The 64,034-nt window shown below is 51.1% G+C and overlaps 1 protein-coding gene, 1 long non-coding RNA gene and 1 pseudogene across 2 annotated transcripts; 1 reads left to right on the top strand and 2 right to left on the bottom strand.

The window, feature by feature from the left end:
- The first annotated feature begins 3,359 nt into the window (after positions 1–3,359).
- On the top strand, positions 3,360–39,099 carry Slc7a5 (solute carrier family 7 member 5). The gene is made up of 10 exons (XM_050165274.1): positions 3,360–3,988; positions 21,903–22,028; positions 30,196–30,301; positions 31,126–31,170; positions 31,630–31,753; positions 32,878–32,981; positions 33,350–33,446; positions 34,697–34,846; positions 36,056–36,233; positions 36,916–39,099. Exons 1-10 carry the CDS (start codon positions 3,451–3,453, stop codon positions 36,969–36,971), a joined length of 1,524 nt encoding a protein of 507 aa, XP_050021231.1. The 5' UTR covers positions 3,360–3,450; the 3' UTR covers positions 36,972–39,099.
- On the bottom strand, positions 12,299–17,304 carry LOC126515546 (uncharacterized). The gene is made up of 2 exons (XR_007595869.1): positions 16,057–17,304; positions 12,299–15,543 (listed from the first exon to the last, which is right to left on the bottom strand). It is a non-coding gene; the product is annotated as an uncharacterized lncRNA (long non-coding RNA).
- Positions 39,100–52,077: 12,978 nt separating the features above from the next.
- LOC126515543 (transcription initiation factor IIA subunit 2-like) lies at positions 52,078–53,725 on the bottom strand (annotated as a pseudogene).
- Between the last annotated feature and the right edge of the window lie 10,309 nt (positions 53,726–64,034).

Here is a 64,034-nt window from a genome sequence, read left to right as displayed (position 1 = left end):
TTTTGGTTTTTCGAGACAGGGTTTCTCTGTGGTTTTGGAGCCTGTCCTGGAACTAGCTCTTGTAGACCAGGCTGGTCTCGAACTCACAGAGATCCGCCTGCCTCTGCCTCCCGAGTGCTGGGATTAAAGGCGTGCGCCACCACCGCCTGGCTCGGAAAAAGCCCTTCTTGCCAGCTTTTTTGCCATCAAGAATCTGGAGAGGAAAAAAAAGAAAGGAAGAAAAGGTGGCTGGGGTGATGATAGCTCAGCTGGTAAAGTGTCTGCCTTGCAGGCAGGAAGAGCTGAGTTTAATCTCTCAGAGCCCATGTTAAAAAAGAAAGGGAAGGAAGGAAGGAAGGAAGGAAGGAAGGAAGGAAGGAAGGAAGGAAGGAAGGAAGGAAGGAAAAAGAAAGAAAAGCCAAGTGTGGTGACACAGGCTTCTAATCCCAGTGCTGGGGAGGCAAAGCCAGGCAACCCAGAGGGCTCACTGGCAAGGCAGCCTAGCCCACTCAGCAAGCTCCAGGCTTATGAGAGATCCTCTTTCAAAACATAAAGATTTAGGGGGAGGCACAGAGGTTAAGAGCACTTTTTGCTCTTGCAGAGAATTTAGGTTCAGTTCCCAGTACCCATATGGTAGCTCATAACCATCTGTACCTCTAGTTCAGGGAACCCAATGCCTGCTTCTGTCCTCTGAGGGTGCCAGTCACACACAGGGCGCACACATGCAGGCAAAACACTCATCCACATAAAAAAAATCTTAAAAAAATGAAACAAGGAGAGGGTTACAAAATGGCTCAGCAGGTAAAGGTGCTTGCAGCCAAGCCTCATGACCCAAAAAATGCCACGTACGACTAGGGTAGGAGAGGGCAGCCAGGCAGCACAGGCAGGAGGGAGTAGCTGGAACCTGACTCTTCCCACCCCTTCTTCTATGAAGGACATTGAGGGGTCTTGAGAGAGTCTGACCAATGCAGAACAACATCCTATCAGCTCTGTAAGACTACTCAACACCCTTTCAAATCCATTACCGACCAGTTGAAGAGCTAGCCACTAAGATATGTGCTGTTCCTGAATCCACCAGTAGATGGCACTCCTGGAAAAGATTTCAGAGTCCTAGCCGGTGGAAAAGGAGTTACAGGGCAGAGAGATAATTGATGAACACCAAAGCTGCCCTGCAGGAAGAAGGCCCTACACAACACCGTGAAAAGCAGCAGGGAAGGAGACAAGCCATGGGTCTTGGGAACATTCACTGGACCTGGTTACCCTTCCTAGAAAGGACCACAGCAGCTTCCCAGGACCTCCATTCCCAGGCACCAACCCTCCCAACTGTATCAGGGCACAAGTTTCCCCTCTGCCTTCCCTGTTGGTGCTAATTCTTTCTTGGAACTCCAGACCCAGAAAAGCCATTTGAACCTGCCTGCTTGCCCCCGTGACCACCCTTTTTGGCCTCTTGTAATGTCCTTGGCTTAATTATGGCTGTGATTTTACACGTCCAGGGACTACTGCTACCTCTGGCTCACACCAAAGTTCCCCCATGGCTGTTGTGCAGAACCTAGCTACTGTGACCAGGAACGGGCTCCAAAAGATGCAAGGGTTAGCCACACACAGGTGAAAAGTGGGCAGCTTGCTGGCCTTGAGGTCGGAGGCCACAAGGGTGCGCTTCTGGGGCAGGCAAGCTAACACACCTGCAAAGCCAGTTTCCTCATTTACAAAGAGGCTCTGAGAGTTGCCACATGTCCTGTTAAATTAGAAGCTGCACCTTAGCAATGCCTCAGTGAGCTGGTGGTATGCTTCTGACTTTCTGAAAGGACCATGTAAGGAACGAGGGAGCCAGGGAGCTGGGAGTCAGGGTGCACGCCTTTAATCCCAGCACTCAGGGCCAGAGGCTATGAGTTGAGGCTAGCCTGGTCTACAGAGAGAGTTCCAAGACAGTCAGAGCTGTTACACAGAGAAAGCCTGCCTTGAGGAAAAAACAAAAACAGAAGGGGAAAAAAAAAGAAAACAAAGAAAGAAAAGAATGGGAGGAGCAAGTTTCTCAACCATCCCAAAGCCACCAACTTGGGCGGTCTGTAGTATGGCATGTTAATGTTAGTGAGACCTTTTAGCACCTTGGCTGCTCAGGCTACAGAGATTCCAGTTTGTCATTGATGTGTATGCCGGACATACTGGAATGGGGTGTGGTGGGCACTCCAGAGACCTGCCTTGGAGTCCTTTACTAAACACCCCCTGGACATGGGCTTCGGAGGAGAGCTTCCTGGTTGCGGCTATAGATGCAGAGATGGCTAGAAGTTTGATGTCTTCATTGGTCAGGTCTCCGGAGTGGGGAAGCCAGAGCATCTGCTTGGCAGATTAGACTGGAAAGTGCGCCTGGCTCTCATCCTCACAGGTCTGAAGACTCTCCTTGAAGTAAGGCCCCTCCCTCACCCTGGCTTCTGCTTGTTTGTGAGTTTTCCTGAGGACCCCCTTGGAACAGAGAAGAGAAACCTAGGTGAAAAGGTAGTCATGGGGCTTCCCGGACTGACCTTGACCAGTGACTGGAATTTTCCCAGGACACCAGTCAGCTCAAATCACCATGCCCTGCAACTGGGCCGGCGGTGGTGACATTCTTCTCTGACCACTTTGCCCCCAAAGCCCTCTTAGCTAAGATTTCCTAAGAATGACAAGCTAAAAGCCCTCTCACCCTACAGCCTGCCTTTAAAATCCCTACAAAGATTTGGGGGTTTCTCTTACTAGGGGGTACTGTCTTCCAAAGCTTGCTTCTCCAGGTTGGGTGTACCACTAGGCACGCTTCTGACAAGACTCTCCTTGGGATCAGAAGGATATCTAAGCCCGGGAATGGGCTGTTCCCATCCTGGCCTGTTCTTCCCTGCTTCCAGAGCTGAAGGGTCACTCCACCCTGCCTCGTTTCCCCAGGCTGGACCATATCTGTACCCACCCCCCACCTCCCAGAGGCACTGGCTGCGCAGACTCGAGGGAGGGGGAGACAAGTTCCCCCTTGATCCCAGCCAGGCAACGCCTGGATTCCCTGCAGGTGGTGGGCGTGCGTCCTGTACCACCCTTCCGGTACTTTGACCCCTGACGAGTCCTCTGCACCCACTGGCTTCACCTGGGGCAGAAAGAGGCAGGAGAACCACGTCCTTACAGTCCGGGCCCCCAGTACCCCGCACAGAGATACTTGTGAGGACCTGTACTCCCCACGCGCGTCTCCAGTCAGAAGCTTCCGCGCCACGCGCTCTAACAAGCCTGAGGGCGGGGCCGCGGAGGAGGCGGGGTCACGAGGAAGGAGGTGGGTGGAGCTTTCGCGGACCGACCAACGGCGGCGGTGATGGGCGGGGCCCGGCGAGTGAGTAACGGCGAGGATAAAAGGCAAGGCAGAGAAGCTGGTTAAGGGCGTAGGCACGATTCTCCGTACGCCGAGAGCGGCTCGGCCGCGCGCACGCCGGGCATCCAGGCCGAGCCGGGAACGCCGAGAGCATGGCCGGCGCGGGCGCGAAGCGGCGCGCGGTGGCGGCCCCGGCGGCGGCGGCGGAGGAAGAGAAGCAGGCGCGGGAGAAGATGCTGGAGGGGCGGCGCGCGGACGGAGAGGACTCTGGGGGCGAAGGCGTGACTCTGCAGCGCAACATCACACTGCTCAACGGTGTGGCCATCATCGTGGGCACCATCATCGGCTCGGGCATCTTCGTAACGCCCACGGGCGTGCTCAAGGAGGCGGGCTCGCCCGGGTTGGCGCTGGTGGTGTGGGCTGTGTGCGGTGTCTTCTCCATCGTGGGCGCGCTCTGCTACGCCGAGCTGGGCACCACTATCTCCAAGTCCGGCGGCGACTACGCCTACATGTTGGAGGTCTACGGCTCGCTGCCCGCCTTCCTCAAGCTCTGGATTGAGCTGCTCATCATTCGACCCTCCTCGCAGTACATCGTGGCGCTGGTCTTCGCCACGTACCTGCTCAAGCCGATCTTCCCCACCTGTCCAGTGCCTGAGGAGGCAGCCAAGCTCGTGGCCTGCCTCTGCGTGCGTAAGTAGGGGTCCGGGTCTGGGCTGGAAGGGGCGGGCGAGTGCCGAGGTCCCTGCCCATACAGTTCATCCCGCGTGCCCACCCCAGCATCTTCCGTCTCTCTCAGCAGTTTCAGGCTAAAGTCACAGGTTCCCGTAGCCACGTGCGTTTCATTAACTCATTCACAGTGTCTACATTTTCGGGTCAGCCCTCGCGAGACCTCAGTGGGTGCCGCGGCGGTTCCCGACCTGATTGTGAATGACACGAATATGCAAGAGAAATACTCCCTACCTCTTTCAAAGCACCACGTGGAGTGTGTGTGTCAGTTTCCTGTTTCAGCTTCAATCGCTGACTGGTTACTAAGAGGGAAATTGCAGTTATAAAAAAAAAAAAAAAACAAACCCTTACGTTCTTCAGACTGGCCTGTCGGGAATTAGTGCTTGGGCTGACGCATGAGAAACGGTAGCAATAAACGTGTGTGGTAGTGAAAGCTGCTTGCTCATTAGAACTGAGCAGCAAAATCCTATAAAGACTGCCAATCAGTAAAGGACTGGTGCTTAGCTGTAGACAGTCTGTGGGTGGGCTTGGGGCTCCCAAGATGTGCCAGGTAACAGCTGCTGAGTGTAGGCCTTACAGAACTCATAGGTCAGGAGGGATTGTTTTCTGCTTTCTAAAGACAGTTGGGAGATTTTGCATGGGGGGGCGATGTGATCATTTGAAGCAAATGCCAGCTGATAGGGGGGACAACCTGGAAATCATGCTGCTTTCAGAATTTACAGATGAGTTCATTCAGCAAAGACAGATTTATCTGTTTGCCTGGATAATGGACACAAGGAGAGGGTGCCAGGGCAGCAGGGCCACACTTAAAGTTTGGGGTTTTGAGCCTTGGAGGTCACTGTCGGCACTGGAGGGGGTGCTGAATGGCAATGCTTGTTGGCACTTTGGTGTGAGACATGTCCCTTGTTGTAAGTTACATAGCCTTCAGGAGTGCTCTTCAGTTCTGAGACTTCAGCTCTGTGGTGCTGGCCAGAGACTGACAGGGTGATCACCATAAGGTCTCCATGGTCTCCATGCTGTTTGCTTGCTTCATGTGTAAAAAAAGAAATGGTCATAGTCACGGTTTAGTCAGCAAAAGCGCTGGGCTGGCCAGGAACAGCCTCGCCTTGGAACAGTGTGCATCACTGCCCTTGTTGGGTCAGAATTTGAACTATCCAGCTTTCACCATTAATTGCAATTACTTGGCCTTTAGGCAAGATAGGGAATGGCACTGGATTCTTTAGTGTTGCTTGTTTTTGAGACAGGGTCTCACTATGTAGCCCTGGCTGGCCCACAACTTGCCTCTTTCTGCTTCCCACGTGCAGGGAGTAAGTGTGTGCACCACCATGCCAAGTAGGCACGGGCATCTTTAAAGAACTCACACTCTGGTCAGAGTGGACATAGAAAGCTGGTTTCTGCTTCTGCAGATCCTAGTGAACTGTAGGAAACTATGCTTGCCCACGGGAGGCAGGGAGGGTGAAGGGTTTGCAAAGGTCCTCTCTTTTAAAGATGTTTTTCAGTGTTTCATTTTGCACACTGGTGGCGGTCAGATGGTACTTTACGGGAATCAGTTCTTTTCTTTCCACCACGTGAGTCCCTGGGATGGAACTCAGATCTTCATATTTGGCAGCAAGCCCTTTTATTCTCCGAACCATCTTGCTGGCCTAAATGCCTTCTTTCTAATAATAATAATAAAAAGCCGGCAGTGATGGTGCACGCCTTTAATCCCAGCACAGAGGCAGGCAGATCTGAGTTCCAGGCCACGCGAGCCTGGTCTACAGAGCTCCAGGACAGCCAGGGGCTACACAGAGAAACCCTGTCTTCAAGAAACCAAATAAAATAACGTGGATGGATAATTGTTTAAATATTGAACTTATGTAAACATGAGCTCCACCTTACTGTCACTCCAACCCTGTGGCTAATGGTAAGGTCCCAATTGGATCATAATAGACACCTTTTAAAGCCTGCGGGGACCCAACATGTTTAAACTCTTCAGGAAAGCTTCATTTAGGGTTCCAACAAACTTACGCAGCATTTGGGAGTTTCGAAGCCTTAAGGATGAACTGGGTGGGGGGGTGGGGGCATGACACGGGGGGGGGATAGTGAGGAGCTAGTGCCTTCCATGGAGCCTGCAGCAAGTCACTTTCTCAAGGACTTCTTTTGTGATCCAAGGGTTTGGTGGGGTTTTTTGTTTTGTTTTGTTTAAATTAAAAAATTATGTATATGAGTGTCTTGTCTGCATGTGTGTCTGTGTACACCTGTGTCCATTGCCTGTGGAAACCAGAAGAGAGAGTTACAGACAGCTGTAATCTACTATCTGGGTGCTGGGGATTGAACCCCAGTCCTCTGGAAGAGCACCCATTGCTTTTAACCATTGCTTCATTTCTCCAACCCCACGACACAGGGTTTTTAAAAACCATCTTATGTAGCTTTCTTACAATCCTTTGTGGCTGCTATGGGTAGAACCCTCTGGGAGGTTCTAGAATGGACATCCCATGGCCTGAGTTCTGGAGTGCCAAGGTGAGACCTGTCAGTCATCCTCTGTCTGCTTACTTGGTCTTCACTTGACAGGTGCTGCAGACAGTTCTGTTTCTGCGAACTACAGCTGTGTGTCTGCCGCTGCCTTCCAGTTGGAATGAGGGTTCTAGGCTCCCACAGGAGGGCCTCATCTATGCCTGCTTAAAACAGGCAGAAGTCTAGAAAGGGAGCTAGGCTTGGGAAGGCAAGAGGACCCCTAGTGGAGGCCAGAAGGGCTGGAAAGTCTTTCAGGGCCTGGGTGTTGGCTGGGGAGGCTTGTACTCTTGAGTACATGCCAGTGAGTGCCCTGTTCTTTCTGGAGGGCGCTTCTGGGGAACGTAGCATAGCGTTCCCTGGTTTCCATGCCTTGGGAAAGGCCCTGAGGCAGCACCAGGAGTCAGATTTTAGAGCAGAGGTCTGGTTTCTGTTGCTCGCGTGCTTGTCTCCTCCACGTGTTTCCTTTATCCAGTTAAGACTGTATTGGGAAATGACTTGACATTAGCCTAGAGTAAACCATGGTAGAGGTAGATGCCATCTCCCTTACAGTGAGCCTGGATCCCGCCCTGTATCCTTGGACCTGATGTGGGAAACTGGTAAGGAGTCTGTCTGTCTGTCTGTCTTTCGGGAGTTTTTTGTTTGTTTGCTTGTTTTGTGGCATTTTTAGACAGGGTTTCTCTGTAGCTTTGGAGCCTGTCCTGGAACTAGCTCTTGTAGACCAGGCTTGCCTCAAACTCACAAAGATCCACCTGCCTCTGCCTCCCGAGTGATGGGATTAAAGGCGTGCGCCACCACTGCGGGGGCGAGTGTTTCATAAAGATGAGAAGACTTGCTCTCCACATTTTCTGGATGGCCCTGTGCCTGTATGAGAGAGGCATGGGCTGTGTGGCTTGTTCTTGCCTAAGCGAAGCTCAGTAGCTTGTGTAGTGTCAAGTTGACTTGGAGCCCAGTGTCTTGGGTAAGTTTGTACTACGACAAACACAACACCATGACCAAAAGCAACTTGGAAGAAAAGAGGAAAAGGTTTTATTTCATCTTAACAACTTGTAGTCTGTCATTCAGAGAAGCCGGGGCAGGAACATAGAGGCAATAAATTGATGCAGAAGCCATGGAGGAATGTTGGTTCTTTATGGCTTGCCCGGCCTGCTTTTTTTTTTTTTTTTTTTTTTGGTGTTTCTGGGGAACCTGTCCTGGAACTCGCTCTTATAGACTAGGCTCGCCTTGAACTTCCAGAGATCTGCCGGCCTCTGCCCCCCGAGTGCTGGGATTAAAGGCTTGTGCCACCACTGCCCAGCTCCCAGCATTTTTTTTTAATGGCATCCAGGACCACCTGCACATTGGCACCCCTCCCCCTCCCCACGTGAGCTGCACCTTCCCATATGAGTCATTCACCAAGAAAATGCATGCATTATAGTCTTGCCTCCAGGCAGCTCTTCTGGGGTATTTTTTTCGATTTAGAGTCCTTCTACCCACATGACTCTAGCTTAGTGCCTGGATTTGTCCTGTTGTAGAATTCTACAAACTGGAGCTGAGATTCTGTCTGAGCTGGGATTTATCTAATCTCAAAGGGCCTCGGCTGTCTGTGCTGAGGTGTGCAGAGTGTAGCAGCCTAGACTCCAGAGCTATGCAGGCTTTGGGTGTGGCCAGTTCTCTCTGGAGAGAAGCCCCTAGAAGGAGGAGTCTGAGCAGGCTCACAGTTTCTCTGCCACTAGTCTCTTTTCCCAGACTCGTGAGTGTGAAGGTTGTGGCCCACAGACTAGTCTGCAACATCCTATCCTTTTCCTGGCTGGGTGGAGGATGGAACCTTACCTGCTAAAGTTTGATTTCAGGTGACTGGCTGGCCTGGACTCCCCAGTGCCAGGAAACTCACTACTCCTAACTCTCCACTAAATAGTCGGGCAGGACTTTCTTAGCTGGCATTTGCCTTGGGGACCTGTAACCTGAGCTGTTTCCCACCTGGTATCAGATTAGAAGCATTGAGTTTCTGATTGGAGAACTCCACAAGGACCCTCTGAACCTCCACTTGTAACTCTGTAGAATTAGGGTCCATCCTGCCTGGGTGTTGGTGGAGAGTTTTATTTAGCGTGCACCACCCGTCACACGGGATCCAAGTGTCATCTTCTGTGCTCTGTCCCATGTATCTGCGCCCTCTTCCCATGGAGCAGCCCCACTTCTGCTTTGAGAGAAGGGAGAAAGAATCTCTGGAGGATGTCAGCATTCTCCTTTCCTCTGAAGCTTGGGCTGCAGGGCATAAACTGCCCGTGGTGGGGTCTGGGTGAAGAAGTGTAGACTCCCGCTCAACCCTGCCTGGGTTTCCAATGGCCATTGGGCTGGCCAGGCTCTGCTGACCAGGTCAGTGGGTCAGTTGAGTAACAGCTAGAGAGGATGGGGATGGCCTGGCTTTTTGCCCTTTCTTTTCAAGTCACCTGCTGGTTTCTGTCCCCAGCAAGACTGCCTCTGCTGTAGACCCCACTCCTCAGTCCTGGGTTGGAGTTTCTGGGCACTGCCACTGCCATGGCTGGGCTGAGGCCAAGGCTCTGTTGTTCCTAAGGTGCCAGGGGCCCCAGTGTCTGGAGCCATAAGCCCAATACTGCTGACGACAGCTCAGGAATTAGCAGCGAAGTCGGCTTTCCCAGCCAGACATGAAAATGCATACACACTGAGCAGATGACACCCAGTCACGGGATCTGGAGCCCAGACATGAATAGTTCACAGAACCTGTGACCAGGACAGGCGAGAAACAAGGCAGGCATTTAGGCATTAAAGCATTCTAGCCCTTGGGGGGTGGGCGGATTATGCCCAGGCTCTCTGCCCAGGCTCTGAGGCACAGGTGAGGGCGAGCACCCTGAAAGTATTGCTTCTGGGTGGCACATTCCTGGCCTCTGTGTATTTCCTCTGCTAATCATTCCCACAGCTCACAGCTAGCTAAACTGAGTCAGGAGTTCGACTAGGAGCACCCAGCCACACCTCTGGGCAGGGTCTGTTACCTGTTGTGTCAGGGTTCTGGGGTGACCTTGGTCACGACATCCGGGAATCTATTCTGCTAGCGTAAGGGTGCGGGCTGCTCAGAGTTTTCAGTAGAGGAAGGGCTTCTTCCCTCTGGGTGTCTGTAGGAAGCTGGCCAGCCACCCCTCCTTCCCCCTGCCACAATCTCCACTGGGTTGGGCTTTACACAGCCATTGGTCCACCCCGGGAAGTCCTGGAGGTTGATGCCTCCTCCTTATTCACCTCTGGGACACTATAGGGGTGACACAGTGCCCCCACTCAGCAAGACTGGTCCCAGAGCCTTGTCGATTGCTGGCCGAGGGAAGCTGCCTCGAGAACAGTGTTCCATGTCCCGGGTCTTATCCATTCTAGTAGTGCGTGCCAGCCTCTGATAGATTCCCCTAGACACTTTTGCTCCTTCCAGTGCCCTGACCCAAGCGGAGGACTCACACCCAGCAGCCCTTTTCTCCTAGCAGTGTTCGGAGCTGTTGCTTTCGAGGTAGCCAGACACAGCACATCTGTGTGCCGTAGGGAGACGGAGAGCCTGAGATGTCTCATTCCTGAGCACCAGCTGTCACACCTGATACATACCACTGACTGGGTGCTTTTCTGTGCCGTGCCCACACTTCCCCTCTTCCAGGATTTGCTGCCATGCAAAGAATTAGCCGGATTTCCCATTCCAGTTCTCAGGAGCCTGGTGTGTGCAACCTGATCCACACTGAGTCATCTGACCTTGGGCCTGGCCAGCATCTGTCACTGCTAAGACCTCCTGGTGTGGCAGCTGCTCGTGGTCAGTGAGAGGCCTGCCTTCAGCTGCAGGAGCAGAAGGGTCTAGGAGTTCTCTGGGGTCTCATTAGCCTGGCTTGCGTGGGAGGATTCAGGGCCACAGAAATGGCCTAAGCCAGTACCTGACTGTGTCTTGAGCTGTGAGTCCCCTAGACTTGTGTGTGGCCCAGGGTGGGATTGACAGTTCTCAAGGCAATGGGTTAGGTAGAGCCTGCAGGGGCACACCTGCTGAGCGGAACAGTTTCCTAAAGTGCTGACTGCGGTGTCCTGGATTGTTAGGCCCAGTCAGCTGGCAACTCCCCTAAGCCCAGAGATTCTGCCCTGGCTGTTCTCACTGCACCTTTTGGATCTGACTGAGATGGAGAGGGGCCTTGGAGTCTGTGTCAGCGTCCACCTCGGCAGAAGTCAGCTGGGGGTTCCCTGGGAGGGAGGACTGAGCTGAGGAAATGTTAGATGAAGAGAGAAGACAGAAACATAGGATAGACCCAGAGGACCAAATAATACCAGACAGCCCTGAGTTTATTTCTCAGGCATCATATATACTACAAGCAAAAGGCAGAACAAAGAGCAGTACAGCCAGCTGACCACCCCCCTGCACTGTCCTTGGGAGGAAGTTCAAGCAGGTGCATTATCTTATTCAGCTGAGTAGCTTCTAATCTCTAATGAGGAGTGCCTCTGGCTGGCACACACCAGCCCAAATCTTAGTAGAAAAATGTGCTCTTTCAACTGGGCAAAAATGATCTTTCTATGGGCTACACAGATGTTACTCAGAGCCCTCAAGGTTACTGGAAGAAGCAGAGTCGCAAGCTTGAACTCAAATGACTTCAAGTCAGAAATGACTCCAGATGGAAACCGAGTCACACGTGAGCTCTCCCACACATTCCCCCTCTCAGTCCCTCAGAAGACTGTGTCTGCCTTGGAGGTTCCTTACGTACTCTAGTCTTACCGTCACGGGAAAATGGATCCTAGAGGTCCACCTTCTGTCTTAGGTCGAAAAGAGGCAAAGAAAACTCACCTGTCTCTGATTGACAGTCTCTGGCAATAAGTTTTTTAGGGAAGTGTGCTTTTACTCCATGAGGTTCTTAGCCCACTATCTACAGTGAGTTCATACTCAGCTTGAAAACTACAGGTAAACAAATTATGTCCAAAAGAACACAAGCTCCAGCAACTGCAGTTCTACTAAGAAGTGAAGTTAGTGCTGACCATGATGCAACAGCCTTCTTAAATTTCTCCAAAATACCTTCAGCTGCTTTTGCTGCATCCAAATCTAATTTAGCCTTTTTCAATTTCAAAATGTCTTGGTGTAATTTAGCCAAATCTAAAGATCCGTTAGAATCATGCCAGATTCCCTCAGGATGTGTTTTAACTCTCTCCCAAACGAGAACGCTTGCATTATACACAGACACGGATCCGTTCATAGTTAGCTTGACATCTCAGCTGTGCTCTGGTCTTTAGGCTGTGGAGCTCATCTCCCAGAGATTGTACCACATCAAACAAGGCACTCACTTTTGTTCCATTTTTACATCTGTATCTTGTGTCTCCAATGCCATAGAAACATTCTTAGGTAATTGATTAGCAAGCCCTGCATTTGAATAGACTGAGACAAAGCCACTGAAGCCGCTGCAGTAGCAGTGAGCATAGCAACAGGAGCAGACATTCGTGTTACAACTAATCCAGCAGCACGTTTCTGTCTGCTTAAAGCTTTCTTGATTTCTTCAATTACTTGTAACTCTTTGTCATCAAACCATGGATCATTTACATGCAGACAGCATTACAAAGGAAGGTTGGCTGAGTGGTGGTGGGGGTGCACCTTTAATCCCAGTACTTGGGAGGCAGAGGCAGGTGGATCTCTGTGAGTTTGAGGCCAGCCTGGTCTACAAGAGTTAGTTCCAGTACAGGTTCTAAAGATACAGAGAAACCCTGTCTCGACCCCCCCTCCCCCAAAAAAAGAGGTTGTTTTAACACTTAATACATGGGTATGATCATTACTTGACAATTAGTCAAAATGCATTCAAGACATGATACATTAAGCAACATTCATGGAGATTTTTACCTCTCCCACCAAAGGAACGTTTAACACAATGCACTTTAACACAAGCCAAACAATAAGGCACTTTAACACAAGCCAAACAGTTCCTTTCAGGGGCAAACAGGTTTTGAAGAACTGGATTGTCCTGCCACTTTTCCCGTGGCAGCAGCAAGTTTCCAAATGTAAGTCTGTGGAAATTTTATACTGGAATACCAGATTCCAGTTCACATTCCTTGGTCTCAAGATTCTGCTGCAGACAAACGATAAGAATCACTATAGTCCGCTTGATTTCCAGATCAGTCTGGAATGTACCGTGATGTCCCTGTGATGTTGCACTTTAATGGGTTAATGCCAGTCCGTCATCTCCACTCTAAAGTTCTGTTAGACTCTCTCAGTTACTTTGTGCATGGAGGTTACCGTTGAGGGGGTGAAGTATTGATTAGTCTTGAGCAAATGATGTGGTGGTGCTTTCCTGCCGAAGTCTATTCATGACAGATTGCTCGCAGACAACCACATTTTAAAAGTTTAAATTTTAAAATAAAATGCATACATGGTAACTGGGTATAGCCCTAACACCCTCTTTTCTATTATGTTTGTTTGTTTGTTTGTTTGTTTTTTATTTTTTTCGAGACAGGGTTTCTCCGTAGCTTTTTGGTTCCTGTCCTGGAACTAGCTCTTGTAGACCAGGCTGGCCTTGAACTCACAGAGATCCCCCTGCCTCTCTGCCTCCCAAGTGCTGGGATTAAAGGCGTGCCACCACCGCCCGGCTTTTCTATTTTTTAATTGAGCCTTAAGACTCCCGTGTGCCCTTTCAAAGTCCTTTCCCCTGCATAGTACATCGTCTCAAATCCCTGAGATGAGTTTGTTCCAGAAGCTGATGTTGGGGTTTTAGCATCATTAGTTTAATGGCACCCAGACAGGAATTACCATTTATACAATGCGTCAGTGACCAAAATCCCTGTGATGATTGTCAGAGAAATTCCCTTTTTATCTAATATTCCAGAGAGGGAACAGGGATGATGTATTCATTTCTGTAATTACTTTCTGCTAATCTTAGGACATTGTTCTCAGGGCCCTGGAAGGCCAGAATGTTAGTCAAAGGTAATGGGGAACTTAGAAGCATCTGGTTCATAGACAACCTGAAAAGACAGCAATCACATTGGCTGGATTGGTCCACGTCAGGTTTTAGCAAGTTCAGGACTCGTAGTCATTTGGAGCAGGTTGTTGATTGATGCTTGGGTGTGTTTGTCTCCCAAGTGGGAACCTGGTGAGACAGATACAGACTGGGAACAGAAGTTAAATTCATGGACTCATTTGAAAATTGTAAATGCATAGTCTCAATAATTAAGGAAGGGGAAGAGTCCCAAGACCAGGAGAGAGAGAAAAATACCATAATCCTTTTACCTTGTGAGAAGTGGCTCCAAGTTTTATAATTCTCTCCATTTTCTGAAGTTTGTATGAATCTCCATTTTATAAAAAGAAAAGTATAAAAGTTTTCGATATATTAGCGTTATCAATCTGTACTGAAATCCATAGTGTAGACAAAGCAGGCAATAGGTATCCATAAAACAACAGGAACAAACTCCATCCTTGAGTCCTAGCAAATACTATAGATTTGGGCTAAACAGCATATAACCTATGTTCAGAAGACAACCAAAAGAAATTTAAAATCTTGAGCTTGTGACCCAAACAGTAAGCAGTCGTTGCTCTATTAGCTTGTCAGAACACTATTAATGTTAAATTCCGAAGTTTTGTAGTCCTAGTATAATAACTGTGGAAGGGGAAAGAAATCTTGTAATAATTTCTATATACATCTTAAGCCATTATTTCTTACAAATTGTATCTATATTTTTGAGAATATCCTCTCAGATCCATATAATCCAAGCTTTTATGCCTTCAGAGCCTTCTAACCTGTATTGATGTCCTCAGGCCTTTATATATTTTAGACCCTCAGAATTAATATAGACTCATAAACATTTTGTCCTATTATTAACCATCATAGGAGCAGTTAGACTGCAGTTTCCATTCATGGATCATAGACATAATGTTGACAGTTTTTAAGAAATATGTCTGAACTTCTCTATGGAAGTCCGAATAGACAAGAGCTTTAGCTTGTCATTTCATGGGAGGTCAATCATATAAAACCATATAACTCAGAGGGTTGCAATATGATGATTAATTAATACTTGTATTTAGGACCTCAGTCTTCCTTCTTTAGAGAACACGATCCCATTATTAGCATAACTACTCTGCAGTGACGAATACCAGCCTCGCTAATGAAGAAAATCAACCAGAATTAACATGGTAAAATCTCCAGCGTTTTTATAGTTTTCTTTTAAACTCAGCATTGCTCATAGACAAATTCATTTCCCTACTTTATTTCACTCTCTTGTTTGTGCCCTTATCCTTCAGACAGCATGCAAATCTCCATCAATGCCTCCTTCTGATTTCTTTCAGTGGTCCAGAATATTGCATAGATAACATTTCAAACAAGAGCCAAAATATAATATATATATTTATGTATGTATGTATCACAATAAGAATAACTTAAATATACATTGATATATAAAAACCTGTACCAGTGTGAAACTTTTGAAACTAGCAGTTTTCTTTATCTTAATCCCGATGACAAATATTTGTAACCCATCAGATCTAAATAACTAAAACCCATATTTTTTTTCCTGTGGAAACGAAAGCACATTTTCCCCCCAAACATTGTGCATCTTTGACTTTTAGTTTAAAATCAACGCTTCCCAAAGTGTACTGGTTGTTATGAGTCAACATTTTTTTTCAAGCAGTATCAGGACAGAGAAGAGTTAAGATGAGAAACTGCTGGCCAGCAGAAGAGACCTTGAGTGTTATCACAGTGAAGAAGAACTTGGCTTAGAAAAGAAAAGAGGAGCAGCGCTGGTGGGCACAGAGTATCCTTGATTGCCAGGATTCCTGAAAAATAATTTGATAACTTCTCCAGCCACAATTTCAGATTCTCTGTTTCACATTCATGCAGTTTTTCAACTGCAAGCAGTCAGTGGTCTGCCGCCCCGTACGCATGAGCATGTCTTTCCAGAGTCGCTGCTCTGCCCAGCTCAGCCTGTGCACACACCGCCTTGAAGGAGTGGGGTGGCCCTTGCCGTACTTCTCCGTTGAGAAGTTTTTCTTCAGAACCCAAAGTTTTGGAACTTATGCAATAAAAATGCACAGGAGGCTAGAGCAGCCTGCCTCATGTCTAGGATAATGAAGAAGATTGATAGACATAGTGACAAACAGGTACTGGTACCACTTAAGCTTTTCAAAGACACAACACATAAAACAGAACAGCAACATAGTAAAAGTCTAAACTCAGACAAAGAGCGCTCATTTATTCACACGCCTTTTTAAATCTCTAGACTCACGCTCCCTTCCACAGGGAGCCTGGAGCACACATCCTTTACACATTTCAAAAACTGAAGCAATTGCTGTTGTCCTTCCTCAGTGCCCCAACCTTTGAAATCTCTATAAGGAATGCTCAAACTCTAGAAATTGAGACAGTTGTTGATGCTTTACCTTAGCATCTCTGGCTTTTAAAGTATTGCTAAGTAAACTAGTACAAAGAACTGTTTACCAGTTCCTTGGTCTGTAGCTACTTTTTATACTTATACTCAAGTTACTTCTTATTTACACTTATACTCGATTACTTCTTATACTTTTCTCACACTGCTCAGCCATCCTCTTTTGTATGTAGACCCGTGCATCTACTTACCTTTGTATTTACATCGCAGGGCTCCCGGTGAGGCTCGCCATAGAACTAACTCCCTTTTACTGAGTGCCCTCTTTCACCCCACGGCGACCGTCACGTTGGTGTCCTGTCGTTCCCCCCCCCCCCCCCCCCCCCCCCCCCCCCCCCCCCCCCCCCCCCCCCCCCCCCCCCCCCCCNCCATACTTGGCACCACTCTGTCAGAGTCCACTCCGGTCAAAATCTGCTGGGGGTTCCTTTGGAGGGAACGCTGAGCTGAGGAAATGTTTGATGAAGAGAAATGAAGACAGAAACATAGGATAGACCTGGAGGACCGAAAGCTAATACCAAACAGCCCCGAGTTTATTTCTCAGGCATCATATATACTACAGGCAAAAAGCAGAACAAAGAGCAGTACAGCCAGCTGACCACCTCCCTGCACTGTCCCTGGGAGGAAGTTCAAGCAGGTGCATTATCTTATTCAGCTAAGCAACTTCTAATCTCTAACGAGGAGTGCCTCTGGCTGGCACACACCAGCCCAAATCTTAGTAGAAAAAAGTGTGCTCTTTCAGCTGGGCAAAAATGATCTTTCTATGGGTTAACACAGCCTGACTCAAAGTTACTGGGAGAAGCAGAGTAGGCAAGCTTGAACTCAAATGACTTCAAGTTAGAAATGACTCCAGATGGAAACTGAGTCACACATGCGCTCCCACAAATCTGTTATTAAGAGCTACATCCCCCCCCCACTCTAACACACAGGTTGCATGCATCCTAGTGACACTTGAATGTACCCTGACATTCAGCAAGTTTATCGTAGTGTTTGCTGCCATCTGCCATCCACACTTCAAATATCCAGACACACACACAGACCCCTGCAGCTAGACTGCTCTAGTACTGCATTAGGGACATCAAGGTTAGTCCTAGGACAGGCTGTGGTACTTAGGGGTCTGGGTGCCTCCTTCCCCACGAACTGCTGTGTGCTGGAGCAGGTCTGACTCGCTTTTTCCTGATAGCTTCACCCATGGAGGAATTGGGGGTGCCATCCGTAGATGTGTGAATCTGCACTTAGCTGGTGGTGAGGAGCCCTTATCACTTCATACACAGCTTCGTTTCTGTGGGTACTCAGCATTGCAGGGATCAGATTAAAAGGGCCACAAAGCCCAAATGGGATTTAAGCCATATGGTAGTAGTTGGGGCTTTGCTTGTGGAATGGGCAGCAGAGGCTTAGAGGCGCTAGGTATGCTATGGAGGCCAGACAGCCTTTTGGAGCTGCCAGGAACCCTTCAGACCTCTGTCTTGAGAAGTCTTAGGAAGTCGCGCGGGGGGGGGGGGGGGGGGGGGGGGGGGGGGGGGGGGGGGGGGGGTCAGAGTGGGTGTTTTCCTCAGCCCAGGACTTAGGTGTTAGTGAATTTCAGTTTATTAAGCTGACGTTTTCTGGCCCATTGAAAAGATATGCCAGGCCTGTTTGAACAGTCTCTGGTTCCTGCCCCCCTGGAACTGTATTTGGTTGGCTAGTGCTAAGTGTGTGCTTGGTGTATATGAGGTCTCTTTCCCACCCCCACAGCAAGAGAAAGGTAATGGAGAAGCCACATAGACTTGAGCCTGAGGGCGGAACACGGGAATTAGAACAAGTGCAACCAGCCTGCTAGTCACCATATCCATAGAACATTGGAGACTCCATAGCAGAACTGTCCTCTGCCAAGACATGCTTGTCACCTATCCGAGTGACAGCCTATGCTGGAGTTGCCTCACACCATGCGGGTTTCCTGACCTCAGTGGCCAGAAGTGGAGAAGGCCAGTGCAGCCACGTGTTTTCTCTGGAACCCAGGAAAGGAAGCCTAGAGAAGTCACCCACTGGTGTGTGAGTGGGTGCCCTGGGCTAGTGACCTCATCATGTGGGATCTTGCTGATTGCAGCTCAGCTGTCTTGGACTTAGCTGGGTAGAAGGTATAGTCAGTTTGTTTCTCCCAGCGCCTGGGGAGCCTGGCCAGATGAGTGCTAGGGTGACTGGCCACCAGACATCCCCCCATTTACTGCGAAGCAGACGCTGAATCAGTGCACAGAGGGGTTCACTGAGGCTTTTGTGGGCTCTCTCTGGGAGACTTGAGTGGGGCATTGGAGACACCTAGACTTTAAGGAGTCAGGAGATGCTGCTGGTCCTCAGGGAGTCCTGTATTCACCAGCGGGGTTGCCCACTAGTCTTGGGTCCCTGTGTGTCCTGACTGGATTCAGATGGAACCACTTGCAGGAGCCAGACTCACTTCCAGACAGAGTCCCAGTTCTACTGCCGACTGTTGTTTGATGAGAACGCTGCTGAGTGGGATCTGAGGCAGCCCACACTCAAACCTTAGTCCAGCTACTGGTCCAGGGCGAGAAGTGCCCTGAGGGACAACCCAGCCATGCTTCCTGGAACCAGTGAAGCCACCAACCACTTCCTCTACCCTCCCTCAGGAGCCTTGAGATATTTGGTGCTGCTGGGGGAGTCTGGGCAGGACCAGCCTCATTTGCCTGGTGAGTTTCTACCACCTGCTTATTGGTATATGTGAGGCAGCAGCTCCTCGGTGGCTGTCTATGCCCTGAGTATGATTCTCAAGAGGAAAGATCCTAGTACCTTCATACAGACCCCATTCAGAACAGAAGACTGTATCCACACAGTGTCCTGGTGCCTAATGCCCTCCCAGCTGTGGGTGTCAGGGTGACCCTAAGGCTTCTTCCATGACTGAGACACTGTGTTCTGGTGACCTAGCCAGACAGTAAAGGATCTCTGGCACACGGCACCTCTGTAAGGTGTGAGCCATGGAGCCCTGTGCTATGACCATGCAGCTGGCTAGGGATGAAACTAACATGCCGTGTGAACAGTCATTATTAGGCCTGTGGGATGAGGGCCTGGCCTGCCAGCTATCTAGCTATCTGCACCCAGTATGAGGCTCTGGGCTTTATCTCACTGGCCCAGCTGGTGCCGAGAGCCAGCACAACCACACTTATCTAGGGGTACCGAGTGGGGAACTCCAAAGAGGACCAACTTCCACCCTCTATGCTCTGGCCATGCTTATCCCCCTGCCAGAGGCTGTGTATCAACAGCAGTGGGTCAAAGCAGTCAGTCATGCTGCCTGTGTCTCTGATGGGGAAACAGTGGAGAGGCGGCAGATTGTCTGGGTAGAGAACTGAGGTTCCTTCCGGTCAGCCTTCTGAGTACCTCATGACAGTGTCTTGTGAAGGCCAGGAGCCTCTGGATTCAGATGAATTCACTCATTTGGTCCAGATTATTTTGTTTGGAAAACAGGGCTGTGGGAAATAATAATAGTCTTGTTTGCTGGTTACCGAGTCAGTGAGCATTACCGTTTCCTCACCTGCTTTGGTTTTCATAAGAGACAGTATAGAGTTCCTTTTGTTCTGTCTTATTCTAAGGTCAGGGAAGTCAGCAGCTAGGAAGGAAGAGTTCAGCCCCAATTGCCAAGGCCTGGCACGTGCTGGCCCTCCTCCGTCCACTTGGCCAGGAGTGAGGCTGTTTTAGGCTTGGCCCTCAGGCATGGCAGGGTGTTGGCGCAGTAGGGGAGGGGCCCTCTGACAGCCAGGATGGTGCGCTGACACACTGTTCCCTTCCCTTCCTCAGAGGCTCAGAGGGACACCTCACATGGGGCGACTCAGCAAAGACATTATCTGGAGCCCAGGGTTCTGTCATATTTTTCCTTCAGCTGCCAAGGCTGTGGCGCTGTGAGGCTTAGGACTTAGGCACACCCCTCCTGCTGGCTCACCCCAGACAAATAGGATCTGAGAAGTGATGCAATCTGCCAGCCTCTTGAGACGGGGTCAGGAGAGACTTGGCATCCTGGGCTTTGTGTCTCACCTCTCAGGACATGTGAGACTGTCTCAGGAAAGCTGGCTGGAAGAACGGTGTCCTCTGGGTAAAGGAACAAAGGCTGCTGGTGGGGAGGCATTTCAAAGGGGACTCGTGTTCATCCTGCATGCCCTTCTCATCCTTTCACTCTGGGAGACGGGAGAGTTTTCAAGCAGGTCTTTGTAGTAGCTGCAGCTCCCCAGCCAGTGGAGCTTTCTCTGAGCACAGTCCCAGCCCGAGTTGCATCAGCCAGAGCTATAAAGAGGGAGGTGACTCAATGCTAATGAATCTGACTTCCTGAAGGTAAAGCAACTGCCACAGTTTCCATCCCCCAGCACTAGGGAGTCTTCCTGTTTCCCTTCCACCTGAGGTTGGCCAAGTTCAGATAATTAATGTGGATTTCTGTCTTTGGGTCTATTTCCCAAACTGCAAAATTATGTGTAATTAGTCTGGCTAGGGGAAAGTACCTCCCTGCATCTGGGAGGCCTAGGCTTCTCTGGAAATTGCTCAGTAGGGAAGCAATGAGCTTCTTCCTACATCCTGGAGAAGTCAGGATGCTGGTAGACCCCTACCTTGCTGTGGGCATCTTAGGCTGCATGCTGTTCTGGTTAATGTTTGGCCAAGGCAAGCCAGGAACTGCCCCCTCCCCCAGAGTAGAGTGTAGAGGCTTCCTAGCTCTCTTGGCAACAGAGCTGAGGAAGCTGGGGTCTCTAGTATGGGGACCCAGCTGCTTCCAAGGTGGTGGAGTCAGTATGGTTGGTTTCTCGGTGTTTTCATTTATGTTTCCATAATGAAACAGTGTTGAATCCCCAGTTCCTTGCTCCACACCTATGCACTCTTGCCAAGGTCTTGGGGTTCATTAGGGGACCAGGCAGTTCCTATCTCAGCTGCCTATCTGCAGCCCTTCTGGATCCCCGAGGCTCTGCCTTCACACTGTGTGTCCAGTTGCTCAGATGTCTACACAATATTAATTGTGCTTTTCATGTTCAATATATGCCAGTCAAACAGCAGCTGGCAAATGTGTCTATTTTGCCATGCCCTGAGCCCACCTGCTTGCAGCAACACATGGGGACGTCTGTTCCGTTCGGTCCTCACCTGCAGCCTCTGCCCCTATGGCCCCAGTGCTCTCGGCTTATCAGATTTACACAGACAGGATGTCTCATCTCCCTGCTTCCACTAGCCCCATGGAAGGCCATCTTTGAGGAGAGGGTTGCCTCACAGCTTACGGTGCTGTCAGAGAACCATGTAGGTACCAGGGTTAAGTGGCCATCCTCCAAGTGGCAGGTTTGGATTTCTCTTGTGCCTGCAGCCAGTGCTCTCCACAGGATCAGGTACACATAGGTAACAGATGAAGGCGGTTCTGATGGGGAGTCCCTCAGGAGGCTGAGACCACTCAGTCACATGGAAATCTTAGCCAGGCATGGTGGCACACGTCTAATCCCAGCCCTCAGGAAGCTGGAGCAGAGGATCCAGAGTTGGGGCCCTTTCTAAAAAGGCCCAGGTGATAGTAATTCTAAAAATGGGGGTGGGAATGGGGATAGGTGGCGTAGCCTTTCCAGCCAGCACTAAGAGGGGTTTGACAGAGTTTGAGCCTAGCCTAAGCTACAAGGTAAGAAGACCCTGTCTATGAAAACCAAAAAGAAGAGCCGGGCAGTGGTGGCACACGCCTTTAATCATGGTACTCAGGAGGCAGAGGCAGGTGGATCTCTGTGAGTTGGAGGCAGCCTGGTCTACAAGAGCTAGTTCTGGGACAGAGAAACCCTGTCTCGAAAAACCAAAAAGAAGGAAGATGAAAGGAAACTTGTTGCAGGTTTTCCAGGGCACCTGGGATCAGGCTCTTTGAAGAGTTGGCGTTTCTAACCTTTGACCCTAGCCCCAGAGAACCAACTAGCTTATCAAAACCCACAGGGCAGGCAGGGCTTTGCCTCTGTGGGATCCCAGCCAGAAGCACCTGACCTCCTCTGTGCCCCAACCCTGGACTGGAGCGCCTGCCCTGTGGGGTCTCACGCTTTCCTCTCCCTGTTCTTTCCCACAGTGCTGCTCACGGCTGTGAACTGCTACAGCGTGAAGGCCGCCACCCGCGTGCAGGACGCCTTTGCTGCTGCCAAGCTGCTGGCCCTGGCTCTCATCATCCTGCTTGGCTTCATCCAGATGGGAAAGGGTGAGTGACTGGACATGTGACACCTCCTATGTGTCATGTATGTCCCCTACCCCCCAGTGCGGCAAGAAGTTGGCCTGGCCTCCTTGACTACCTCACCTGGAACACTGAGTTGGGTCCAGGGAAAGCTGAATGGCAGAAGGAGCTGTGAGCTCCGAGTGTATACAAGACCCTGACTCTCACTAGTGGGCAGGAGTCTGGAGCCTCTGGGGAGTCTGTGCAGGAAGTTGGGGGATCAGAGCTTCCACCTGGCAGGGTTTCATCCACCATAACACCCCTTCCCCTGCTTCATGACCAGCATATCCCACATGTGGGTCTCTCTGGGGACTGATTTTTTTTTCTCTGTCCAGAAGCGTGACTCCTAGTGGTTCCCATGCCTGTGTGTCCAGGGACTGTGTGGCAGGCGTCGGGAGCTAGATTTCAACAACATACAAAGAGTGTCTTCAGGATTCAAGCCCTCACAGTGTGTTCAGATGCGGGGCCCAGTGGCTGGACAGCCGATAAGGAACACAGGGAACAGGCCTGGAAGGCAGGAGCACTGTTTTAATTTAAACATGTCAGTGGGTATAAAAGCAAGGCAAACCTCTGACATCTTGCCGCTTAGACAGGCCCTGCTGGCATGAGGAGTGTAGGGCAGCAGGTTAAGACTGCATGGACTTTGGTCTCACTGTATGAACTTGGGGGGGGGGGGATCATCTTTTCCCCTGCTGCCTTCTCAGGCTGCTGGAAGGGGTGAAGGGGAAAGGGAGGCATTTACCACACAAGGTAATGTGTTGTCTGTGTTCCCTGTGATCCGCAAGCCATGTGGTGCTCTGCCCGCTGTCTAGAAATCCCAGTACAGGCACACTCATGTCTGTCTGTCTTCTCTCTTTGCCCACCTATTTTTCTTCGCTATGTAATTAATAGTCCACAGTAAATGTGTATGGAGTATATTAAGACGTCCCTTTTTGGGAGATAGAAGCACAGATGTCTGGGTTTTGAATTCCCGCCTTTATGGGGTGAGGGGGAGGCCCTGCAGCTCAAGCCCAGCTCAGGGCCCCTGTTTGCAATCCTCTGCATTTCTCTCAGTCGCTGAAGCAGCCTCAATGAAGAATGGCTAGGAGCTGGCTGAGCTCCTGCTGAGCGTGGTGGTGTATAGTGGCCATTGCTGCCCCAGGAAGTTAGGGACGCTGCTTAGGCAGAGTCACACACTTGGCCGCAGCCAGTGCTCAGCATCAGTTACCAGGAGCTGTGGAGGAAGCCCTGGTCCTGGAGTTGCTCTGGGGCGGAGGCAGCGGGGACCTTATTCTTTCTTTCACAGATAAGAGCAGACTCCACACAGAGCTGGCGTTGACTGGGTCTGCCTCCTTTTCTGATCCTTCCATTTGTATAAAGTCCCAAATCCCTAGGTACAGGGATTTAAGACTTTCAGCTTACCTTCATGGGGCAGTAGCTACTGTCTTCCTTACAGCAGCCCAACCCCTCCCATGCTAAGGCCTCCTGATTGACCTGAGAGGATGCGAGTGGGGCGTCTGTGATGGAGTCAGGTCAGTTCTCTACCTTCCTCCTCTGTGGAGCCTCGCCCAGGAACACGCATCCACAGGTGCTTGGAGAAGCCTGAGGTCTGGGTTCTGCCCTCCTGCAGGGGTGGGCACTGTCTGCAAGGAACTCCACGTCCTTCCCTGTGGCAGAGGTCCACATGACCTCGTTCATCTGTTCAGTATTTACGTGTGGCTGTAACCATTGGGCACTATGCTAAGGGTGATGAAAACTCTAGAATATGGCCCAGGTGATGCTTCCACAGCGGGGCCCAGTCTGTCAGGAATGTCTGGGGAGGGTTATCAGGGGTATGTGAACTGCCCACCTGGAGTCCTGCAGCAGAGTGTCCCAAGGCCTTCGCTAATTCACCTACCAGGAACCTTCATGAGGCTCCAGAGGGTCCTTTCCAGATGCATTTGGGAGGCTGTTCGCATTTCTGGGAGTCTGGTTGGCAAGGTTCTCCCTCAGGCACAGAGGTGCTGGCTAGCGGCCAGGGACGGAATTGGGTTGAGCATCACCTGGACACCCAGGGGAGTGGTCCAGGCCTGTTTTACAGGCAGAAGGGATTGTATTCTGTGCTCACAGCCCCAGTCACACTGCACAGCATGTGGCTGGAGGTGGGAGTGCGTGCAGAGGCTGAGGAGATTCAGACACTGAGGAATTCAGTACCGGAACACGGTGTCAGTGAAAACAAACTTGAGCAGGGGACAGCAGAGCTTTTGTCAGGCTTGAATGCACAATGTGTTTACAATTCCGGTGGCTGTGGCAAGCACGCCCTACGCCCCCAGCAGTTCCTTTCTGAGTCCTGGACTCAATGCAGAGTCTGCAAAATTCCTGTGCGGGTTTCCTCCCGGGGTTTGTTCTGTTACCCAGATGGAGGCCTTGGCCTCTAAGGACAGTGTTGGAATGCTGACCCCCTCTCCAGAGCGCTTGCCCACCCTTGTTTCCCACTGGGCACAGAGTCCTAGGAGGACTGTGGTGATCGCCAGGTCCTTGAAGGCAGAGACCCTGGCTCTGGGCGTGTGTGTGAGCCTGCTTTAACAGACAGCCTCTGGGTCTGGGACATGGTGGTTATTTCCACCTCATCGCCCATCCCAGCCCTCTGCTGACCCTACTGCCCAGGCTATATTTCCTCATCAGGAAAGGTGATAAACCTGTGGCCAGTTGTTGGCTCCTTCTATGCTGCCAGCCTTCCACAGAATCTCCACACCCCCCGCCCCCTTGTGGGATCCAGTGAGGACTGGGCTTGCAGTTCAGAGCTTCTGTCACTGTGAAAAGGCATAAGCTAGCCACAAGAGAGTGCAGACAGAGGAGACAGGGCGCTGACCCTGCTTGGGAAAGTCCTCCTCAGCATCTTGCTGCCCAGGTCCCAGGAGGGAGTACAAGCAATGGAGGCGCCATGACTGCCCCTGCTGCCTATCAGGCTGGGGAGAACTCAGCCTATCGCTGGTATCACAGGGTATCTGCACTTGGTCCAGCGTTCTCAGAAGTGCAGACGGTGCCTAGAATGGTCTTAGATCTCACTGGCCGTGACTGGATTTGTGGGTGGAAATGGGTGAATTGTGGTGGTGGCAGCTTGGCCAGTGTGACCCCAGAGAGAAACCCTCGGACAGCCTCGAAGACCTAAGTAAGGGAGACAGCAGATGACAGACATGGTGGGCAGGAACTCCACTGTCCTTCACCTGCCGTGTCCCTTTCTAGTTAACTGGCCTCTCACCCACAGCATCCAGAAGGGGTTATGGCTTGATGTCAGACTGTTCCCAAACACAAGTGGGTGCCAGGCCTTCTCCTCAAGGGTAGACATGGGAGTGGGTTATGAAAGGTTCTTCCCTTGTGCCCATTGATGGGTACAGGTCATCAGAGGACCCAAAGTAGCTCTGTTGTAATTCTGCTTAGTATGTACTGCACAGCAAAAGGACAGATTGACCTCCCTGGGACAGCTTGCAGATGATCGTGTCCGAGAACACCTTCCTCCTTTTCTCCCACGTAGGCTGGAGAAGGGACTTTACTGCCGGGCACATCCTTGCAATGTGAGGCAGTCTTCATTAGCCTGAGCCGTCAGTGAGTGGTCACCTGCTCTGCCAGCGGTCGTCACGGGAGGGGAAGTGATGCCCTTGTATGCTGGCATGAGTAAACAGCAACATGTGGGCTCCTCAACTGTATGTTAGCTGTGTCCTTGGTCAGTAGGTAACAACGTCCCATGCCTGGCTCAGGAGACTAGGTCTGCCTCATGTTTCATGGGCTTCAAAATGATTTTTGTTTGTGTCTTAGTGAGAGGTAGGATATCATATACTGGGTCCTGCACCTCAGGGGTGGTCTTACTGTAGCCATAGGCATAGCATGCAGGATTGCAATACTGTGCTGGCGTGCTGAGGTCCCGTTGCTTGTGAGGAAGGCTGGTAGCCAAGATCTGGAATGGCTGGCATGGTGGCCTGGATCAGCAGCACTCTTGAGAGCTCAGCTGGGACCTGTTTCCTGCAAGGATAAAGGCGGCAGCATCAGGTGGTTGGTGCCAAGGAACTGTCCCGTGAGGCATCCTCACACAAGAGCACTCTGTGTCTTGTGGTATCAGAGCCTCCTCTGAAGTCCCTTATCACTTTCCGTGGGGGTTCTGTGTCCATGTGCAGGCACACTGCGGTCAGGGCTGTAGGACTTCAGTTGCTATGCCAGAAAGTAGGATAAACAGCCTGGAGCCTCCAAAGCCACCCGGGGAGGCCTGGGGACATGTTTGGGGAAGGAGGTGTCTACTCGTCTATCTACCTCCAAAGCCGTCTTTGGAGGGGTACCTTCAGGCTAGCCTCAACTCCACTGGGGGATTTAGGGTATGGATTATTGTGGAGCAGCTTTTCAAGCTTTGGACATAGTAGGACCAGCTGGACATGATGTCCAAGGCCTCCACGCACTCCCTCCAGATGCAAGCCAAGCTTGCTCAGTCCTCCACATGGGTGTCCTGTGCCCTGGTCACAGGACTCTCCCTCCTGGGACCCCCAAGAGGTGCAGGCTATATGGACTCCTCCTTGTGGCCACTTCGTCTGTGCCACTTGGAAGGATTTCATCCGCAGAGGCTTTCTTTCCAAGTAAATGTGTGTCTGCAGAAACTGGCAGACCCACAGTTAGCCGAGTGGTGTGTAATCCCAAAGCCTGTAGAAGGGCGGAAGGTGGGGCTCAGTGTAGTACTGTCTCTGGCTTGAGGTTGGCTATCAGGGTGCTGTGGGCTGGTGAGGCCCAGTGAGTCTTGCAGGACCACAGTACCCTAGGTTTTCCTGCTTGCCAGCTCTGTGCTGGCTCAGAGTGAACCATATCCCCAGATAACTAGTTTTTCCATGCCTGGATCCCATGTTAGTGACTGACCAGGTCTCGGGATATACCAGCCTTAGGGAGCCTCTGTCCTCTGAGCTGGAGACTGCAAGACTGGCCGTGATCTACGTGTGGGAAGGAATTCAGCTCTGTTCGTTCCCACCTTTTTCAATGTCTGTGTATGCCTAACCGGGCATCTACTAGGGACGGACAGGAAGGCAGGCAGGGCACTTTGACTTCAGTAACCTCCTTTCTTCTGGGGTGGGTTCCCATGGCTACACTGCATGACACGGTGTCTTTGGGTTGCTGCTCCCTAAAGTTCTCTTCCCTGGGCCTTTGAGCAGTCCCACCCCAGCTACCCCTGCTCTCTAGAGAACTCGGATTCATGGTTTCTAGGACTGTGCCTTGCTGGGGTCTCTGCCCGTGCATAGCTTCTCACAGTGCCATCAGCCCTGTGGAGAGAAACATTGTATGGCCAAGGAACAGCAGGCCTGCCCTTCAGGCCCCACCTGACATAAGCAGAGTAGGAAAGGGGTCTGAGACAGTGCACAAGCCCAGAGGAAGAGTAGTGCTGCTCCCAGGACCATAATCTGATCCAGTTCTCTGGTCCCTGTGTACCTGTGCAGCCTGCCTGCCTGCCTGTCTGTCTTGTTCCAGTGGCTCTGGAGAAGGGGGGGGGGGGCGCACAGCTTGGCTGCCTGGCTCTGACCATTGCTAAGTTAGCGAACCCTCATTTAGTACATCATCCAGTGCCTGAAGTTTTGTGGACACGCAGATCAGGCCTGACTAGGTCTGTGGAACAGGCTGGGAGTGAGGAGGCTATGCACATGGAGCAGCATCTCTGATCTCTGCCACTAGATGTCGCTAAAATCCCACTACTTGTCCCCACCCACAAGCTGTGACAACTCCAAGGTCTCTGGGTTAAGGTTGGGGCTGTTCTCTCTTATGGCCTGCCCTGCCCCACTTCCAGGAAGGTGCCTGACTCCCGGTTCTCTGTCAGAAACTCAGCTAGGGAGTTGCCAGTGTGTTGATCAGACAGGCGGATGTGACCACTCCCGCAAGCCTTAAAGCCACCAAGGTGGAACTGCAGTCCAAGGGTGACAGGGTACTGTGAGGTGTTTCCTGAGCTCATCCAGCCTGGGAAGGGTTTGGGAGAATCCAGGTGACCATTCTGCTGCCCACCCCCCATAGTGCCTACAGAGAAAAGCTGTGGCCGCCAGTCCAGCATAGACCACAGCCACTGTACCCCAGGGCTCTGCTGCAGACCTGGCTGAATGCCACAAGTCCTGACACATAACTGGATTTTAGTCCTCACTGCCATCCTCTCAGTGGTAAGAGAATGACTGTAGATTTGAGATGGGTATACCGGCCCAAACCCTGATACCCTGACAGAGAACCATCTACTGAGGGAACCGAATTAACCCTCCTGCCACCCTTCACCAGGCTGCTAAGAAGCAGGCATCCTGTGCTGTACTAAAGACTCTACAGTTACTCTTCTTCTTGAGGTCTCGTTACCAGGTAGTTGTGGACTCCGGTCTAAAACTGTCTGTGTTGACCCAGGGTGGATTCTGGTCACTTTTCCAGTCTCTGGTCTTCATTCCCCTCCCTCAAGGGCCACAGCGTGGTAGAGAATCAGCTCCAATTCTCAAGTAGCCTGACAGATCCTCATACCACTGCATCTGTGCCTCATTTTCCCGACTTGTAGAAGTACACCCCAGAACAGAGACGGGAGTTAAGCCCTAACCACGTAAAGGCCCTCCTTGTTCTAAAGAGTTCCATTGCAGAGCCCTGGGGGGGGGGGGAGTACCTGGGCTGCTGGAGGCTCTGCCACAGCACTTTTGAAGGTACCCTGTCCTGAGCTGCCCTGAACTGCTCACCACAAGCTGTCTTCTGACTGCCCTATGACCAGGACCTAGACAGATGGGGATGTGGGTAATACCCTTCTCAGAAGACCAGGGGTGGGTAGAGCCCAGGACAGCCTTAGCTCATTGGGGAATAGAATCATGGGACATTTCGTACATCCAGACAACTATGAAACACTGACTGGTCCCAGCCTACCTTCCTCCTCTTCCTCCTATTTTGCACTTGTTCCATTTGTTTCTTGAGACAGGGTTTCTCTGTGTAGCTCTGGCTGTCCAGGAACTACTCTATAGACCTAACTGGCCTTGAACTCACAGAGATCCATGCGCCACCACCTCCCAACCAGACCTTCCTTCTTAGTCAGACCCTGGCACAGGGCTGAAAGACAGATTCTGTGGAGACCTTCTTCACAGGGTCCTTTGGTGACCTTGACTCTTGGGTATGAGTCAGGCAGACCTGGGCCCTGTGCTGCCTCCACAGGCACAACTGCAGACCGTTCACCTCCCGGTGACTACACTGCCCCTCTGGCTCCAAGCTGCATTCGTCCCATTGGCCTCCTGGTCTTGGCAAATGTGAGCTGTGTATCCGTGCTGTAGCTGTCTAGCTGTCCCCAGGGCCCAGAGTCATACGACCCATGAAGTAAAAACTCACGGGTAGGTAACCTAGGTCTGTGGAGAGCCAGCCGCCCACCTTGCTGGGTGCCCAGATACCTGGCTTCAAGTTGGGCATCTTTAAACACCAGACTTTTGCAGGCTTGATGAAGTAGGCCATTCCATAGTTAAGGTAACCATGAAGGACTCTACTCCGATAGCCGCTAGCCTTGGAAAATACTTAAGAAGGAAGACTACCTGGAGTCTAGGGCTGTCTTGGAACAAAGATCTTTACAGATAGATTTGATGTGTGGTCATCTGAGTGGTGGGGGGTCCTAAGTCTAGTGACAGGTCACTGGAAAAGGGAAGTTGTGTGTGAAGTGGCCTCTGCTCCAAGCGAGGTGTCTCTGGATGCCCCTGCTGTCAGTTCACCCCATCCTAATCCTTGGGTGCATTTGCTCACTCACTTTGGATGGCACAGCAGCCCTGTACCAGGGCCTCCTGAGCTTCATAGCAAGGGACCAATGTGTCAACCCAAGTCTCTTCAAGCAGCCTTGGAGCTTGTGTGAACTGTGAGAGTCTCTTGAAGGATTTTGGAAGTGCCTGTTCCTGTCCTGCACTCCAAATGTGAGAGGCAGCCCTATATCAGCAGAGACTTTGGAGCTGGTCCCTCCAGGCCAAGGGACGGGCTGTCCTCTGCTTACAGAGAGAACTCATGGGCTTCTAGCCAGGCCCCATTCCTTTGAGTAGCCAGGGAGTATAGGAGGGGGATGGTTCTGTCCCTCTCTGCTTGCTTCCCTAAGCTTTTGTTTGGTCCAGTGTTTTGCTCCAGAAACATTCCAGAATTTGTATTATGATCTGTCTAGATTCTCTAACCAGAATTCTGCTTTTTTAATGCATTCCAGGTGATATGTCCAACCTGCACCCTAAGTTGTCCTTTGAAGGCACCAATTTGGATGTGGGGAACATCGTGCTGGCATTGTACAGTGGCCTGTTTGCCTATGGAGGATGGTAGGTTCTGGATGATCTGAGTCCCTTGGCCTGGGAACTCATGGACTTGATGTGCCCAGAGACTCAGTGCTCTGACCATACGGGGGTGGCTCAAGTGGGTGGGACAGAGCACAGGGAACATCTTGAGCTGCGCAGACACCTACAGGTCCCTACCATTAGGTAACAGGAAAGGAGAGCTCAGTCCTGTCTGCAGTTCTCCATAAGGTACCAGCCTGGCCTCTGCTTTTAGGACAGCTCTGTAGAGGCTTGGGATGTTGAAGCCACACAGAATGTTTGGACAGGACGGGCTGGGTTCACCTCAAAGAGAGTTGGCAGAGGACAGAGCAGAATGAGCAACTGGTCCCAAGGGTGCCCACTGCCCAGCTCCTGTCAACAGTGAGAATGAACAGAGGATTCTCCTATCCCTTACTATCTTAGTCAGTGTACTGTTGCTGTAAATGGGGGCTTACAGTTTAAGGTTAGTCTTAGTCCATTATCATCATGGCAGGGAGCATGGCGAGTGCACGGTCCTAAAGCAGTAGCTGCAAGGTTTGCATCCGGATCTGCAGGCAGGCTGGCAGAGAGACACTGGGCCTAGTGTGGGCTTTTGATATCTCAAAGCCCACCCAAGTGGTACAAAAGCCATAACTCACTCCAGCAAACCATACCTCCCAATCCTTCCCTGGTTGCTCATAAGCTGGGAACTAAATTTAGAAATATATGAGCCTAGAGGAGCCAGTCTCATTCAAACTACACCTACCCAGAGCAGCCCAGGAGTCTCTTCACATTGATTTTTCCCGAAACCGTGTGTGCAGTGTAATGACACACTATTGCTTGGTTTCTAGGAACTATCTGAATTTTGTCACAGAGGAGATGATCAACCCTTACAGGTATGTACAGAAATGACAGAGACACATTTCTTTGTCTTAACACACAAGGGAGAAGCCACACACTGAACAAGCCCCTTGATGAGCCCTGCCCGGGTTCTATGAAAGGCTGTATCGGGGCTTGCAGTAGAGATGATGCAGGGATAGGGTGGGGTTAGGCCAGAGAGAAGCCGCTGTGGCTCTCAGTCCTGGACTCCAGGTGGAGGGGACTTGTCTGGGGCTGTGCAGCAAGTAGGCAGGGGCCACGGGTGTTCACATTGGGCAGTCTTGGTTCTCTTGAGCCCTCAGAGCCACCTAAAGGAGCCTCTGTTTTCCAGAGATGGTAGTGTGTGCTTCAGCTGTGTGCGGCTGTAGATATTCCTATTGTTTGCCCAAGAAGTGAGGCCTAGACAGGGAGGGAGCCCGGCTCCTCATCCTGGGGTCTGTACGACACACTGACATGTCTCTCCCTCCTCTCCCCAGAAACCTGCCCTTGGCCATCATCATTTCCCTGCCCATTGTCACGCTGGTATATGTGCTGACGAACCTGGCCTACTTCACCACCCTGTCGACCAACCAGATGCTTGTGTCTGAAGCTGTGGCTGTGGTAAGACACTGCCTACCAACTGCTCCTAGGCCCAAGAGGCTGAGATTGGTGTGCCACCCCCAGATGTGTGACCAAGCCAGTCAGGCCCGGCCCTTGTGCCCAAGCTTTGCCCTAGCTGGGGAATCTAGTGTATGTGGGAGACTGCTCGTTTGTTTCCCTGCCATCCAGATCCGAATAATCACACAGAAACTCTATTAATTAATTATGACACTGTTTGGCCAATGACTCTGGCGTATTCTTAGCCAGCTCTTACATCTGAAATTAACCCATTTCTATCAATCTGTTTATCACCATGAGGCTGTGGCCTACCGGTAAGGTTCCTAAGGTTCTGCTGTGTCCTCTCTCGGCAGTTACATGGCATCTCCCTGACTGCGCCCACTCTTTCTTTATCTTTGGATTTCCGCCTGGCTTCACTCTGCTAAGCCATTGGCAAAAACAGCTTTATTCATCAACCAATAAAACAACACATATAGAAAAGGACAGCCCATGTCACTAGTGGTCATCATTGGTGACCACTAAAGATGACCACAGAGGACCCCACCAGGCTCTCTGCATGATGACGGTGGGGCATTAAATGCAGCTGCGTAGCTGGCACCTTGCCTGTGGCAAGACAGTATGTGGGTGGTCATAGGCATCTGGGCACGGGTGGCTTTGTTAGGGACCATGGTGCCTTAGGGACTGCTGCTAGATCTGTGTCAGTCAGTGAGGCAGCTCCAGAAGGCACAACCAGGCTCCATGGCAACCCCCGTGACTCCTTCACTCTCCTTTGGGCCACCCGGAGGAGCGGCAGCACTGTCCGGCTTTTATTTATTAGGTGTTGCCTCAGAGCCCAGAGTTAGTAAAGACCTGCCACACCAGGCTCTTGACCGATGTGAAGAAGCCATCAGTAAGGGAGACCTGTTAAAGATTATTCCCGTGTCCCATAGGAAGCCATCAGGGTGCCTTATGTGTGAGACCCTGTGTGTCCTCACAGTGCAGGCTCTAATTCTGAGAAATGGCCACACAAGCAGACGCCTGAGGTCAGCCCAGCAGGGTCATGTGCTCAACTGCTCCAGGGGCCAGAATTGAGGCCCTGCCTGTGTCCCGCTGGAGCTAAGCGCTCACCATGTGTTGTGTCTGTCCAGGACTTTGGGAACTATCACCTAGGAGTCATGTCCTGGATCATCCCCGTCTTCGTGGGCTTGTCCTGCTTCGGCTCTGTCAATGGGTCTCTGTTCACATCCTCAAGGTAAGCGCCTGACAGCGCTAGAGAAAAACCCCCTGCTATTCCACATGCTTTGAAGGCTATCTGTTTATTGATGATAGGCAGCCGATTGTTCAGTATTTGAATGACTTGAGAACAGGGGAACTATTCTGACCCTCTACTGTTTAAGTCAGATCCTGGAGGCACTATAAGCAAGATACAGCCCGGGTTTCTGTCCTTGTTAGCCCAAGAAGTCAAGGACATTGAAAGGCCTGTGGCCAGAGACCAACCAGAGGACAAAGGCCACCCCCCTCCCGGTGTAGCTGATGCGCATCCTCCTCAGCTCCAGGTGTCTCCCAGCCATATATCTAGGTGGTGGGACCAGTGATGATTGCCCTCTGCTCCATCCACAGGCTGTTCTTCGTGGGATCTCGGGAGGGCCACCTGCCTTCTGTCCTCTCCATGATCCACCCACAGCTCCTGACCCCTGTTCCGTCACTGGTGTTCACAGTAAGTCTACCACGTGCTCCTGCCCTGTCTGTCCTCACCACTCATGGTCCTGTGTCTGCCCAGAGCAATATGTAGTTGGGAACTGTGTGCCATGCACACGGAAGCCAAGCCCAATACACCACCAGATTTTTAAATTCAGAACCCCATTGTGGTTCTTGAAGTATATGAAACAAAATCTCTGCCCAGGGAGAACGTCTGCTCAGACACCGTCTGCTCTAGCCATGTCCACACCATTTAGTGGCCTCAGTGCACAAATTAGACTCCTGTTCTTCCTTCTGTGCCTATCCATTGAGTTATGTTCTCTATTACTATGTAACAAAGTCACCCCATCCCCAGAAGCCTAAAATAAGAAACACTTACTGTCTCCCCCTTCCTGGGTCAGGAATTCAGGCTCCCTCAGGAGGCGTAGTCAGTCAATTTGAGCTTTCTCTTAATGGTGCTATGGTGTGTAGTGTGCTCCGTGCTTTGTTGGAAGGCTCCCCCAATGGACATGGCAGTCACTGCTGGCACAGGAGCCCAAGTAGCTCTAGGTGCAGGTGCTTTTGCTGTTCCGCTCTGGAGAGCTCTTGTACGTCATCCTTGGACCATGGGTGCCTCACTATCCTCACTTCCCTCCCTTTGCACCCCAAGACCTCCCACATGGTCACAGCAGTTACTTCTGTGTGTGTGTGTGTGTGTGTGTGAGAGAGAGAGAGAGAGAGAGAGAGAGACAGACAGACAGACAGACAGACAGACAGACAGACAGAGACAGAGAGGTGTATTTATTTATTGTGTATACAGTGTTCCTGCCTGCACGTACACCTGCAGACCAGAAGAAGGCACCAGATCTCATTACTAGTGGTTGTGAGCCACCATGTGGGTGCTGGGAATTGAACTCAGGTCCTCTGGAAGAGCAGCCAGTGCTCCTAACCTCTGAGCCATCTCTCCAGTCCCTAAAAATATAAGTTTTTTTTTTTTTAGATGGTTTTTGTTTTGTTTTTGAGACAGAGTTTCTCTGTCCTGAAACTTGCTTTGTAGACCAGGCTGGCCTCAAACTCACAGAGATCTGCCTGCCTCTGCCTCCCGAGTGCTGGGATGAAAGACGTGTACCACCACCGCCCAGCATAGTTACTTCTTAAAACAAGAGCAAGCAGTTGTGTTCATCCAGACTCTGGCAGAACTGGCTGTCGGTTTTCTGTCTCGTGGCCTCTGGCACCCTCCCACATCAGCACAGCCTTGCCAGGCTCACCTGGCCCTGTCTTTACTTTCAGTGTGTCATGACCCTGATGTACGCCTTCTCCAATGACATCTTCTCCATCATCAACTTCTTCAGCTTCTTCAACTGGCTGTGTGTGGCCCTGGCTATCATCGGCATGATGTGGCTTCGCTTCAGGAAGCCTGAGCTGGAGCGTCCCATCAAAGTGAGTATTGGGTGGTGTCCTTCCCAGTCCCTGGGTGTCATTCTCAGAAGCAAGGTCTGCATCCAAGCAGCCCTGGACTGACACGACCTCTCTAGTTCTGCCCTGTCCATCTCTCCTTGGTAAACTAGGGAGCCTGCCCCCTTCTCCATGAGTACCATATGAAGGGCACATTGAAGGCTAAGCTTGCTGGGGTCAGAGTTGTCCCAAGACAGCTGAGTTGTGGTAGCTGAAGGCCAGCAGTTTCTGTTACCCAACTAATTCTTGGGCACACCACTGACCCAGTCACACCTGCTACAGGGCTTCTTCCTGCCCCTCCCCGACTCTGGTCTCCACCAGCATCACAAGGAACCTTGTGGCCAGTTGGTGGAAGACCCCAATCATGCTGGGGTCATCCCACTGTGGGGTTAGAGGTCAGGCTGCCCACAGCTGGTCTGTGGAAAGTTCACAGATAACCCGTGGGCTTCATTCCCTGAGCACATAGTTAGAGTCTATTCCAACAAGACTATTTCCCACGATGGGAGTCCATTTTCAAGACTGTGGAATTCTGGACAGCAGTCTGGCAAGAGCCTACAGAGGAAAACCCAGCTCTGCCTGCTGGGTTATTCAGCACGCCAGCTTCCCTGCCAGAAGCCTGTCTACTTTGGCTAGTTGCAGGCTGTGGCTTTGGGGTGAGCATTTAGACCCACAAAGGGTTCTCTGAAAAGGCAGTATTCCTGGCTTGGTGGGTAGCCAGGGTCTTCCCAGAAGGATCAACCTACTGCTCCTCCCCGAGGTGACCTTGGGTGGGTATTATAGCCTGGGTTTCCATGTCTGTGATGTGGGGGGGCTGCAGGGCCGACCTCTGCTGCCCCAAGGAAGCCTCAAGAGAAATGGGACCAGCTGTGTCTATACTAGCTGAGCTTTGGGTAATTGTATACTCAGTGCCTTGTACTGAGGTCAGAGTGAGACCAAACAGGACCTGGATTCTGCTCTCTCCGGGCCCACGACAGTTCAAAGCAGGCCAAGGGAACAGCTAGAGGTAGTTAAGCCACTTCAAAGCAAAGGGCCAAGGTCTAGGAAGAGGAGGCTGGACAGACCCAAGGAGAAGGTGATGGCTCCAGGGCCACATGCCAGTCACAGGACAATAGGCGGGAACTTTCCACTTGTGCCCACGGGCCTGGAGCAATGTGAGGAGAAGCTGGTAGCATTTATTTCTCCATTCTATTCTAGGTGAACCTGGCCCTCCCGGTGTTTTTCATCTTGGCCTGCCTCTTCCTCATCGCTGTGTCCTTCTGGAAGACACCCAAGGAGTGTGGCATTGGCTTTGCCATTATCCTCAGCGGGCTGCCTGTCTACTTCTTTGGCGTCTGGTGGCAGAATAAACCCAAGTGGCTCCTGCAAGCCATCTGTGAGTGTATACAGCCCCTGCCCATACCACCCAGGGTGGGAATGTCCAGGGTAAGGGATTCTTTTTTTTTTGTTGTTTTTTTGTTTTTTTCGAGACAGGGTAGGGTAAGGGATTCTTGATCCTGCCATGACCACCATGCTGAGCCTCAGGCTTTGTGGTACTAGGTTTGAGTCGCTAGTATAGTGCGCCAGCCATGAATAACCAGGATACAAGGAAGAGAGATGGAGCTTCACTTTAGCTGGTCTTGGGCATTCCATGCTAACTGGCAAAAGCCTACTGCAGGCCATGAGCTTGGACATGGTGGCCTGACCAAGAGAGGGAGCCTGAGGGGGTTGTAAATGAGGCACCTGGCTCAAGACTATTCCAGTTAGGTCCCTGTCTTCGCTGCCCTAAAACTCCAAGGGGGAGCGTGTTTGCAGACCGGGGTTATCACTGTGTTCTGGGGGACTTTGGATTTCCAGAATGGGGAGTGACATCAGCCTGATGGCATAAGTTCAGATTCCTGGACCCATGTAAAAGTCAGACGCTGGCCAGCAGCTACTTACTGAAGTGTCTGTCTAGCCCCTCCCTCGAGGTTTCAGAGGTGACTAATGGGCTGGCGAGAGCAAGCGGGGCAGCAGGAGCCGACCCCAGTTCCTGCCCCATCCTCTGCCCTTTGCTCACCCCTGATCTCTCCCCGCAGTCTCTGGGACGGTGCTCTGCCAGAAGCTTATGCAGGTGGTTCCTCAGGAGACTTAGCTGCGAGTCTCGGGTGCCACAGGGAGAATGCGCACAGTGACTGCTTCTGGAAAGTTCACCTTTGGAAGAGCAGCGTCCAGGCCTGTCATTCCCCACAGCTCCAGCGAGCGCCACCAACTCTCCAGCACCATCCACTGTCCCTCCAATGGTCGAGGGTCCACAGCGGCTGCGAAAGAAAACTCTGGTACGAATTTGGTCCTAGAAGGCGACCATCTGTGCATGGCACTCAGTGTTAGCGCATGCCGTGAGCTGAGGCCTGGTTTTTGTGACTTTCTGGGGACTGCCACATCTGGTCTTTCTCCCCGCTCTGATTTTTGTTTTATTTTGTTTTTGTAGCTTGCATTTTGGGTCAAGTTTACACTACCGAGATGATTATTTTTAAACAGAACAGGGTAGCAAGGAGCAGGAGATGCGTAGCTAGAGCAGCCCAGCTGTGAATGTGAACGCACTGGCCACAGCCCTTCTCCCGAGGCTGTGTCGCTCAGTAGCAAAGTGTGCCTCAAGGGGACCACGTCGCTGTCACCCGTCGACAGAACTACTGAGACTCGGGTGTCACCTGTTCTACTGTGGACTTGGACTGACAGGCAGATGACATATCTTGCTTGGGTTGTTTTATTTTTCTGGGATCCTGGAGATGGAACCCAGCCTCATTCATATGGGGCAAGTGCTCTACTGCTGAGTTACGTTTTTAACCTTATAAACGTAGAGCTCAGGTCTCACTGAAGTCCTGGGGATTCCTCTTCCCTTGGCCATACATGAAAGAGCGCTCCGCAACCATAACTCAGCAGCTGGCTGCCATAGCTAGAAGCTCGTGGGAAGAGCTGGCTTCCAGCTGTCATCTACAGGGCCACGTGTGCTTGTGCACACTGGCAGACACAGTCTATCGATCCCCTACCCCAGCGCTCTTAGAAACAGACCAGGAAGGCGGACAGTGACCAGCACCATGGGTCTCCCACCCACACCCCTCTGTTCACCGCCATAGTTCCTGAGACTGTCACCGCCATCCCCTCCTTATCCCCTGTACCCATTGTCCAAAACATGCACCGGACGCCCCTCCCTGCCGTGTGCCACCTGTGTGACAAGACCACTCGAGCTTCCTGAGTATGAAAGCTGCTGGCTGCATGCTGCTCTCCCTCCTGTTGGGACCACCCTACAAGCTTCCCATTCTCTTCTAGAGGAGACAGCTGAGGTCCAGCCAGCATACCTAACCAAGAACTGATCTGCTTAGAGAGCCATCAGGTTCTATTACCCTTGCTAGCCCCAGCCATCACCGCAGGTCACGGCCTGCCTGCAAGAGTGATTCTCTGCAGAGCCTGCATGGTGGTGACCTTACCACTGTCCACCCCCCCCCCCGACCTCCCTCTGTGTTCCTGGGGTCCCCTTCCATAGGGGTGAGGAGGGAGCGGTCAGAGTGCCTCCTGAAGACTCTGCTCTCCCAGAGATCTGAACTGGGGTCTCTGCCCTGGAAATCAGGTCAGGAACCCAGCCCCAGCCTGGGTCCAAAGGGCAGGGGCTCAGTGGGCCATTTTCATGGTGCTGACCTAGGCCCTCTGAGAAGACCTTGCTCGTTCCTATTTCTGATGTCTTGGGGTCTCCCGCTTTGTTTTCTCAAAGCAAACCCTGACCACAGAGCCATTTTGTTCTGTGCTTTGCATTTTTGGTTTTGTCCTAACATGTCACTGCGTCTGGCTTTTTTCAGGGGTCAGTGGTGTGTCCAGGCTGTGTTCCTGCCACATTGGGGCCCTCTACTGTGCCACCTGAGTCAGTGATATGGTTGTAACATCTTTTACTCTTGTATTAATGGCTAACCTGTTACACTGGGCTGGGGGTGGGGGTGGGGTGCTGCTGTTTTATGGGACTTTTTGATTGTTTTTTTTGTTTTGTTTTGTTTTTTTTTAAAAAAAGCTATTGGAATTCTAAGTTGCTAACAGTCTTCTGTGTTCTGTGTTCAATGCCAGATTCCCTGTGTGGGAACCGTCTCTTTTCCCTCAGCCCACCCCTTTCTCTCAGCCACGCATTCCTTTGCTCACCCAGCCCCCCTGAGGGTGACAAGGCTGGAGGGGAGCCAGGGAGCCAAGGACACACTAAGGTCACTGGAGGGAGAAGGTTCCTGGAGGCCCCTAGGTGGGGAGGGTCTTGGCCTAGAAGGGACCTTATGCTAATTGTGCTGTGAGCACCATCTCATGGGAGTGGGGTGGGAGGAAAGGGGCCCGGCAAGGAATAAAATGATTCCAGGCCATCTCGTAGCACCCTCATCTCTCATGGACAGGTAGAGCTCATGGCCCAGAACCTAGGGTCACTTCTCTCTGCATCCTAGCATCTGTGGGAGAGGGCCCCTTGAGGCCAAACCCCCACCTCTATCCTGGAACCTCTACTGGGTGCTGAGTTCCCATAACCAGCCCTCAGCTTCCAAATGTCCCTGGCTGTGCAGTGTGTCTTTGAAAAGCAGGGCATTCCAATGGAAGGTGTGTGTAAATCTGGGGGGAGAGGGGGGGAGTACCTATCCCATACAGGGCAGGAAACACACACCCCTTTTAGGAGACATGTGGACTCATATTGGGTGAGTCATACCACCCTTTCCTGCTGTAGAGTTAAGTTAGAGCTCTTCAAAGGTTTTGAGCCTCCCAGAGCTGTCTTTGAAGGTTATAGGCACAAACATGCCCTGCCTTTTATTGGCCCCCACCTGAACTGCTCCACCCCACCCCCATTCCCTACACAGTCCAACCATTCTGCCTATACAGGACTTGTGTCTGCTAAGTCATGGGTAATAGCAGGGCTGCCAAGTGGCCTGGCCTCAAGTGTATGTGATCTTGTCCCCATTCAGATGGCTTGTGTGGCCCCTTGAGCCAAGACAGGTGCCCTGCAAGCTCCCTGCCCTCCAACGCTTGCTGACACCAACCCTGAGCTGGTAGCCGCATATGCCTAGAGAAAGGGGGATCATCTTCCTGTAAATGAACCCCACACTCTGACCTCAACATACTCGGTCCTTGTGTCTTCCTTGAACCTTGGCTGTGTTATATCCCGGCTGCAAACTGCCCCTTACTCAGCCCACAGTGAGCTGGGTACTGGCTTCCTCTTAACTCTTACCAACATTTAACGGAGCAGACAGAGGAGCTTCGGCATCCAGAGTGGACAGCACAGTGCCCGTGGACATGGCTTTTGTGAAGCTCTCCTGGAGGGCTATGTACTCTGTATCCATAGACGGCCTGCACTACTGACCACTGTGTGCAACCTGCAGCCTCTGTCTTGAAGGAGCTCCAAGGGAAGGATCAAGGGCGAGGAGCCAGAGGCAGATCTGCTAGCTCTGGGTTAGACACCTCAGGTGCCCTGAGGGGCCAGCCAGCTGGAGGCTGAAGAGCTGATTTTTCCCAAATGTTAAGCAGGTGCTTGTGAAATGAGAGCAAATCAGGATTTATTCAGAGCCGACTTCTGAAGGATTACGGAAAGGGGGGGCGTTGCAGTGCTGGGACATCTGTCTCACTGGTGTAAGGGTCTTAAAGTGTATAAGGGGAGGATAGGACCAGAAAGACCCTAAGAGTGGGTGACTGGAGGGAGCAGCAGCTGATGGAGCAGACATTTCCGCAGGCCGGACTGGGAGGTTTGGTTGCAGGTTGGGGACCTGCAGAGACAGAGACCGACCACGTTGAGATCTCGACCCAGTGTCCAGGTCCTCCACACCATCAGAGAAAGTTCCAAAGTTCCTACCTAGGAAGAAGGCCACTACAGAGAAGCACTTGAGTCCCGGCACCTCAAGAGCTCCCTTGAGGGACCCTGGGTAGCTCGCTTCAGAGGCCGACTTAAACAGGGAAGGATCTTTGTGAGTTAAACTGAGAGGGCAGTGGAAAGTTCAGGAATGGGTAGGGATTTTCCTGTGTATGGGCAACTCCCCTTTTCCATTCTGTGAGGCATGGTGGCTGGTGCATTATGGGAGCAGATAGTTCTGCAAGGTCGATGATTGAAAGACGCCATTTTAACCAACCAAAGGGTGGTTCGCAATCAGCTTGGTGGGTCACACCATTGGGCTCAGCTAGCTTTGGTGCGCTGGCTTTTTTTTTTTTTTTTTTTTAAACTGCTTAAGGATTCACACACCATGCCAATACTCCTTGATTGCATTAAACTCTGGCCTCTTCCCTATGCCTGTTGCTTGTTTCAGTCTGGCTCCCAGGAAAGAAAGAAAACCAGTTAGATCAGCCAACATCTTGTCCCATAGGTCAATGTGAGGTAGAGGAAGGAACTAACACTGGGTAGTCTGCAGCTCCACTGGCTCCCCCTCAGGTCTGACTGCTGGAAGGAGCAGTTTGGAAGATAGTGGTCCACAAATCTCTGGAGCTGGTGCTTTGGTACCTCTTGAGGAAAACAGGGTCAAGGGTCAGAGGGCACTGTCTAGCAGATGTTTTCTCCAGCTGAACGCAGTCATCCTAAACCACACACACTCCATTGCCCCTCCCTTCGTGCGCTCCCCAATACCAAGTCAAATGCTATGCTGATACCATCAAATCCAGCTGTATAGAAACCCCAGTTGGGGCTAGAGAGATGGCTGCTCTTCCAGAAGTCTTGAGTTCAATTCCCAGCAACCACATGGTGGCTCACAACCATCTATAGTGGGATCTGGTGCCCTCTTCTGTCATGCGGGGATACAAGCAGTACACTCATAAATATAAATGGATATAAATATAAATAAAATAGAAATAGAAAACCCAGCTGTTGCTCATTAGGGCCACTGAGGCACAGGTAGTGAGGCATCTGTAAGTAGAAATCCTGTTGGTATCTCGAGAGTAGGAAATACAAGCATCTAGGCATCTCCCCAGTCCAGCCATTCATTGTCAGGACAAAACTGACGCCTCCTGCATTGTACCAACCTAAGTTCTGCCTGCCCTGTCTTCTCTTAGAACAGTGTGGGTCTGGAGCTTTCTCTCTAGAGAACAGGAAGAGGAAGGAGAGACAGGGAATGGGAGCACAGATGCAAGCCTGTGCTCTATTCGGGGGCCCCCATTCAACCTCCCTTACCCAGCTGCCTTGCCTGGTGAGACCATGGCCTATAGAATGGTACCTTATGGGTCCCAAGTCCACTGAGCTTGCCAGGCCGGTGGCGATGTTGTACATGGTGTGTGTGTGTGTGTGTGTGTGTGTGTGTGGTGTTCCCTTGACCAATAGCCAGCCCAGTCTCAGGCTGGGACTTGAAGCAGAGGCTTGTCTCTTGGAGACAAGAAACTGATTTGGAAACTCTGTGTGTGTTGGCGGGGGGGGGGGGGGGGGGCCCGTGGGGGGGGGGGGGGGGGGGGGGGGGGGGGGGGGGGGGGGGGGGGGGGGGGGGGGGGGGGGGGGGGGTATCCCCGGGGGGTATCCCCTTGACCAACAGCCAGGGCCAGGGCCAGGGTAGGTATTCTCAGGCTGGGACTTGGATTGGAGGCTGTACTAGAGACAAGAAGTTAATTAATTTGGAAACTGAGATCTGGGCCAGTGGGTGACCCCAAGAACAGTGTATAGTCTCTAAGGCCCCAGAGAAGAAGCCATATTGTGCCACGGCCTCTTCTGGCCATCCTCTGGTTTTGGGCAGAGTATTTAAGCACATATCTCTGACCCCTAGAAGACCTGTATGCCCTAGGCCTCTATCCAGAAACATCTGTGGCGATGGTGGAGGTTGAGGGCAGCACTAAGCCTCATGCCATAGGGCATCGGGAAGAGGAGGAAAGGAGAGACACATGCTCCAGACACCACATCCCCAAGCACTAGAGGGTGGAATGTTGGCTATCCCTCATACAGTGTAGCTGAGGTGTGAGCCAAAGGTTTCTGCAGCTGGGTGGTAGGGAGGAACCAGCCCCCCCCCAGCCCTCCCACAAGAATCGCTGGTCACCTCCCCACCCTCACACTGAGGCCTGACCCCGTGGATGCCACCTGAGAAAGTGCCAGCCTTGCAGCAGACACATGAGCCGGGTGGGTGATGATACCACCTGCCTCAGGACAAACAGCTCCTGGAGGTGAGGCTCAACACACACACCCCGCTTTGGATGCTGTAGGCAAGAAGCACTCAGTGAAGGGACACCCAAACATCTACACCTAGAGTCCTGGACAGCTGCACCATGCAGGATCACACTCACCCCTCACACACACCCAGCCTCCCTCAGCTCTTGGCCTAATCCCACCACATTGCACCTCAAGCCCAAGATAGCCAAGTGGCCACGCCACCAGGAAAGGGGCAGGCCCCTCCTTCAGGTGTTGTTTAAGCTTTAAGGCTTCATCTTCTGCCAGAACTTCTAGATACCTATCTCCTGTGTATGCACAGCCATGTCAAACACTGTCCTGTTTACTTCTGGGGTCCAGTTCTAACAAGACCTTTCCTGTAGCCAATTCTGTGTGTAGGAACTCAACTGTATCATTAAAGTCTGTCTCATAAACTCCACACCTTGGTGCCTGCCCACCCCAGTGAGCATCTCTTCTCAGAAATGCTCTTTGCCTATTTCTTTGGCGATCAAACATTGACTGGGTCAAAGGGAGTGCTGGAAGATTCCAGAGCCCCTCCTTCCTTGCCATCTTCAGGGCCTCTTTTGGGCTTCTGTAGGCATCGTCTCTAGATGGTTCTTGTAGCTTCTGACAGAGTCTGAGCCAAGGCTAGGGTGTGGCCCTGACTCCCTGTTCTGCCTCTCTACACCTTTTGACAAGGAACCTGGGCTGTTGTAAGGCCACTCTGTCCTCTGTGAGAGGTACCAGTTAATCCTACTGACTCACAGAGGATCTCTTAATCCTAAATACTGGGTGGGGCCTCAGGCAAATCTGGATCAGGACACAGCTTGGCCTGGGACTCATCTCCCGCAGCTGTCTTTATCTCAAGGTGAGCCTTGCTTGGTTTCATGCAGCCAGATGCTTCGAGGCCGTGCTTTGAACCTCTGGGCAGACTTGATGTCACTGATGTCTTCCCCATACCTCCCCCTGCTGCTGTGACATTTCCTCCAAGCCCTCTGGGACAAGGGCATTTGATCCTGAAGTCTGGCCTCTATCTTAGACTAGCTGTTCTGTTCCTGTACTTACCTCTGTTGTTAGAGATAGACTCAAACCCCGGAGAAGCAACAAACAAATCTGGAGTTGGGCAGAGAGTTCCATTCCAAACAATTACTGCAAGCAGAGCCAAGGGAGCAATGGGGAGGAGGGAAGCTTTTCCCTTTGCCCGTGTGGTTCACAGTGAGGGGGGATCTGAGGTATCAGGGAAGGGCTTCCACAAAAGTGAATACTGGAAAAGAAGAGGGAATTTGGGTTAGGCTGCACCCAGGCACACTCTCCCTTCACTCAGCCCACTTGTCACCTCTCCCATTGTACCCCAAGACTCCCCAACACTCTTCCTCAAGATGCTGGATAAAGAGGCTGCACGTGACCTTGGCTTCCTTTTTCTCTGTTGCTGTATATAGATAAACCAACTCTGAGGTCACGGTGAACTAAAGCCAGCAGGTTTGCAGCTCAGATGAGAAAAGACACTCATCTGAGAAACTCGGCCTGCAGTGTCCAGTGTCCAGAGACTCTGGCTGGACAGACCCACTCTCTGGAAGAAGCAGGAGACAGGAATGGTATTTGGTCTCCTGCCATCATTAGTAACCTTGCCAAGGATCCTGTGGCTCTTGCATATTGGAAGACAACTCAGCCATAAATACAGAGGACACAAAGTGTCCTGGCACTGACTAGGGACAAGTACAGGGCCGCTCAGTCAATGCCGTGTGTATTCTAGAAGTGACCAGCTGCTTTGTGCTCTTCGTGGGGGCCGGTTGCGTGTGGGGGGGGGGTTGTCTGCAGAGCTCTAAGATCAGTGCGACCTTCCCTCTGAACCACAAACTCTGTTGTGCAGGAAGGGCAGCCCATGCTGCTGCTTTTGTGGAGGGGTTTGAGTGTGGGAACATGGTTCTTTGCTCTGTCTGAAATATCTGTGGAGGGTCATGCCAAAATTAGGACTTGCCGGAAGGGAACTTGAGTCCCACGGTCTGGGCAGGAAGATTTCATTTCTCTTTGATTATTTTTTTTTCTTTTTCTTTGTGTTTGAAGACAGCCTCACTAAATTGCCCAGACTGACCCTGAATTCCTGTTGGCCAGGCAGGCTTTGAATTTATAACCTGCCTCTACCATGAGCAACTGGAATGACAGGCCTGCACCAGCAGACATGACCCCCTCGAATTTGAATCACGGTGCTATTTCACTTGTTCTCCCAAAATAAAATGTTTTTGTTGTTGTTGTTTGTTTGTTTGTCTGTTTGTTTTTCGAGACAGGGTTTCTCTGTGTTGCTTTGGAGCCAGTCCTGGAACTAGCACTTGTAGACCAGGCAGGCCTCGAACTCACAGAGATCTGCCTGCCTCTGCCTCCCAAGTGCTGGGATTAAAGGCATGCGCCACCATTGCCTGGCCAAAATAACATGTTTTAAAGGAGTTCAGAGAAGTCTGTTGGCTCCAGGGAAGTGATGTGATCCAGGGCTGGATGGGGGCTTGGAGCTGCAAGACTGTGTACTGTGTGTGTGCAACATCACTTGTAGCTCACATGGAGAATGTGTGTGTCTGTCTGCCGACCTGCTGCCTTTTTCCGAGTTCACGGTGCTTTCTCCATTTGTCCCGAGACCCCAGGAACCTTTGCTCACCCAGGTGTCTGACTTTGGCCTTGGATCACTGGAAGAGGCACAGTGGACTGTCCCACTGCCCTAGGAGTGGGTCTTGTCCTTCGGTTCCTGGGCTGGCAGGAAACTGGAGCAGAATGTCAGGTGCCTCCTCCGCTGAAATGGTCCCACTACACTGCTTTCTCAGAGATGGAACCTCCAGTACAAGCCCCCAAAACAGATGCCTCCGAGACCCAGCAAGCCCAGAGTCTCTAACTCCCTGAGCCCAGATTCACTGCTCTGCGCCTCCTTCCATTCTGATGGGGCCTCTCATGGGAAGTGGTGGAAAGACTTGGCCAGCAGCAGACTGTAAAACCCCATCCCTGCTCCACATGGGCAGACAAGCTCCAGCTGCCCCCTGCTGTCCTCACAGTGGGTGACAAGCTTTAGTGGACTCTGTCCTGTGGTTTCCAGGTCACCAGGATCTGAGTCTGGTCGGTGAGAAGCGGACATAACATCCTGAGTCAGAATCAGACATGGCTCAGGCTTTCGGTTTTTACAGATGGCTCATAAGAGGGGGTGGTGGTGGTTGGGGCTATGGTACCCAGGATGTGGCCGTCAGATTTTCCAGAACTGTAGGGTACATGGAGGAAGGTAGGATTTTAATTTTTTGTATTGGCAAACCCAGAACAGCCTGCAGGTACAGGCAGTCAGACCCAGAAGGGTGGGAGCTGAGAGTCCCCGAGATGCCTGCAGTTAGAAGCCAGAGAGAGCTGCCTGCTGCCATGCTCAGAGAGAAGAAACGGCGGCATTGAGAGGTTGTCCCAAGCCCAGGCATTCACTGTTTCTATCCAGGACTTGGGTGAATTCAGAGGTGCCAGGACTTAATGTAACATCCATTGCTTTAGTGGTTAGGATCCCATCCATCTCTGGCTGCCTGAGCCTTTGCATAACTCCCCTGCTTGCTGCGTGGAGCTTGCTTTGGGCCAGACCTGAGGGAACATTTCCTGGAAGCCTCTGGGGAAAGCTCTTAGTAACCCAGGCTCCTGGAAGACAGTTTCTTTCCCAAGACGGAGCTGGGCTCAGCGTGAAGCCGCCACTACTGTTCCGGCTGCAGTCTGAGAAAGACCGCTGCGCCAAGCCAGAGTCCAGAGCGCCAGGGACAGAGTGCAGGAAGGATACGCTTGTCCCCCCAGCTGCCATCGCAGTCTCTCCTGTGTGCCTCAGGCTCCTGCAATGGGGCACATTGCATGGCTCTGGGCATGAGCCAGGTTCTCCTAGGACACCCACAGCTGAGTTGAGCTGCTGCTTCTGTGCCTGTTTAGTTCCTATCCTCTCTGGAGGCTGCTCTAGGGTGGCATTTGCTGCCTCCTTCGCCTGGTTCAGGCCTGGAGTGGACACCAGTGGGCAGGACTGAGTCTCACCTCCTCAGGGACCTCAGATGGCTTCAAGCTAAGTTCTTCTAACTTGCCATTGGTCAGAAGAGGCCACTTGCCACAGTTCTTCCACGAGCAGTGGCTAATATCCACGGCAGGAGACTGTATGACAGTGGATCCCAGGGCCCCAAACAGGGTAGTTTTAGTGACTCAGTGCCCCTAGGGTTGGCAGGACCTCTCTACAGGGCAGTAGTGGGTGTGGCTGCTCCCTTCTCTGCTCAGCCCAGCTTTTTTGATGAACAGCTCCCCAGTCCCAGCCTCAGCCCCCACCATAAATCTTTACCTCCTGCGTCCTAAGGAACCCTCATTACCTCCCAGCGTACTTGGCTTTTACCACTCCGGAGAAGAGTCTGCTCTCTCCCACCCTGCATCTTCCTTCCCTCTCCACATTGGCTGGACGGTTCCACAGCACATCCTAAGAGCCCCAAGAGACCACATGGTAGCAAGGGTGACAAGTTTATTCTGAGAGCACATTGGGCTGGCAGTGAGAATGTGGTATGGAGTCCTTAAGCCTCTTAGGAAAAACGACTGTGATCCCCACATGGGGCAGATTTAGTCCAGGCCTCTACAGTGTTTTCTGAACTCTAATCAGCAAACGTTTATTTGAAGGCCCGTTCCCTGGATATTGCCCATGCATCTCAGTAGCCCAGCCTGCTGCCGGTTAGCAGGGATGTTCTGGCTGTAGAAGGAGGATGGGGGACTCATGCGCACACCTTCCATGCAGGATGTAAAGATCAGCCCATCAGGGGAGCCCGAGATTCTACAGTCCCTTCACGGCACACCCAAAGAGGACATTCATGGGCGCTAGAGCTCTGGCAATTCCAGCCATGGGTCACGGGTGACCGGCAGGCAGGGTAGACACAGCCACTAGAGGGCCACTATGCAGAGATGAGAATGATGGGCAGCTTGGTATAGTGGCAAGAGGCATCTTACAAACTAAGCAATGCTGAAAGGAGCCTTTGGGGGAGTGAGGAGATGGCTTAGTTGGTAAAGAGTTAGGTGTGCAAGCATGAGGTCCTGGGTTTGAGCCCCAGAACAGACAGAAAAGCCAGGCTCAGGACCGTCAGCAGCAGAAAGGCAGGGAGCAGAGTCAGGCAGATGGACCCCTGGGCCACGTGTCAGTCAGAGGACAGTGTGCAGGGTCTCTTCCCCACCACGTAGGTTCCAGGCATCAAACTCCGGTCACCAGACTTGGTAGCAAGCACCAATATTCTCTGAGAGCTTTCTTAGTTTGGGGTTTGAAGGTTTGGTAGGTTTTTGGTTTCGTTTGTCATTTGTTTTTGAGACAGGGTCTCACTACATACCCCAGGCAACCTTAAACTCACCATATAGTGCAGGCTAACCTCAAACTTGTAATCCTCCTGGCTCACCCCAGCCCCCTCACCTGAGGGCTGGCAGTACACACGTGGATCACTACAGCTGATGACACCTTGACTTTGACAGCAGGGTCCTTTTGGATTCCTGTGAAAATGAATCTCAGTCCTGCACACTGGGGTCCACTCCAGGCCTGAGCCTTGGTGCTAACTGACTCTGACTTAGGGATCTTGCTCAACCCATGGCGATGGGTCATTTGTGTCGCTAGCAGAGATAGGAGTACCCTGGCTCCATCTTGCTCCTGGGAGCTCTGGAAAACCAGCCTTTTAGAGTGCCTTCTGCATGGCCAGGTTCAAGCTCCTTCTCCTGAGAGAGGAAGTAAGTGATGGGGACCACTTCATATACATTAATGAGCATCTATGGGGTTTCCACAGAACATTCTAGAAGGTCTCAAACAGTAGGAATGCCTAGAAGGGACAGCTCCAAACTAGGAGGGATGATACACACATCACAGCTCTTTTTAACACCCCTTGCACTGGTACCGTCTGCCTACCACCAATCTTGCCCACACTCTTCTTAACTCCCAACTCCAACTTGCCCCTTAGCTCTGATACCTGGGCTTTCCTTTCACAATGTGTTGATGAGGGCAAAAGAACAGGTTCTGTGAGGTGAGACTCTTGTAGCACCTGGGGAACAATTTTTGGAGGTGGCTGGGGTGGTGGGGCTCAAAGGGGTGGGGCTTAGTCTGGGTGTAACACAGAGTGTTACAATATGAGAGGGAGAGAGAGAAAGAGAGAGTAGAGAGGAGAGGGGGTAGGTAAGGGCTCGTTTATTTTATTTCTTCAAATGTTTATTTTTATGTTGTATGTATGAATGTTTAATCTGCATGTATGTAATGTGTATGTGTTGTGTGCAGAGGTCAGAAGAGGGAATTGGGTCCTCTGGAGCTGGAGTTATAGATGATTGTCAACTGCCATGTGGGTGCTGGGAATTGAACCCTGAGCCTCTGGAAGAGCAGCCAGTGCTCATAACCACTGAGCCATCTCTCATTGATTTCTGAGATTGTATAACACAGGGTTGGCTCCACAGAGTGAACACTACCCTTTGTTTTTTTTTAAGATTTATTTATTTATTATATATACAACATTCTGCCTCCATGTATGCCCACATGCCAGAGGAGGGCACCAGATCTCAGTACAGATGGTTGTGAGCCACCATGTGGTTGCTGGGAATTGAACTCAGGACCTCTGGAAGAGCAGCCAGTGCTCTTAACCGCTGAGCCACCTCTCCAGCCCCTACCCTTTGTTTTTAACTTCTAAAAATTTTTTATTTGTGCACACGCATGTGTGCGCATGTGCCCAAAAGCCTTGATGCATATGTGGAGGTCAGAGGATGGACCTATGGGAGCTGGTCCTTGCCTCCCATCTGTTGTGTCAGGATCGCTCTTGTTTCTGCTTCTGCAGAGATTCTTCCAAGGTAGCTGCTGGCCTGGGAGCCTCTGGAAGATTCGCCGTAGTACCTGTAGTACTGGCTCTTAGCTCCTTCTGTCTAGCACCCTGGTGCCTCTTGTCTCCCCTGGGCTTAACTTCATGAGATGTGCAGCAGCTATGAGAGGCCTGCAGGACAGACTGCCTCTGGTCTTGGTTCTGCCTGCAGAACCCTGGGCACCTCCCAACATGCTGGACTGACTCTGGAAAGGCAGGAGATCGGCATCCGGATGTGTGTGTGTGTGTTGCAGGGGCTGAGCTGGGGGAGATGCCTAAAGACAAAGAGAAGAGGCCCACGCAATCTGGTTTCTAACAAAGACTTTGCTTCCAGGGACTCTTGCATGAGACAGTTGATTAACAGACTTGGCAGAACTATTGTCCTTGTGCAAGCAGCTTATGAAAATGCTGTGGTCTTCACATCCTGTGATGAGGCCTGCCATGGGAACGGGTCCAGGAGGTGGCCCCCTCCTAGCTCCAACTCCATTTTATTAGGAGTCCGTGTGTGTGTGTGTGTGTGTGTGTGTGTGTGTGTTACATGTGAATGTGTGTTTGTGGTAGTAGGTGTGTAAACCAGGTTTTGTGTGTGCATGGTTGTCTGCATATGTGTTGCTGGAGATGAAACCCAGGCTTCGAACACTCTAGGCAAGTGCTGGCCACTGTGCCAGCGCTCAGCTCTGCTAGTTTGCAATGGGCGAGACTTTGTTAGTTCTGGTAGCTCTCAGCTGGAAGTAGTGGTTCACACCTGCAATCCCAACTACTGAGTTAGCAGCTGCCAGCCTGGGGCCACTTAGTGAGATCCTGTTTCAGAAGTAAAGAAAGGCCAGAGAGACATATGATGCAGTGGTGGCACTTTCCTAGTGTATGCCAGACCCTGAGTTCAATGCCCAGAACAGGGGGAAGAAAACACAACCTGGCAATTTTCATGGTACCATGATGGGGCTCACTGAGGGGTGCGAGGAGGAAGCCAGAGTCTGGGGGCCTGGGCAGCAGCTCCCTCTGATTCTGATGCCAGTTCTTGTGTTTCCCAGCACCTGCTGTTGGGTCAGCACAGACCTTGACCTTGGGAGGTAATGGTGTTTAGCCCCGAAGGGAAAGGTACTTGTCCTGATAGTGTCTGGTGCCCATTGGGATATGGCGGACCTTCCCTGAACTACCCCTTAGCTGCCCCTTGGTGGAGTGAGAGCCTTGGAAAGAGAGCCTGTCCCAGTGGTGCTCTCCAGACTGCTGGCTACTTGGGAAGAGAGCTGGCTCCCAAGGGAAAGGACGTCTGGGCCTCGGGTCCCTGCCCTCGGCTCTGCTGCGTATCCAAGTCCCTCTGTGCTCAGCTCTGCGCTCTATTCCTCCTCCACCAGCTTCCCTGTCTGAGGCCTCTAGGTAAGGTCAGGAACAGCAGGAAACAAGATGTTATCTGCACTGCACTGCCCAGCATCGGGAGTGGGGCTGCGCTTTCCTGTGGGAGCTTTCCCAGAGCTGCTTCAGGTTAGTGTGCCCTCAGGCTAGGTAGGCATCATGGTCGAGATTTTAATCCCAGTAATCTATAGGCAAAAGCAGGAGGGGCTCAGTGAATTGCTGGCCAGCCTAGGCTACACAGAGTGTTACAGGCCAGCCTTGGCTACACAGAGTGTTACAGGCCAGCCTTGACTACACAGAGTGTTACAGGCCAGCCTTGGCTACACAGAGTGTTAAAAACCAGCCTAGGCTACACAGAATGTTACAAATCAGCCTTGGCTACACAGAGTGTTAAAAGCCAGCCTTGGCTACACAGAGTGGGTATAGGCCAGCCTTGGCTACACAGAGTGTTAAAAGCCAGCCTTGGCTACACAGAGTGTTAAAAGCCAGCCTAGGCTTCACAGGGTGTTACAGGCCAACCAGAGCTACATAGCAAGGCCTTATCTCAAAAGAATGTGCCTCCAGTCCTGATGCCTGGGAGTGTGACCTGGCTTGGGAACAGTGTGACTACAGGATTAGTCACCATGAAGTCACACTGATGTAGGAGGGGCTCTAAGTACAACAACTGGTGTCCTATTTGCTTACATACTCAGCAGTGCTAGGGATTGACCCCTGGGCCTTGTGAGTGCTGGACAAACAATAGACCACCGCACTTCCGGCCCACTTTTTTACTTTTTATTTTTAGACAAGGTGTCGCTATGTTTCCCTGGGTGACCTAGAACTCGATCTATAGCCCAGGCTGGTCTTGAACTTGCAATCCTTCTACCTCATCCTCCTGAGAAGCTAGGATGATAGGCCAGAGCCACCAGACTCAGTGGCTGGTGTCCTTACTAGAGAAAGTAAGTTTTTTTTTTTTTTTGTAAGTTTTAAAACAAGTTTATTGAAGAATATTCTTGTGAAGGCAACCACTTTTGATTTGTCATTTAAAAAAGTTCCATTTCTGCTGTGTACTAAAGGTCATGTAAGAGAACAGAGCCACATGCTTCTCTCTGCGGAACCCTTGGGTAGTATAGCACAGTGTTGTCATTTCTGCACCGTGAGAATAAATTAAAAAAAAAGTCTCTTCTATGTTTCTCTTCAAAAAGCGATGAAAATAACAGAAGGTGGCATAAAAAAGCCGCATTTCTTACTCATTCCGTAGTATTGGAGCCAGTATTTTTACCATCACAGGCTACAATTTTCACTTTATCCACTTTAGTAAGTTCTGTCACCTCTCTGAATTCAACATCATTCAATACAAAAGTCCAAACATTATCACAGAATCTGTATGTATTTAGAGAGCCCTTCCACCTTGCAGCTAATACTTTCAGGCCTTTGAAATCTCAGTAATTCCTGAAATTGACTCTGTTCCTGACTCTCTGAGCCAATGCTGAATTTATAGCTTTATCAAACTGAAGTAGAACTTGAAGGGCAAGCTGGGGGGTGATCTGTTGAGACTGAGAAAAAAAAAATGAAGATCATAAATTCACTAAGGAAAGAACATTAAAGACAAAATAAATAAATTAATTAAAGTCTAATAATTAACAGAAGTTAACCAAAACTTCTGAAGCAGAAGTCCTTATTCCCTGTGCTCTATCTAAGTGATGATGAAGCAAAGCCTGACAAAATTTCTTTACTACCTTTACAAAAAAGGAAATTTGCAGTGAGTTTGTAAAGCCAGGAAAAACTCTTCCTGTTCCTTCAATGGTGGACAAAGTATTCAACAAATGGGAAACCAAGTTTTTTCCTAATAAAAGACATGAGACCCTATATATAAAGAAAACAAAGACAAATCTTAACAAAGTCTATATAGTAATGCCAAGACACACGGAGCCAGGCATGGTGCTGCACACCTGCAATCCCAGCGGGTTGGGAACAAGGGCAGGAATACCAGAAGCTCTAGACCATTCTTAACTATGGAACACACTCAATGACAGCCTGGACACTATCTCAAAAAAAAAACAAAAGCCACCTCGCTCCCACATCTCCCTCCAGATCACAACAGAACATAAATAAAAAATATTTAATACTTTCTTAGTTGTATGATTTGAATAAGATTAACTCTTCTAAAACTGAAACAGAAATTTAAAGTTCTAACTCAAATCTCAAAGAATCCTTCATTATACTGGCCAGAACTACTTTTAAAGTGATAGAATATCCCTTTCTTCTAACTTTGAGATGAGAAGACTATACTTCCAAGGATTATTTCTATACTTCATCACTAATAATAAGGGGAAAATCATTTACTAAAATTTTTTTAACAAAAAAATTTGAAGACTTATAAAGCATATTTAATATTTGGCCCCCACCTGTATGAGCTCATCAAGGCTCTCTTGAAGACTGTTTCCCAAAGTTGTATTTCTGTATAACTGATATGCCATGGCTTAAAATGAAGCAATTACTTTTTCTTCAGGCTTGCATTGATGTCCTGAGGGAAGGCGCTTTTGCCGCGGCGCCAGCAGAGCCGGGCAGGGCGCCCGCTGCGACCACCTCCTCGGCCACGGAAACCACAGCGCTGGACCGGTGACCCGGAAGTGCTCGAGAAAGTAAGTTTTGACACATGTACGGATTATGTAGAGAGGGAGGCAGAGACTAAATTGATGTAGCCACCAACCGTGGAATGCCTGGAGCCTACAGGTCCTAGCCATATCTGGATGCCAGCCTTCTGCTCCCAGGGCTTTAAAAGGACAACACCCATTGATGCTTAATCACTGCGGCCACAGGGATGCTCATTCCAGCAGCTGTGGCTGGGCCCGGGGACATCATTGCCTTTGCTGCAGCAGCCCTAGTCTTGGAACCAATACCCACTGCCTTGGTGTTTGCTGTCTGCAGAGTCCTGAGACCTGTCTGAACTATGACTGCTCCATGCGTGACAGCATTCCTAGATCCCCTGGGGTACCCTGACACAAGGTACCTGTAGATTAGATGCTGTCTAAGAGATATACATCCACCCTTAGTTGTTCACGGAGCAGGTCAGAAGCCCAAGGACCCAATGACTAAAGCTCCTGCGTGGACTGAGACAGAGCAGAGAGGCTGCTGGTGCGGAGGGCGGGGTGTCATGTGGAGGGGCTGTGTGAAATGTGCAGGCTTTGAGTCATGGTGTCACTGCCGTGCGGTCTTGAGAAAGTTCTGATTTACACCCCCACTCCCCAGACACACACACAGCATAGAAGGATGGAGGGCAGGCTTCTTAGTGGTCCCAGGCTCTGAGAGCCATTGCATGTTCTGAATTCTGGTTCCCAAGTAGCAGTGGGATAGGAGGTCACCCACAACTCCCTTGGGAATGTGAGAGAGACTAGAGGGAGCTGTGGGCCATGCAAAGGTGACAGGCTAAAGGGCACCTAAGAGCCAGCCAACTCCATGCGAAGTGCCTGTGCCCCAAGGCTGTGCAGCCTGAACTTCCAGGTGGAACCTGTTTTTTTTTTTTTTTTTTTTTTTTTTTTTTTTTTTTAAGACAGAATCTCTCTATGTAGCCCTTGCTGTCCTGGAACTCATTATGTAGACCAGGCTGCCCTGGAACTCATAGAGGTCTGCCTGCCTCTGCCTCCCTAGTGCTGGGCTTAAAGGCTTAAAGGCGTGCACCACCAGCACAGGACTTCCAGGTAGAGCCTGTGGCAAAAGATCACTCAGACCTCAGCCGCAGACCTGAGTTCTCCCACAGCCTGGAGGCTGGAAGGCCAAAGTCAAGGTGTTGGTATGGCCACCCTCCCTCTGACTAACTCCTACTTTCCAGCTCTTGGTAGTGGGAACAGTCTCTGGGGTCCCTGGCTCCTGGTTACATCACTGTAATCTCTTAATCTCTGTCTCTGTCATCATATGCCTGTATTTCATATGTAATCTCTGTCTATATATCTATCTCCTTCTTCTTATTCTTTTTTTTTTCTTTTGGTTTTTCAAAACAGGGTTTCTCTGTAGTTTTGGAGCCTGTCCTGGAACTAGCTCTTGTAGACCAGGCTGGCCTCGAATTCACAGAACTCCACCTGCCTCTGCCTTTCCAATGCTGGGACTAAAGGCTAGAGCCACCATGACCTGGCCAATGATCTTCTTTCTAAATAATGTGAATTATGAGGTTCTAGTAAAATGGGGAAGATACCATCTTACTCTGATTCAGGCAACCATGTGGCATTTGTAGTCAGCCTGTGGCCTGAGCAGGTGTTCCAAGCACTCTGGGTAGCTCTGAAGGCGCCTAGAATTCTGTCAAGTTGTGTTGGAGGGTGCTGGGGACGCAGCCCCGCCGCTCATATTACAACATTGGAGTCCTGTATGGGATGAGCTTTTGTCTTGGCCCAGTCTCGACTCTCCCTCCCTCCCTCCTGGCTGGTGACTCACCAGCACAGCCAGACCTCGGCTCCAGTCAGGGCACAGGAACCAGGCCAGTGAAGATGAGCTTAGCAAATATCTCCCAAGAGCAGGAAGTTCTGCTTAGTGTCACTGTGGCCAGGGAGCCAGGTGTCAAAGACGTGCATCTGCGCTAGGATTGAAGCCTTGAGGGCCTTGGAGTCTGCTTCTCCCCCGTGGCCACAGTGCTCGTCTAATGAACTCTACTTCTGAGAACAGGCAAAAGGTTGCAAATGTTTCTTGGCTAGGTGCCGGGGCAGCGCGTCAATATCTAGCACCTTTTCTATTCACCCCGGGCCAGCATGCTGCACCCAGTACCACGCCCAGGTCACAGACAGCACTCTGGGGCAACAGGTCCTCGGCGTTCCGCTGGGCGTGTTTTCTGATCGACGCCCCATCTTTCTCTTTCTCTTGTCTTCTAATGACTGACAACTTTAGTCCTCTGACAACATTTTTTTTTTTTGCCTTTTTAAAAAATTTTATATGTATGGGTGTTTTGCCTGATGCTTGTCTGTGCGCCACCTGTATGCAGCACCTGTGGAGGCCAGAAGAGGAAGTCAGAGCCCCTGGAACTGGAGTTAGAGACGGTTGCGAGCCACCGCTGTGTAGGTGCTGGGAATCAAACCAGAGGTGGCTGTAAGAGCAGTTAGTGCTTTTAACTGCCGAGCCATCTCTCCAACCCCCAACTCTCAGAAAAAACAAAACAAACAAACAAACAAATTAGCTGAACGTGGTGGCACACACCTTTAATCGCAGCGCTCTAGAGGCAGAGGCAGGAAGACCTCTGTGGGTTCAAGGCCAACCACAGCGTACACACAGTGAGATCCTGTCTTGAAAAATAAAAATCTTTTAAAAAAGAGTTTTAAAAGCTGAGCTCTAATTCACAGATCATAATTAACTGTCTTAGTTTACTTTGTATATTCATGTGTGAGTACAGGCAGGCTCAGGTGTAGAGGTCAAAGGACAACTCTTAGCGGAATCAGTTCTCTCCTCCACCATTTGGGTCTCTGGAATTAATCTCAGGCTGCCAGGCTTGGCAGTGGAGCCTCTACCCGAGGAGCTGCCTCACCAGCTCCACTTCAGGTTTCTCTCTTCAGGAGTCCTTAAGATTTCCTCCCCCAAGAAAACAGACCTAAATAAGGCCACATATGGAGAACTCTTGGGGCTGTATGATGAGACAGACAAGGTGCGGTCCCACTCCCACCCCAACACACATCCAGGGTCCCAGAGCCGGCAGTGCCAGGAAAGTACAGGAGAGGGAGGTGGAAGGCAGACGGCCTGTTGAGATTGAACACAGCTCTGTGCTGTGAGAGTGGCAGGCATAACCAATGGATCACAGCACTCCTAATCCCGTTTCTTGAGCTTAGTAGTTGAGCTCTGGGCTACATAATTTTCTCTTTTTTTTTTAAAGATTTATTTATTTATTTATTATATATACAACATTCTGCCTCCATGTATGCCCACATGCCAGAGGAGGGTGCCAGATCTCAGTACAGATGGTGGTGAGCCACCATGTGGTTGCTGGGAATTGAACTGAGGACTGCTGGAAGAGCAGCCAGTGCTCTTAACCGCTGAGCCACCTCTCCAGCCCCATAATTTTCTCTTTTTAAGAAATAAAATATTTGGCTGGGTGGTGGTGGCACATGCCTTTAATCCCAGCACTCGGGAGGCAGAGGCAGATGGCTCTCTGTGAGTTCAAGACCAGCCTGGTCTACAAGAGCTAGTTCCAGAACAGGCTCCAAAGCTACAGAAAAACCCTGTCTCGAAAAACAATAAATAAATAAAATATTTATATTTGCCAGGTGGTGGTAGCGTGTATTATTAATCCCAGCACTTGAGAGGCAAAGGCAGGCAGATAATCTGAGTTCGAGGCCAGCTTGGTCTATAGAGCAAGTTCCAGAACAGCCAGGGCTACACAGAGAATCCCTGTCTTGAAAAAACTATAAATAAATAAGTAAATAAATAAATAAATAAATTTAAAATTATTTTACGTGTATGGGTGTTGCTTGCATCCATGTCTCTGCATCGCCTGTATGCCTGAAGAGGCCAGAAGAGGGAGTCAAATCCCCTAGAATTAGTTACAGGTGTTTGGGAACCTCCACGTGGGTGCTGGGAGTTGAACCTAGGTCTTCTGAAAGAGCACGCAGTACTCTTAGTCACAGAGCCATCTCTCGAGGCCCCACAATTCTCTCTTAGGGGGCCCTTCATTGTGTCCTGTGCTCTGGGATATTGAGAAGTCACGACCTCCGCTGATAGATGCCAGCACTTTCTCCTTTGTAGTTAATTGAGAAAAACTGAGACATGTCTTCCCATTTGTCAGGTGTCACCCAGGGGGTCTGCTCAGCCCACGTCAGTGCTTCATGGCTGGCACAGGTCGAACCTTTGCAGTGCCTGCTGGGGTCCAGGGCACTGACGGGCATCTGATTGCTGTAGGTGACCAGCCTTGGGCAGCTTCATGACCTCTAGCAAATGCGAGTAGCCACTGTTCTGGGAGGGTTTTGATGAGGCTGATACCTAACAGGAGTCTCACTGACCTCTCCCTTCTCTGCCCTCCCTAGGAGCAGGGCCTCTCATCCCACACAGCCACAGAGAGCTGCTGTCTGGCACCAGATGAGGGCATTCATGCCAGGGCAGCTCCGATGAGCAACCAGCACCTCACACCTGCCATTTCCAGCCCCACAGGTGCCCCTCAGGCACGGCAGAGGGAGGACACAGCATGGGGCCCACAGGGAAAGGCATGCTCACTCCCACCCCGTTCACGAGCCTGAGAGCTAAGTAGGACACGTGACTGATGGTCTGTGTCCTTGCACTGTGTCCAAACCCCACCCTCTCCTCCCACTAGCACTGGGTTCAAGGAGCATCCATGACGTGAGACATCTTGGGAAACCAGCATGAGACAGACCTTGAAAGAACAGGAGCCAGGGACACCCCACACAGGGCCGTCTTCTGCAGGGGACCACAGAGGAGTCTGTCCTACCCAAGAGTCCTCAGGAAAACCCAGGCAGAGAAATCATAGGATGCACAGGGCAGAAGGAGAATATCTCTTTGGGTAGGGGTAAGGCAGGGCTGGATAACGAGTGACCTCCAGTAGGAGCGGGCACAAACCGGAAAGGCTAGCGCTGGTACTCTGTTCAGGTCAGCATGTGCTGATGCCTGGCTTTGACCATCAAGAGCTGGCTGAGGCCAAGGCTCAGATAAGCCATGAGTACAGCCTGTGCCCGGGGTTGAGAAGCTCAGCTCTCGGAGCTGCCAAGACACCCTCTGCTCCCCTCCCCCCTGCTCTTCTGGTATGGGCCTGCCTCTGCCAGAGCATCTCCCTTTCTCCAGAGAGGGCCCTTCCATAGTCCAGTGAGCTGATGGAAGGAGGGGCAAGGAGGAGAAGCAGGGGAAGCATACTCCTGAAAAGCCCCTCCCTCCTCCAGCAGTGACGCTTCTGGGCAGGTCTGACCCATCTGGCTGCGCAGTTTGTACACCTAGCACCAGCTTCTGCTCCTATACACCCAGGCCTGAGCCCCATTTAGCCCAAGGATGGGGCATCTGTGTCTTTACACAGAGAAGGTGCCCAGTAGCCAGGCCTCCTGTGGGCAGCAACCTTTAATGATGTGTGCCCCAGGGGAAGCCTGCTGGAATGGATCAGTCTTAAACTTAACAGCTTAGATCACTCTAAGGGCAGCTGTGCCCTGGAGCAACCTGGGTTCCGGTTCCTGCCACCTCAAAGCTTTTTCACTCACAAGCTTAGGAGGGAGGGCTGGAACCACAGGCAGGGGAGACGTCACCCCCATCCCTTTCCCTGTGCCCTCTCACGATGGAGTCAGGACTTTGTCATGTGCACCCCTGCTGGCTCATCTGGACCCCAGCAATGGCTTTTCACGGCCTGTGTTCATTCCCTTTGCTACAGTGTCTTAAGGCACACAAGGAGTGGGACTGGAGAGATGGCTCAGTGCTTAAAAGCACTGGCTGTTCTTCCAGAGGCTCCAGGTTCAATTCCCAGCATCCACATGGCACCTCACAGCTGTCTGTAACTTCAATTCCCTGGGATCTGAAATCTTCAATGAGAAGAAGGAGGAGGAGGAGGAGGAGGAGGAGGAGGAGGAGGAGGAGGAGGGACTTGTTCTTGCCAGGCGGGGCGGTGGTGGCACACGCCTTTAATCCCAGCACTTGGGAAGCAAAGGCAGGCAGATCTTTATGAGCCTGGCTACAGAGCAAGTTCCAGGACCCACAGACTCCAAAACTACACAGAGAAACTCCGTCGCAAGAAAACAAAAAACAAAACGAGCAAACAAACAAAAAAACACCACCACCACCACCAAAAAACCACACACAAACACACACACACAGGAGTGATTCTGTTACAGCCCTGAAAGCCAGACTTCCACACCTGCAGGGTTGGATCCTACCAGAGGCTCGGGAAGAGCGTACCTTCAGTACTTGGGCTCTGGGAAGAGCGCACCTTTAGTTCTTGGGCTCTGGGAAGAGCGCACCTTCAGTACTTGGGCTTTGTAGCCCTTTCTTCCATCTTCAAATAAAACAGGCCATGTTAGTTCCAGGACAGGCTCCAAAGCTACAGAGAAACCGTCTCGAAAAACCAAAAAACCAAAACCAAAACAAAAAAAATATAGGTTATGTTTTCTCTCTGCCTGCCTGCCTACCTGTCTCTTCTGATAAGCTAAGATAATTGTCCCTTTCAAGACCTTGAACTATGCCATATCTGTTAAGCCCTTTGGGCCTAGAAGGCTGTGATCACAGGCCTCTTCTGGGATCCGGGAGGTAGGAGCTTGGGAGTGTCATCATGCCCCTCATGATGCTACAGTTGGGTGCTGCAGCTCTTTTCAACAGCGCTTTCAAGTCACCGCTTGTGATCTGCAGCAGCCCTAGTGACAAATGGCCTAGGATAGATTGTTACGTAGAGAAACCCTGTGTTGGAGGGGGGAAAAAGACCCTGGTCCTAATGTGGAACCCTTTCTGATCTGCACCCCGTGCAATAGCACAGCAGCACTAAACACTGGAGGGCACCCTCCGTCATCCGCACACCTGCAGGAGCTCCGTCCCCTGCACACCTACAGGAGCTCCATCATCCGCACACCTGCAGGAGCTCCATCATCTGCACACCTGCAGGAGCTCCATCATCTGCACACCTGCAGGAGCTCCATCATCCAGACACCTACAGGAGCTCCATCATCAGCACACCTACAGGAGCTCCATCCTCTCTACCGTAACTCTGCTCAATTCATTCACACAACCGACCCTGAGCATTGTCTCATGTTGTCCCGAGCTGCTGTCTCCTGCCTCCACAGTGGACACCGCACTCAGGGGTGCAGGGACCTCTCAGTACATGAGGCAATCCAGCAGCAGTGTGCTGAATGAGGTAAGGACTCCACAGAGCTGGTGGGACAGCTCCAGCCCCGCCACTGTTTCTTGGCATGGTTCTCGGTCTAGTTGTCAATTCAGAGGCACAAAGAGCGCTTGGCGCCGCCCGAGAGAACAGAAGGGGCTGTGTGCTGCTGTCCATCTGGAGCTCCTAGCCTGGGTACTTGGGGGCCACTTCAGTTGATGGAGTTCTTCCTGACTGTGCTCAAGTCATAGCTCTCTACAAGGGGAGCTCCGCTCTCTGCAGAACCCACTCAGCCACGCCCTCGTTCATCTAGCCATCCCTACTCCTAAGTCTGGCCTTGGCTGTCAGTAGCAGAGAATGGTATTCAGTGGCCCAGTGCAACCACGGGTAAATGACACTCGTGTGTTGGCAGGAGAACCTGGCTTGTGCCTTCCTGGTTGGCAGAGTCTCAGGACATTGAGAAGGGAGTGTTATTCAGGGACAGAGGGCAGGGATGCCCGAGAGGCACCAGCCAAGCAGGTCTGGGCACATTTATCCCTTCCCCAGTCTGTGGGGACTTCATATGGCTTTGGTGTGGTTGTTAATTACAGCAAACACAGTCAGAGCTGGAGAATTTTTACGTGGCATTGTTGGGCCCAGGGCTGAAAAGATGCAGCCGGTGGCCAAGTGAATGGAAGGCTAGTGGAGCAGGGGTGTTCTGTTTACTGAGACAAAGCTCGTCCGGGGAGAATTCTGCCAGAGACCCTGGAGACTCCAGAAAGGGGATTAAAGAGGCCAAAGTGAGACTGGGGAGGTAGTTCAGTCAGCAAAATGCTCGCTCCAAAGGGACCTGTATGATCCCTGGGACTCATGTAAAACAAAACAAAACAAAACAAAACAAACAAACAAAAACCCACAAAAAGCTGGGGGCCCTGGACTTTCTACTCAGTCTCAGTCACAATCACCAACCGAGTCACAGCTGGAGTCCTTAATGTTGTTTTCAATAGGATTCCAGAGAGAGAACTCTCTGTGTGTGTGTGTGTGTGTGTGTGTGTGTGTGTGTGTGTGTGTGTGTGTGGTGGCACATGCCTTTAATCCCAGCATTCTGGAGGCAGAGACAGGGCAGATATCAGTGGGTTTGAGGTCAGCCTGGTCTACAGACCAAATTCCAGGACAGGCTCCAAAAGCTACAGAGAGACCCTATTTCAATCTCCCCCGACCCCCCCCCCAAATGGATGACCTTTGGCCTCTACATCTACTCAAGAGCACACAGATTCACCTATCTCTCTCTCTCTCTCTCTCTCTCTCTCTCTCTCTCTCTCTCTCTCTCTCTCTCTCTCTCACACACACACACACACACACACACTCACACACACTCACCAAGGGGTTTCTGTGCCTGGCCAAGGAGGAGTAATGGCTGGTTTTCTATGATACTAAGAGTGTCTGAGGGCTGGAGAGATGGCTCAGAGGTTAAGAGCACTGGCTGCTCTTCCAGAGGTCCTGAGTTCAATTCCCAGCAACCACATGGTGGCTCACAACCATCTGTACTGAGATCTGGTGCCCTCTTCTGGCGTGCGGGCATACATGGAGGCAGAATGTTGTATATATAATAAATAAATAAATCTTAAAAAAAAAAAAAAGAGTGTCTGAGTGTCTGGGGTATTTGAACTTTGTCACCCGGGACCCCCCCCCATAGGGCAGAGCGCCTTTGGAGGATCCCAGCAGGCTTGCTTCTGTACCTTCAGATACAATACCTTCCCCTGCATGCCCCCCAACCCACAAACCCTGCCAGTCACACAAAACAACACCCCGGGCTCCAGCACCTGGACTGAACCTGGCCAGCTCAGGGCACACCCCATTCCCTCTCGTGCCTTGCCTGATAAGCCTCTCCATGTCTAACACATTAATTCACAAAGAATGAAACAGCCACGGGGACCTGAGAGCTGGGACTTGCTCCAGAGGATTAATGACTTCCCCAGCCTGACAGGACAAGTCTGAAGAAGAACTTTCCCCTCCCGGGGCTGTCCCACTGTCTTTTGTGATTCTCGTCATGTTTCAGTGATGCTCACAAGGCCTTGCAGACATCCTGGGCCTGAAGCAAGAAGAGGCCTGGCGCAGAGCTGTGTGCCTATTCTCTAATTCCTCCCTCAGTCAAAGAGCATCAGCAGCTTCTGACGTCACGCTTTGATCTAAAGATCAGCAGATTATTTCTTCATCAGAAAGGACAAACCACCGCTTGTTTGCCTTTGAACTTAAGGCTTCTCGGTGATGGCAAAAGCCTGCCAATGAACTGACAAATCCCTAGGAAGAGCCTAAGGCCCATCATCTGTCCTGGCTGCTGTGGGAGGGGATGATGTCTCAAGACTGCCCAAAGCTGAGCTCCTGCAGAATTTTAGTCCTGAAATGGCGTGCCAAAACTCCGGGATACGCACTGTCTCTCTCCTTACTTACAAAATGTGGGCTGTACCCTGTAGGTGAGACCACTGAAGATTATAGGGACACCCACTGGGCTCCGGTGAGGCTGCATATTGTGACAGTTAACCCTAATTGTCAACTTGGCGCAACCCAGCAACCCAGATGGCCTGGGAAGAATGTCTCAATAGGGGACTGTCTATAGAGGAGTGGCCTGTTGGGGATTGTCTTAGTTGTGTTAATCGATGTGTTGAGATCCAGCCCTCTGTGGGGGGCACCATTCCCTGAGTCTGGGTTCTGGACAGTTCAACAGTGGAGGAGTAGGGAGTAGGGCTGAACACAAGCAAGCAAGCAGGGAAGCGAGCGGTCCTGCCTTTTTGCTCTCGCCTGTGGCTGTGGTGTGACCAGGTGATACCTTCACTTCCCCTTAATCACGGATGCTAACCTGGAACCTGGAGCTGAAATAAACTGTTTTTCCTAAGTAGCTTTCTGTCAGGATATCTTCTCACCGCAACAGAAATGAAACTAGAGAACATGTCCATCTCCTTTCCCGACATCGCCTCTCTCATCTGCGTCGACAGCTGGGGAGGAAAATCTTCAGCTTCATGTTGCTGGTACCATTCTCGCCGTTCTTGGCCCTTTATATTTTGATTACATTTTAGAATCACCTTGCTCGCACCTATGCTTGTTTGCAGGCATGCACACGTGTTCATGTGTGTATTCACACACACACACACACACACACACACAGAGTTCTCTCTCTGGAATCCTATT

The sequence above is a fragment of the Alexandromys fortis genome, unplaced genomic scaffold (genome assembly GCF_014885135.2).
Source record: "Alexandromys fortis isolate MF-2015 unplaced genomic scaffold, M_Fortis_MF-2015_v1.1 scaffold_165, whole genome shotgun sequence".
Taxonomy (NCBI): domain Eukaryota; kingdom Metazoa; phylum Chordata; class Mammalia; order Rodentia; family Cricetidae; genus Alexandromys; species Alexandromys fortis.
This window is presented reverse-complemented; position numbering and strand designations above follow the sequence as displayed.

Bases quoted from the DNA above. Each gene is read 5' to 3' on its own strand.
- Slc7a5 (XM_050165274.1), top strand. From the start codon at position 3,451: ATGGCCGGCGCGGGCGCGAAGCGGCGCGCGGTGGCGGCCCCGGCGGCG. The intron at 34,847-36,055 runs GTGAGTATTGGG...ATTCTATTCTAG, and splicing joins AGCTGGAGCGTCCCATCAAA to GTGAACCTGGCCCTCCCGGT. The intron at 36,234-36,915 runs GTGAGTGTATAC...CTCTCCCCGCAG, and splicing joins GTGGCTCCTGCAAGCCATCT to TCTCTGGGACGGTGCTCTGC.